The sequence below is a fragment of the Thermobia domestica genome, chromosome 7 (assembly GCF_964235325.1).
Source record: "Thermobia domestica chromosome 7, izTheDome1.hap1.1, whole genome shotgun sequence".
In the NCBI taxonomy this organism is placed as follows: domain Eukaryota; kingdom Metazoa; phylum Arthropoda; class Insecta; order Zygentoma; family Lepismatidae; genus Thermobia; species Thermobia domestica.
In genome coordinates this window covers 207,039,801-207,111,889 of record NC_137460.1, presented here as the reverse complement: position 1 = coordinate 207,111,889, position 72,089 = coordinate 207,039,801, and the positions used below count along the sequence as shown (strand labels likewise).

Genomic DNA, 72,089 nt, shown 5'->3' with positions numbered 1-72,089 from the left:
AAAAAAAAAATAAAATAAAAATAAAACTGTTTATGCATTGATTATGAAGCTTTTATCAATATGTGATTTAAAATTCATCCCGTATGTTGCTGTGGGTATCGACTTCAGGGTCAATATGAGCTATGTGCCGGTCAGAACCTAGATGACTTTTGTTAATGGTAGTTGCGGCACACACTATCTTAATGTAGAATAAAAAATATTTCAAACAATGTGTACCATTGCCTCCTTGGTCTTGTATTAATTTACTTTTTTTTCTTTCTTTTGATATTTCAGCCGTTGAAAAAATATTCCAGTTACTGCAGAGAATCCAGCTAGATATGAAACATCTCAAATGTAAAGTTGATAAAATGGAAGCCAAAATACATGAGCTGCACCAAGTTCCCTGTAGTGGTAAAGAAGCTTTGCAATCTATAGAAAATGCAAACCTGCTAGCTGACAAGCTCCCTTTACGCAGTTTGTCTATGGTTCACAATTTAGAAGAAGATTTAAAAGACAGAGAGATGGCTTCAAAATTGGTGAGTGGTATTCTTAAGTTCGTATTGACACGAAGTATTTGTAAATATCCTTCAGGTATTGTTTGAAAAAGAAAACTTTTATTCTTTAAAAATAGATCTCGTGGCCAGATGCTTTTTCGGATGTACAGGTTGTTAAAATTATGCGTACCAAACAATGTAGGGGTGGGTACCTGACATGGAAACAAGAAAATGCTTTGTGACATGTGCATACCGATCAATAGGTTGGGAGATGCAGGCCGTCGAAAGCGTGGGAAAATAAATTTCAGAAGCCTAAAATTCAAACACTGTCCAATCAACGTAGAGAGTGCAGCTTCATATCTCATAAGGGAAGTCGTTGGTGTTCTATTGCAAAAATGCATGTTTCAAAATTCAGCAATGCATACAAAATTAATTTTACAAGGTGATGGTAAGCCGACAATGACTTACACTTCGGCTTTTCGGTGCCTTTGAAGAGTCCTTTCGCACGCAATGCACATTCTTTTAACATGCATTTTTATATAGAACAGGTATGACTTCTTTTATGAGATATGTCATGAGCCTATAACATTGCTGCGTACATGTACGGTACATCAGCCAAACTGGATTGGAGATGACGTATTTTTTTTATTTTTATGTATTTTATTTATTTTTTAATCCAAAGCTGATTGTGACGTATTCTTAATAATACACTTTCAAATCAAATAAAATCGAATCAACTATTTCTCTAGCGGTAGCAGTTTGGACTGTGAATTCTTAGGACTTATAATTTAGGTGTCCATATTGGATCTTAAATACTACTACTACTACCAATAATAATGCAATCCAATACTAGTTCGAAAATCTTGCTTTCACTGTATAGCACCTTCGTGTTTCAACAACAAAATCATAAGGTAGGATGGTATACGGTTTCCTCGCGTCGTAGACATGTCTACAGTTATGCCTTGTTTGGCAATACCGGTACCATCTTCTACAACCTTTCCAACCATCCGCGGGTTCTCATAAAAATTAAGTGTTGAAGGGCAACTTCCACAGGTGCATGGATTCTCCAAGCCTTCGCTTTGCAAATAATTGAGAAGTCCCTTCACTTTTCGGGAATTCGGGAAGTCCTGGATACTTTCTTTGAAGTTCTCTAGCACCCATCTCCACCTTGGTAAGTGGAATCAGTGACTATGATGATGTCACGGTTTTGCAGGAAGCGAACTTGTAAGACAAACGGGCAATACGATCTCAGCAATTCTCGACTTCATCTGCAATCATTTAAAGTAGTCTTAGTGTATTTTAGTGACCTGTGCAGAAAATATAGAAGATTGTTCAGAATGGAGAACTGCATGAACGAATGTTACATAATTTTTAATGCTTGATGACAAAATAAAATTTTATTTCATATTGCTGTTGTATTTCATATGGTAATGTACTAACTATGTTTTTTTTTTTTTTTTTTAGTGTCATTATCTTTCCAATGGGCGTGGAGAGGACTACAAAAAACTGACATTGTCCATTCTGAAGACAGTATTTTCGAGGGACGTCGCAATGAAATTTAGCATTGACGGATTACGTGGGAAGGAAAAATTTTGTGGATTACAACTGTTCCATGTAGTTATAGGTACGTCATGTACAAATTGTATTTCATTGGGCAAAAGTCATCCAGGTCTAGTTTTAAAAGTAGTATCCCAGGATTTCTTTGTGTAAGAGTAAAATCGCTGGAAAAGTCTCATTAGGAATGTGTATTTAATGAAAAGTCCTAGTCTACGTGGGCCCAGGCGTTTTTATTTATTTATTTATTTATTTATTTATTTATTTATTGAGAAAGTACGGTATAAGTGCCTGAATACACCATTCGATTTTTATCGCTCGATAATAGACATACGACATGGTTATACAATGATTTAAATCAGCCTGTTCCTGTGCATTTGATTACGATTAGGGATCGAACGAGACTGACAGAAGAATTACTAAGTTTGATTTAGTTCAGTGAAACTTTTGTATAGCGGACACAAATAGGGAATATAACTGTCCTATTATTGGGAAATGTCCGCTATTAAAAAAAAATTACAGTATAAACTTAACGTACTACTCGTATAAGCAACATAACGTAGGCAAAATGTCTTTCTGTTTAATAATGAGCTAATACAGTTTTTTTTTTCTATAGTATTATGTTCGGACAGAATACTCTTTCTCTCTTCGAAATTAACAACTTGCAGCAAGGCAAATAGACAAAGATTAAATAAACTTTTGCTGAAAATGGATACTAAACTAAATGCATGTTGAAAACAAATAAATGGAGACATTTGCGTTCGATTATCACATCCAACAATGCGCGGTACATTAACGATCCTGCCTATTATTGCTTGAAATTCAAGAAAATAACAAAGCTTTATTTCAGGCTGTCCGTTAGTTGGAAGTTCTACATAGACGCTGGGGAATAGTTTTCAGTATCCGCGTCCGTTATTGAGAATGTCAGCTATTCAGAAGTAATTTTCACATTGCACCCAATGTATTTCTGCCAGGAAATTGAAAACTGTCCGTTATTTTGAGATGTCCGTTAGAAATTTTACTGTAAATATAATTTCTATGCGTCGTATAAAAGTCTAATGAAGTCGAAACAACACATTTATCCTTCGATTTTTGTCGTGCGACGAATATGGAATGGTTTAAACAGGTAGTAAAGTGACCTCACTTCAAGATATGTGCACTAGATTCACGCCACGATGTAGTTCGGGGCCCCTAATAATTTTAGGTCCTAGCATTCTGCCGTTCACGGATGAGACTGAGGAAAAGCCCTATTCGCGATGGTGTCGCTGATTCGCCTGTGCAGGATCTGAGTTCCTAAAGAATTTTGTTATATATATATATATATATATATATATATATATATATATATATATATATATATATATATATACTAGAGTCTAATTTCATCTTTCGGATGTATGGCGTTTTTTAGTATATATTTTTAGGAATTTTGGAGGGGAATTACTACCAGTGAAATCCTTTGTTTAGGTGCCATTCTCGCATTATCCTAGTAAAAGTAAAGCTTGCGGTAATATCTCCCATACCCCGTCCTCGTAACTCTGGTATCATTGTTTTCCTTGTTTATGCCTCTGAAAGAAGTTGTAATTTTCTGTCAATCGCACCGTGCAAGTGAATTTTCAATTTTTGACTTGAAACGAGTGGATATTCTGAGCCATCCACATATCGTTTTCCACTCCCTACTTCCTCTGTTTGACACCGAACGACAATGTCCTGTTAGATTAGCCTTTCGAGCACGTAATAATGCGCTCATGCGTACAATGGATGTTTTTTGTGCAATGTATAAAAGGTTTCTTTCTATTTTAGGAGAAAGTTATATTTTCGTTCGAATTTTATTTATGTAACTTCAAAATTAATCTGTTATTTCTCAATGATGGCATTTGCTATTTAAATGTGTAGTCCCTTCTGGTGATACAGTATTATTGCATTGAGTTTTTACCATTTTTTCTTCTTCAGGAGCAGTACAACTCCGATTTCCTGATATACAAACTAGCGACATTGTCCGACGGATTGGGAAAGTCTTAAGTGGTTCACGAGATTGGGATGGCTATAGATGTAATCGGAGAAGAGAACAGGCTCAAGACTTAGGGGAAGATGCACAGTCGTTCCGCGGGGAACCCGCAAGAGTCCAAGGACCACTTGAATTCACCTTGCAGAGTCGCCCCGGAGAGAAAGCCGTGGGGTGATCGGTCCCGCGGCTAGTTGTGGTCAACCCTCAGCAGCGTGTCCGATATAAACAAACTTATATGAACGAAATGTCTTATTGTAAATAAAATAGTAGACAATAATATGTTAAAGTACAAGAGAATTATAAACTTCATGAAAGTAACCGTTATTAATAGTTTTTTTTTTTTTTAATTTATCACAGTAACTTTCAGTTCGCTAATTTGCAGAAATATTTCCTAGTGATACATTTTTATAAGTTTTATGTTGTATTTTACTGCAAAGAACCTATCCAAATTAAAACTTTATAGTGGCATGCATATTTTACTGAATATAATGAGCTTTCCGAACTTCCGTGCTGTCTGTGTAAGTGTAAGGGATGAGTCCACACTACAGACCAGTGTGCGAATTAACGGATATTTTACAGTGGGATTAAAAAAAAAAACTTTTGAGAAGTTAAAATTTATGGGAAACTAATAATTTACAGAAGAAAAGAACTTCCTAAATTTTCTCTAAATTATTTCAGGTTAAGTAGAAAGATAAATATTATCTGCATAGTTTCTTTAATTATATATTAGTTTCCCTAGTCGGGATGTGTAGCGGAAAAATTCAATGTTTGAAATAAATTTATTTACAGTGGCTTTTGTTGACGTAGAGTGTATATGATTTTTACGTGTTTAATTTTATTATACATATGATATATTGACATAAGGGTCAGGAAAATAGCCACTTATCAGTGAACCCTTTTTTGAATAAACTAAATAGTTTCCACACGTCGCGGAACAAGAGCTGGTTCCTTCTTCAGTGGAAGGAAACAATAATGTATATGAAGAGTACGCCTTAAGAACAGTGAAGGTCACATTTTGAATATGCTCAAAAAATATTTTCTCCACACCAAAAGATGCAAAATAGTTGGTGAAAACAGGGCGTAGTCCACTCGCGAATGTACACGTGAGCGAATTACGACGTGTTTTCACCATCTTAATTATACATTTTGGTGCTGAGAAAGAATTTTCTGAGCATTTTAAAACGTGCCCTTCATAGTCCTTCCTGCGAACTCTTCATATGGAATGAAACAAAATGGTGAAGACAGTGTCAACGTTTGGTAACTATTAAGTTGATGCAAGAGAAGATTCACTCATTTTTTATGTTGTTTCTATATTAATGATAATAAGTTACGTGTTTAAAAGTATTTATTTCCATTCGTTATGTTGGAAACAGCAAAACAATTGTACAATATATACCTCTATGCAATGAGTGAAGTTCACGATAAAAAAAAAAAAAAAGTTAGGGAATATGTTTTGTGTAAATTTTATTTTAATTATTTTTTTAAAAAATAAAAATGTGAATACTTCAATCTGAAAATGTTTTTATTATATACTGTTTTGTTTAGTCTAAATACTGCATCTCTGAAACACGCTAAATGTCCGACCGCCCTCTTGGATCCGCCATAGATAGAAGTGCGGCAAAACTACTTGCACCAGTGACATTTTGAAAAAATGTCAGATGTATCCGATGTCATTTTCTATTATTTTCATTAGAAAAACATAACTTGAATCCAAAATGGTGGACAAGCATGTAGCGTGCGCCAGAGATGCAGTACATGGCCCTATTCAAATCTGATATGGTGACATATCCATCTGGTGTTAAATCTGTAAAAATTATATGGTCACATCTGGTTTACCGATGTGGGTGGGATCTCCCACCCAGATCTTCCCCATACCCACATTGTCATTTTAGCTTCCATGGTTAACCGATGTAGCTCTATATGGGTCCAACCCAGATCTACAACATGCAATACAAAAGAACATATCCGCACTCAGGTTTGAATAAAACTTTTTATATTTAATCATTTAGTGTGAAAAGAAATAGGCTGAGCTCGTACGTTTCGCAATTGTGTATAGAAGCTGGACGATCAGAAATGTCGCCTATTCTATGTTCCTTGTGAAAAGTACTGGGCGATTCAAATACATTTGAATAGCTCCGTTCTTTTTACAATGAACATATAGAGCTACATCGGTTAACCATGGGAGCTAGAACGACGATGTGGGTATGGAGGAGATCTGGGTGGTTCAACATAGATTCCACATCGGTCAACCAGGGAGCTAGAACGACGATGTGGGTATAGGGAAGGTCTAGATGGGCCGACATGGATCCCACATAGATCCACATCGATCAACTATGGGAGCTAGAACGAAGATATGGGTTCAGTGAAGATCTGGGTGGTTCAACATAGATCCCACATAGGTCAACTAGGGAGCTCGAACGACGATGTGGGTATGGGGCAGATCTAGATGGGCCGACATTGATCCCACATAGGCCGGTATTGTTCAACCAGGGACCAAGATCGATTATGTTGATATAAGGCAGATCTAGATGGGGCTACATGGATTAATGTGGGGCCAACATTGATCTGGAAGAATCCACATGGGACCCACATAGAATCCACATGGCCCAAAACAGTACGCCTTAGAAATCTACGACCCCGACACGAAATCAACCAGTTATCAACCAATTCGTGGATTCACACTCAATTATACAGCAAGTCAAAAGTTAAATTTCAATAGTCTGGGGCAAATGATCGTTAATCAATCCAGTGAAAAAATCTCCATTAGCACGCCACACAAAATTTACAGAACCCACGATCATCAGCTTGTCACAAAACCTGAAGAAAAGAATTACAGTTTCAACTATAAAAAACGCCGATTAATACCAGACACATACGAGACATTGCCCTATGGGTATAAGAAAGCCAGAACAGAATAACAGCCATATTTTTCCCTAATCCCACCAACATCACCTCCCAAAGATGGGCAAAGAATCAACCGCAACACGAAACATGCTTTAACGATGCACGAACGGAGACAAACTCAGATGACATCACCTTGCAGAAACCAGTGGAGAAAAAAAAAGGAATTTAGGTACGTCACATTTGCTTTTTTTTCTCACCTCACTCTCTCTTGATCAGTTAGTTTATGTTCTTGTTCGATGTTAATAATCTGTTTTTCTTCTTTCACAGTAAACAAAATAAATATTAACATGTATATTCATATGTTTTATTTTCTCTTTACAGAATTTGTATCCGTCACGGACACGTCTTTCTTTGAATAAAAATAAATGCACACAAAGATGGAGAAAAAGAAATTCTGTATTCTATTTCACATGCTAAAATAAATGTACAGAAACATGAAAAAAAAAGTAATTCTGTGTTTTATTTCACATCCTAAATGAAATTCTTTTCCTGTACTGCGATTTCAATTTCTTTTTTCTGAATCAGTTTACCGGTAAAATAAATTTTCTAAAAATGTTTTGCGGAAAAAAATCAAACTAAATTTTTCTTTCAGAACTTTTTTCGTGTAAGAAATAAAAAATTGTGTACAAAATAAAATTCTGTTTCAGATTTTTTTGTGTACGAAACAAAAACTGATTCAGAAATTTTTTTGTGTACAAAATAAAATTCTGTTTCAGAATTTTTTTGTGTACAAAACAAAAACTGTTTCAAAAAAATTTTATGTACAAACAAAATTCTGCTTCAGAAAAATTTTTGTGTACAAAACAAAAATCAGTTTTCGTCACGAAACTGCTCCGACTAAATGAATCGATTCATTCTGATAGTATTGGCAACACTGAAAAATCTCGCTAAGTATCGCTCAGGCACTGAGTTACAGCGAACACCACTAGATTCGAACCAACAACCCTAAACGTCTGATTCATCTCTAAATACAGCCAACTAAACAATAAGGTTATGTTTATACGTTTTAATGCCAACGCTTAGCACTGAGTCAGCAAGGTTTCCTTCAAGGTCAAAGTCGTACACGAAGTAAAAAATAATACAGACCTTCTATCTTTCTATATGAAACATAAACCTAGTGTGAAAACTGCTCACACCGAATTATGTAATGTAACATAACCTGTCCATGTTCTTTTCATACGTGAAATTGCTCACACCGAAGATGGCATGGTGGCTCAGTGCTTATTTCTGATGTGTGAGGTCTCTGCTTCAATCCGCAAGCAAGTAAGTTCATGTTTCCAACTGTTTCGTCCTATCATTTCTCATCATCGTTTCAAGGGGACGTTAAACTCAACACTTCCTGAAACTAACACCAAGAATCAAACTCGGGACCATTGCATAGTAATCAACAAATTAAAATTTCTCAATGGGGCACGGTCGCTTAGCCCTTGTCTCTAATGTGTGAGGTCTCTGCTTCAATCCTCAGTCAAGTAAGTTCATGTTTTCCCCTGTTTCGTTCTATCATTTCTCATTACCATCGTTTTCGCTGGGGGACGTTAAACTCAACATTTCCTAAACTAGCACCAAGAATCGAACTCGGGACGATTGCAGCACATGTAAGATATCCATGTTCACCCTGAAGCGGAACAAAATGGATGACAAAGTACTTATCAAATTTAAGGGAATAATTTTAAATATGCATCCAATAACGTAATAAGGCTCCAAAATCAATACTCATCAAAGGAAACGATGACTCCCAAATTTAAAAAGTAAACCATTGTACTCTATTATATAACGAAAATGTCTCATCAAAAGTAATAGGATAAGTTTTAAAAAAACTTCAAAATTTTAATATTTTTATACTCATCAAAGGGAACAAGATCCCTCTCGTCACATGGATCAAGATGATCATATGCATCCTGAGTGATCCCTGGTCCTTGAGTAAACATAAGCAAAATTTCAATAGGTAATGCAATCCCGAGCCAAAGCATCTCTAACTCCCTCGCTATGGTCCATGTGGGGTTCGAAATTGTATAATCAAGAGTGAAATAGGGTCACCCCGACGTCAAACAAACACATTAGCTCGAACCAAATACCTCTACTTCATTCTCACCAGTAAGAAACGCGGTGGCTCAGTGGTAGAGCGTTCACCTCTGCTGTATGGGGTCCCTGGTTCAAACCCACGAAAGTAGTTTTGTGGTGGCAACATTATGCTCCATTTTTCTCCCACCAATTCATTCATTTTTCATCGTCACCGTCCCCTTTAGCCTAACCGGCATAATCGTGGGACGTAAAACTAAAGATTCTCATTTGCACCAGTGTTAGTCCATCTCATCAAAGGGATAACAATCTCCAAATTTTATGCCATAAAAGGGAACGAAAATAAAAAGCATTCATAAACCTGTACTAATTCATAACGTAATCAATCATCAAGACCATATTTTTAATAATTTAAAAGAATCATCATGACCTCTAATCCAAAAATCCCACGTCATAGCTGGGCCAAGGTACCTCTGACTCATTCACACCAGCGTGCATGGCCCCTGAATAAGCATAAGCAAAATTTCAATAAGTGGCGCAATCCCGGGCCAAAGCATCCCTGATTCATTCACCATGGTCCATTATGGCCCCAAATTGGATAATCGAAAGTTCGATCAGGTGGGGCAATTACTACTCACATATGTTTAGCCTTTATAACATCCTTGGTTTAGCCCAAGGATCTTATAAAATAGAGGATCTGCCCTTACAACAAAATCTTGAAGCCACTCACCACAGTTTCGCCACCCCTACTCTGCCCACTCCGCCCAATAGGATCGCAATGTTTTGAGCCAACAATCATGGCGGAAACGAAAGTAGCCAATCAGACGATGGTAGAGACGAGAGTACTCAATGAGACGTGCCGATGCTCGGTTGTTTTTTGGCTTCATCGATTTAATAGAATGAAGATACATATGGGCAGATCCTCTATTTATAACATCCTTGGGTTTAGGCACTCTTAACAGATTAGCCAGGTCACAAAATTCCACACACAAAATCTCCCAGGCATAAAAAGTTATCCCTATCTGCGTGTCCATATTGACAAACTGGGAAGTTATGGGTTAATCGCCAAATTCACAAATTTCTTTGGTAAGTCATTATTCTTTAATATTTAGTAGTTCTAGTATTAAATTAGGTTAGATTTTCATATTCTTTTCACCAGTAGGGTATATTACACATTTACATGCAGCTTAACGTTGGACCCAAACCACATGAGCATCCACTGGGAATCCAGCAGAGAGGCATAAACATATACCAACAAGAGAGCTCAATGTTTAGTAATATGTGTATTAGGTTGTAAAATTGAACTTCTATAATGATAAATCGATACAAGTCCTTTTACTATTATAATCTTCATAATGTAAGCCTCAACTGTGTACGCTATATTGTTTAGAAAGAAAATGCCCCTATATGCTGTGTTCAGTTCCGGTTTCGACTGTGAGATAAATTAATTCAAATATTATTTGGATCCCACTTTGTGTAATAAATTCATTTCTCTATAATCTCGATTTCTGATGAGAGTATAAACTCCAAAGGTACAAATAGAAATTTAAAGTACGTTCAAGTATATTAAAACTGAAATCGAGTAGATGTAATTAGGCTTAGGCAGAGTCGTTCTTACGCGGTGCCTTCCATTTCAATTCAGGCAGAGCATGTACCATCACCATCTCAGATATTGTTGAAATTTTTTTTATAGCAACTAGACATGTTTTTAAGAGACCCATATTTTTTTGTTTTGTCGAAAAAAATTTTCCCGCCAAGTAATGGGCCATCAAAGACGGGGAGTACAATTTATGAATTGTAGAAGACATGGAAAATGGTCAATTTCGGAGCCTCACCATTCGACTATGGAGACAGGTAGAGTTATAATTCTTGTTGTGGTATGTACATAGGGATATAAATAAACTATATTTTATTATAGTTTGGTTTGCGCATGCGTATCTTTTTGTACATAAATTAACAAATGAACGTCAATTTATCTGAAAAGTCGAAGTTTGCGAATTTTTTTCGAGCACTTCCGGTTCGAATTTTAAAATTCTGTTTTCACGGTTGGTAAGACCTAGTTACCCGCTTTCCGAAAAAAATTTTGTATCGCTTCTGTGGTCAACCGTTTTGTCGCAAAAAATTCGAGAAGTTGTAAAATTTTCAAAAATCGCCATTTTTGGGCGCCATTTTCTCGAAAACACCATTTTTTAAAATTCTGAAATTTTGTTAGATGGTTCAACTTTACCTGAATAATAAACACACCAAATATCATTCTCGACCAATGCTTCATGGATTAACTGCAGCCTTTTAAAGTTAGCGAAGTTTCGCTAATTTTGATGTCACAGTTAGCAACACTGGGAACAATAAAAGTGCAATGATTTGATGATGTTTGTGGTTCATATTCATTAAATGAAGAATAAAAGGTTTTCTTGGCTAGTTTTCTATTATTTTGAACAAAGAGGCTCTCTGGAATAGTAAAATGAGCCCCCCCCCCTACTCCTCCGTTTTCTTAAACTGAAGTGATCTGAGGTGGAAATTACGATTACGAAACACACAAATTTTAAGTTTACTTGAAATGGCCATCCAATGAATTCTGATGATCTATAAAAGGCCTAAAGTATTACCTCAGTATGATTTGGAATGCTCCAGACAAAGTCTCAAATAAGTGTGATGTCATTACAGTGATCGAAAAATGACAAAAAGTTAAAAAAAAATCGAAACGTTTTCTTACGCGTTCCAAAGAAATTTACTGAATTTTTAAACAGAACAATCCCAGCATAAAAATCGGTCACTCGGAATTTTATAGTATTCGACTAAAGTGTGTCAGTCCGCAACCTGAGAGGGAAGTGTGTGTGTGTGTGTATTGTGCAAATTTTAAGTTAGCTGCTACTGCGTTGCTACAAATCAAAGGTGCAACCTGTATTGAAGCTGTCATGAGTGACCTATTTCCTTTAGTAGTATGATCCGTAGAAAATGACAGCTGTCTTCTTCAAGAATGTGGTGAATGTCCTGGAGTGGAAGAAATAAGTGTGGTGTCTTTAATTATTGATCCTGATGAAAATGAAAGTGGTTACGTATGCCATATGGGAGGATAATGATCTCGTTAAAAAAAAAAATAAATAAATAACTGTGCCACTTTCTGTTTTCGTATCGTACATTGCCAGTTTAACTGTAAGAATTGTAATTCATGACTACATCAAGAAAATCCAAAGAGAATCAATTGCTACCGAAAACCACCGTATAAAATTTCAAGATACAAATTCTATTTTACTTCATGTGGACTTCGTTGAAAACTGGATTGTTATTCTGCAAAGTGAAATTCAGAGTTATCACCGAAATATGAAACAATTGACAGTTTTGTTGTAATAAACGACGATAAAACACACGATTCGGCTCATGTACTCATAGTCATAGACAAGATTCTAAACACTCGAAGAAAAGCGAAAATATATTTTATAGAAAAAGTTTGAATACGTGAAAATAGGTGTCTACAATTTCCCAAACCGTGTCAGTGATTTCTGATGGTGCTGCATCCCACTTTAAAAATCGCTTTCAGATGTTCGAGATGCAGACAGGTCCGATAAAGCAGTGTTTTTGCAGTGAAATCGGCCATTCAAGGGTCTCTGCGACGGTAGTGGGGAAGGGAGGGGGACAAAGAATGTGGCAACGCACCATAGCCTTAGGCTAAAACAGATACACAGTATTAAAACCGCAGAAGAAAAAAATGAAATGAAATCTTTAAGTTTTACGTTCCACGGTTATGCCGGTTAGGCTAAAGGAGACGGTGATTATGAGAAATGAATGAAATGGTGGAATGCAGAACGGCACGAGCTGGGATTGAACCAGGGACCCCAAGCACCGGAAGTGAACGCTCTACCACTGAGCCACCGCGTCCCCACTAAAACCGCAGGAGAATTCGTGAGTATAGTGCAAGTACAAACTCCGGGTATTACTCTCGTTTTGTTACCTGGAACTGAATTCGACGACTTCCGGAAGAAAAAAGGGAAAGTATGCGACCGATGACTGGTATTCAACGAAGTTATCTTTGGCTTTCGGAAAATTGCGAAGTTTTTATGGCAGTAATGGGTCACCATGAACTAACTTCATACTTCCCCCAAAATCGAACTTTTGCAATTCAAAGTGTAGATTTAAGAAATCTGCAAAAAGGAACTTTTGTTATATATGCAGCGCTACGTATGATAACCAGTGGTGCGAAGCAGAAATATTGTGAATAAATCATGAATTACGTGAAGTTAGGGTGCTGTTTATGCTTCCACATGAACCTTCAGCAGGGTACAGGTTTCCAGAAGAGCATAAGAGAAGTGAAAATAAGTGTTTTGTGACTATCGACAATGTGCTACGCAGGGGCGGATCCAGGACGAACTTCTGGGGGGGGGGGATTGTAATACTGCTACTTAGAGCTACTTTTAAGAGCTCCAAACTCTGGGATGGGTTTTATTTATATATAAATAAGAAAGTTTCTTCTTCTAGGGGGGGGGCGGCAATCGTCCCCCTAGATCCACTCCTGGATGAGTTATGAGTGAACCAGCATCTATTGGAGCATCTGCACGGTTACATGCTATTAGCAAAGAAGACAACAACCAAGCAAATGATTGGTCCATGTAAAAAAAAAAAAAAAGTGAAATTTTGTTTCCGAAGACCATTTTAAGTAAGTGAACTTGAAATTTGTGTGTTTCGTAATCGTAATTTCCACCTCAGATTACTTCAGTTTAAGAAAACGGAGGAGTAGAGGGAGGCTCATTTTACTATTTCAGAGAGCCTTTTTAATCAAAATAATAAAAAAAACAGCCAAGAAAACCATTTATTCTTCATTTAATGAATGTGAACCACAAACATCATCAAATCATTGCACTTTCATTGTTCCCAGTGTTGCTAACTGTGACATCAAAATTAGCGAAACTTCGCTAACTTTAAAAGGCTGCAGTTAATCCATGAAGCATTGGTCGAGAATGATATTTGGTGTGTTTATTATTCAGGTAAAGTTGAACCGTCTGACAAAATTTCAGAATTTTAAAAAATGGTGTTTTCGAGAAAATGGCGCCCAAAAATGGCGATTTTTGAAAATTTTACAACTTCTCGAATTTTTTGCGACAAAACGGTTGACCACAGAAGCGATGCAAAATTTTTTTCGGAAAGCGGGTAACTAGGTCTTACCAACCGTGAAAACAGAATTTTAAAATTCGAACCGGAAGTGCTCGAAAAAAATTCGCAAACTTCGACTTTTCAGATAAATTGACGTTCATTTGTTAATTTATGTACAAAAAGATACGCATGCGCAAACCAAACTATAATAAAATATAGTTTATTTATATCCCTATGTACATACCACAACAAGAATTATAACTCTACCTGTCTCCATAGCCGAATGGTGAGGCTCCGAAATTGACCATTTTCCATGTCTTCTACAATTCATAAATTGTACTCCCCGTCTTTGATGGCCCATTACTTGGCGGGAAAATTTTTTTCGACAAAACAAAAAAATATGGGTCTCTTAAAAATATGTCTAGTTGCTATAAAAAAAGTTTCAACAATATCTGAGATGGTGATGGTACAATTTTATATTTTTTTGCCTGAGTTGAAATGGAAGGCACCACGCGTGATTGGTGCCACACAAAAGAGTTCGACTAACATGTATTTCCTACAGTAGTAAGGTCTTTAGTATGACGCTAATCATACGTCGAAACGACTCTGCATAAGGCCAAATTTATTTCATTATCGTTCGTGATAGAGTGATGTTAGTTCTTTAGTACATGAATACAGTTAGAACAAATCATTAAAATAATGAAGATAACCTTCGGCAGGTCTTTAAAATTAGTGCGCAAAGATAGTTTGAAAATATGATATAATATTTTAAAATTTAGCATAATTCAGGGTCAGGCTTGGTTTGGCATCATCATGTGTTTCGAGTATGGCAACCCTGAAAATTAATGAACTGTCTAGAGAAAAACAAAATATTAAGTGAGTTACAAAATGGATTCAGAACAGATAGAAGAACAACAGATAACATCTACATTATAACACAACTGATAGAAATATGCAGAGAAAGAAATGAAAATTTCATAGGTGCATTTATTGATATTGAAAAGGCGTATGATACAGTCAAGAGAAAGATATTATGGGAAGTAATGGATAACATAGGAATATCAAAGAAATTTATTATGCTTCTTAAGGAACTATATAAGAACAACAAATACAGATATGAAATAGGAAACATAAAATCAAAATGGATAGACAGTAATAAAGGTTTGAAACAAGGATGTCCTCTATCACCAGTTCTATTCCTGATATACATACATGAAGTGGAAGAAGCATTGATTAAAACAAACAGAGGGTTAGAATTAAGATTGCAAGGAAAAGAAAAAGTAAGAAAAATCCCTGGCACTCTATTTGCAGACGATGTAGCTCTGATGAGTACTAATATTGAAGATATTAAGGAAATGTTAGAAACAGTAGTTAGGAAAGGAGAAGAAATTGGTCTAAAAATAAATGAAGAAAAAAGCAAGTTCATGGTTTTTAGTGGAGACATAGAGGATCAAAATATACAAGCTGGAAACATAGTAATAGGCAGGACTGAAAAAATAGAATTTTTAGGAATCACACTTGAAGAAGGAGAACAATACTTGTTTGAACATGAGAAAAAATTGAAAAATAAACTACAAAATTATACAGCAATTATAAAAAATAAAGCAATGTGGTCATACAATAGATATGAGGTGTCAAGAATACTATGGAAACAAGTAGCAGTACCAGTGCTAACATATGCAAATGAAGTAATAACTTTAACGGAAAAAAACAGGAGTATTTTACAACAAGCACAAAATCAAATAGGAAGGTTTGCCCTAGGAGCAAATAAATTAAGTGTAACAATAACAGGAGAGATGGGATGATTTATTAAAAAAAAGAGAAGTTATGAGTAAAGAAAATATCTTGGAAGATTTAAATTTATGGAAGAAACAAGATTAGTAAAAGTAGTGCATGAGGCCACTAAACATATGAGAAAAGGGGAGAACACGAAATGGTTTAGGAAAGTTAGGAAATTAGAAGGAAAGTATGATCAAACTACCCGCTGGCATAGAGAAGAAAATTATAAAAATTGGGAAAAAATCACAGAAAAAACATTTAAAGAGAAAGCGCAGCGAAAGTGGTATGAAGGAGTTGTTAAGAAGAGCAGTTTGAAAGGAATATACACACATAAAATGAGAAAATATGAGAAAATAAATTATATGAACAATGATTTACGAAGCATTTTACTTTTCAAAGCCAGGTCAGGGAGCCTTGAAACAGGGGTAAGATTGAAAAAAATTAAAGAAGTGAACGAAAAATGTCAATTATGTATTAAAGAAGATGAAACATTAGAACACTTATTGTAAAATGTGAAGAAACCCAAAAAATCAGGGAAAAATGGAAATGGATCAATGAAATGAAAGAGGAAGGAAATTTGGTTAAATTAGCTTGGAGGCTAGGTTTTAATGTAAATGGAAGGGAACTAAGTGAGAAAGAAATAGAAAAAAAAAACAAAGAACTTCTTGAATTTTGGTGGAAAAAGAAAATGGAAAACGTTAAATGAAAAAAAAGAACAATACATACTTTTCTTTTTTTTCTTTTTTTCAGGATCCAAACTTCCGAAGAGAAGGAAGGAAAATACCTTGAACCTGAACCTGAAGTTTCGTATGTTGGCGCTACTGTTCTCTAATTAATCAGTTTTTGGCACAGTGGCGGGATGAGAGTTGAATGTCGTGGTTTGTGTTTCGGAATGTCTTAAAATGTGTTACGTAAGTTAATACATTATAACAAATTTACCTGTTTTTAAGCAGGACGACTGTACGTTTCAGCTTTTAGAAAAGTTCAAACTACAAATTAGTTTGATTTTAGAAAATAATACATAATAAAATGAGAAGAAAAATGTATTCGCAGTTCGTTTGAAGTACGTTCTATTTTGATATCGTGAATGAGCACGTGCTGTGGAGTATAACCATAAGAATTACTTTGGAATTCGTATTTATATGGAACAGTAAGTATCCTCGCGCACGGTAGACGGGGTTTTCATGTATACTATTACCTTTATATGTTTCACAAATAGTGAATATCGAGTATACGGTATACCCACATTTTGGAAGATTTTCAAATAAAATTCGATACATAGCATGAAAAGATACTATATTGTGTTAATTTTACATTCCCACAGCCACTGGTATAGCTGCTCACTGAGAAACGAGAAATTACAGTTTTAATTTTATGAAAATGGGTCAAAACTTCCCTAACCTTAACGGATCATTCCATGTGAAATCAACCAAGCCCAAAACCTCATGGTGTCAGATTACGATGAAACTGTGTACATGTAGGCTCATATGAGAGGCGATCATTATCTAATGACTAATGAAGTATTCTGCACCAAATTTTTACCCCTTAACCTCTTTTAGGCTTGTACCCCGTGAGTACAGGGTGGTAAAACATGGACAAATTTGATGTTTTTTGTAGAATCACGTTAGCTTCAGTTGGTCATCTCCCGTAGGCTTAAATATTGTGCTAGAGGGAGAAAAAAAAAAAAACACACTGAAGAGGAAAGAATAGGCTACAACATATGTCAGAACATTTATTTGAAAATGAAATATTTTCCGGGATATCTTAGGAAAATTTTGAATCAGTGACTTCAGAAAGTGCCCATTGATTTTCTTGAAATTTGGTACCGAGGTAGCCTCACATATCCGACATAAATGTGCCAAATGTCAACTTGGTTCTAGTTTACAATGATTTTCGAGTGACCTTTTTGGGAGACACACCTGGGGTACCAATGTGGAAACTTGCCAATTTGTCAATGCTGGTGAAATAAGTGTAAGAAATATTTAGCTAAATACTGGCTTGCTGGAAGTGATCAATTGTCAATGGTGCCTGTGTTGAAAAAGTCGACTTACTACTTCTTTCAGTGTTGATGAGCGTGTATGTACGGCCATTTGCAGCTATGGGATAAACAACAGATGATTCCGCAAGCTGGCAGTGATAGTGCATCTGTTATTTCTGGTATGCAAAGAAAAGTGCTGGTCCATGAGGTCTCAAGAAAACCCTATTCTGCCTGCTGTTTCATGTCTCATCGACTTGCAGAACACAAGGAAGCCACCATGTGCTAGGTGCAAGTAAGAGCCTCCTGATTCCGTCAATAGTAATGCCAGCTTGTGAGTCGTCTGCTACAATTACCAACTCTTCCTTAAAGTGTGGTTTAGAAGAATATTGCCTCATTGCGACCTTCTGTTGAGACACATGAGTGAGATTTACGGGTGCCAGGAATCTGTCGAGGTGCATCAAATCTGTCCTTTGGAAAGGTGGCTTCTTCTTTATGTTCCCCCTCTGTGTAGTTCACATACACCATTTTAGAATCCTTGTTATTTGTGGCCCAGTTGTTCAATTGGCATGTAGTCATGATCTGATTTATGTACGGTCTTTGAAGGCTTGCTTTGCACCATTCCTTTTCAGCGCACTTCCAATACCATCACACAATTCCTTGTGTGAGGTTGCAGAGAAATGCCATTCACATGCTGCACCATAGTCGTGAAGTTTTTCCGGTACCTTACTTCAATAGTATTGACAAATTGGCAAGTTGCCACATTGGCACCCCAAGTGTCTCTCCCGACATTTTCACACGAAAATCATTGTAGATTTCAGGCACATTCTTGGTCCAAGTTGACATTTTGGCTGGACATATGGGACTTCTTCGGTAGGTTACCCAATTTCAAGGAAATCAAATGCACACGTTCTGAGATATGTGATCGAAGATGTTCCCGGAAAGTGTTTGATTTTAAAATAAATGTTCCCGACATATCTTGTAGCCTATTCTTTCCTCTTCAAAATGGTATATTGTTTTTCTCTCTAGCTCAATATTCAGGGGAGATACGACCAATTGAAGGTAACAAGCTTCCACAGAAAACATCAAATTTGAGCATTTTTTTTAACCACCCTGTACTCTGAAACTACATGGGGTACAGGGCTACAATTTGGTGCGTGATCATCTCCCATAGGGGCCTGCACGCACACCAAGTTTTGGTTTTACTGAATCGCCGAACCAATTTTACAGAATTTATCGGACCAACTGGAGACGGTTTCTGAGGAAGAATGAAAGTCAGGTAAGGGGAATATTAGTAAAAGTTAGTTTAATATATATATATATATATATATATATATATATATATATATATATATGTAAGCGGCACTGTATGTGGGGACAAATGGACTATATCGCGGAGAGGTATGCTGATGAAATAGTGGTGCGAAAGGTGATGTGGAAATGGCGCGTGTATGTCCAGGGTGCGATATATCATGTGTGAGTTACATAGACCTATTAAAAAATAACGAGCTAAATAACTGTTGTACACGATGTTCTTGAAATTGTAAAAGTTTACAAGCCTGAGTTTTGAAGATGACTTCTTACTCAACGGCAATGTGTTTCTATTTTCACAAGTGAAGCGTTCTTACTATGAAACCATGGCAAGTGCTATTGCAATTTGTATGATTGCCAAGGCCCACATGTTTCTACTACCCACCGTCACTGAGGCACCTGCTCCTTTCGGACACATCCCCGCGCTGCGGCGCGGGCCATCCGGCTTTGACCTGCCCTCACTCGGTTAGGTGACATTCATACTTTTTGGTGGGCACCTAGCGCAGGTTGGTGTTTTTTGCACTAGTTTTTATGCCCCTAACCTGGTGTAACTATCTAAACCAACCAGATATAACCGAATGCTGTGCATTTGATAGTTTGGTAAGAGTGCACTTTATGCCGAACATTCATTCGAACCGATTCCTCGGAACAATTCAGAGATCAGTTCCCAAAAATAATCCCATGAATCGAAGCAATCGAAAAGTAAATTCTGCACAAGTTTTGCAGACCATCTAATAAGCAATCGTAATTTAACTTCACTAGCAAACTAAGAACTATAACAATGATAATAGATTACGATTGCTAACCAAATGATGTACCACTCTCACCAAGAATTTACTCTTCAATTACTACGTACAAGGGCAATATCCTTGAGAACTGACCCTGAAGTCTTTCGAGAAATCAATTCAGGTGAAATGTTAACTATCAATTGTCAGATTTAAATGGAGGGCTACCGCCCCCCAAACTCCCCGCTCAAGTACCATAAAAATATAAAAAAAAATAATAAATAATCAAACCACTTCTATAAATCTAACGTAATAAGGAAAAAAGGTGCTACAAAAAATAAATTAACACTCACCACCAATTATAAATCAATCCAGTATGCCGAAAAAAAAAAAAAAAAAAAGAGATGCATTCCACCAACCAGGCAGCAGCAGCCGGAACAACCAGCAACGATCTATCTACTTCTGACTACGGCGCATTCGACCTACATTAAATTTACGTCTACTGAACAAACTCTCGCCCACTTCAACTGCTATTCCAAGACCTCCGACACGATCACTAGAATTTCTAACGATTATTTCAAGACACACTTCTCTACAGAAACAACCAATCCGAAACAGTGTGCCTACTATGTTTCGAGGATATTCCAGAAAAAAAAAAAAAAATGCTTTTCAATGTTAAGACACTATTCCAAAGGATTGGAATTCACTTCACTATCAAACATATTTCAACGGGGAAAAAAAGAAAATAAAAATCAGAAACACTTCGAGATCCAAACTGACAACATCACACTTCACCAATGCAAGACAAGACACACATTCAACCGTACAACATTCGAACATGAGTTACGAATACATAACAGCCAATCAGTGAATTCAACACAACCAACCAACCACAGCACAGGAGGCAACATCAGTGCCACCAACCGCTAAAACACCGATTCCGTACCTGTTCCAGTGACTCTGTTTCTGTTCCTCCAATACCACTTTCAGTGACAAAATCACTTGTTCGGCATAAACTGCACTCTAGCCGATAGTTTTTTTCGATTTTCAGATTGTTCCGGCGATACAAACGAATGCCCCAGGTTTCATGAAATTCGGAGCCGACGAGTTTTTTATTTTTCCTATTTTCTTTTCTGAAAATTTGATTGATTTCACATGGAATGGCTCTAAGCTGACCCGTTCCTACACCTACCCTACTTATTTGTATCTTACTCTACTCTACCCTTTTAAAGTGGTCCTACTTACCGATTCACAGTTCGAGTGTGTGTGGTAAAACTTACTCGACATATTTATAAATTCCTGCAGGCGATAGGATTAAATATAAAGTAATAGAACTCTAGTGCTTTACTACGGGTGAAACAAGTGAGTGCGTATGAAAGATGACTTTCCAACAGCGGTGTATTTCTGCACAGTGTAAAAGCTGTATTTTATGCTTACAATTGGAAGAACGTTACTAATGTAAAAGATGACAAAAGCTATTGAAACACGTATCATTGCCAAGACCTTGTCTTCACTAGCTTACTTTACACATACCCACCGTCGTTTACGTGCCTGCCCCCTCCGGACTCAGCACAACCTTCACCCTGCCCTTACTTTGTTAGCATTTATGTTTTTAGGGCCGCTTAGCACAGGTTGGTTTTGGTTTTTGAACAGTAGTTATGTCATATATCTGGGCACCGTATTTAAACGCAAGTCGTGAAAGCAAGTTGTAATTTCTTCTGGTGGCTCACTTGCATTTCATTTATGCTAAACGGGGCAATGTAATGTCTCCCAGCGGGAAATCTTTTGGAGAACAGTAAGAAGGAGATTAGTTTTAAGAATAATAGTTGGGTTAAGTTCCAAAGTTGGTTGTTCGTTTGTGGCAAAATTTTGAAAATTTCCAGGGAAGGGATGGATAATCTGCTCGTTTGTGTGTTTGATAATATTTAAGGGGAGCTTACGTTTTTTATTCTTTGTTACAAGCGGATATAATCATGGAATTATTTGGCAAGCGGATGGAGCTACTACGGGCAAGGTTACTGAATGGCTGGATTGTGAGAAAGTAACGAGCATTTGTATTCTGAATATCGCTGCGAGTGTACAGACTTCTTGCGCAGAGACAAGAAGTTACAGTACTAATTTTAACAAAATGAGTTGAAACTTCCCTAACTCTAAGCTAACCCGACCCTACCCTACCTTACTCTACTTCATTATACTCTTTTCAAGGTCCCAAAGAGTGATTATTTTTAAATTTTCGTAGCTGTTATTGCGCTTTTTATCGAAAACCAAGCGGACGACCAACTTCGGAGTAAATGCTTTTTTTTTTTTTTTTTTTTTTCCAAATATTATTTCGAGGGGTGTGCCAAAAATAAAGATGCACGTAACTGATAATCAGCTATCGAGGAATAGTTTGTTAATAACTGGTGATAACAGTTTTTATCAGGGAGCTGGGTCGCGAGAGAAATAAGTTTTCCTCACGTAGCGTTATCACTAACACATTCACCTTTGGTGCGAGCTGTTCCGGGTTCGATTGCCGCTGGTTGCTTGGTTGAAATATTCTCATGTTTACCAGGTAAATGCCGGGATGGTACGTTACATAGTGGTCGCATGCTGCTTCCTTAGTTCCTCCCATATTCCCGGATGCTGTTGTCACCGAGGGACGTGATCACTCATATATAAGACTGGGTTTGAAACAGACACATTATGGTCTATTGCCACTCTACGTGATAGTTCCTCACTACACACCTTCTTATAACTAGTCCAAGATTAACCTTAATTTTTCTTCGTAATTAATCACCGTACAATGGTGAACTTAGCTTAGCTTTGTTTGATGCTTAGATGTAATTGTGTTTCCTCTAAATTCTGTTCTTTTTGAGGCTATCTGTGGGACTTTTCTTTCAGTAATTTTTGTATTATCCTTCAAAATATTTGCTCTGAGCGACATAACATTTAACATGGATAAAGTTCAAGGGGAGACCAGAAATAATTGGTGGAATATTCAAATACTTTCATGATTTTCTGATAAATAGAGAGCGTTCGGACATAGCCTACACCATAAAAACTACAGTACTAAAAGCACAATCCAACTGATGGTTAATCACTAGAAACCACGAATACCATGTGATTCAGGGTAAAGTGAAGTTTGTCGACCTGCGCTGAGATGCGTCCGTTTCGTAGGAGCAGGCGCGTCACCGACGGTGGAATGCACGTATTGAGGATAGTGGAAACTGTTACTAATGTTAGTAAATGCTGTACGTGTCGAGCATGTTTCTCGTTAGAGGTCGTAAAGAGTAGGGTGGACTAAGCTAGTATTTGGATTTACAAGCATAAAGTGCGTAAATCACAAATCCTTGTCTTCCAGAAAACAGCAAACACACTTTAACACTAAATGCATGGACATACTACAGTTTATACGTGGTTAATTACGTCATCAATCTGTATAGAACAAAATACAGCCAACCATTCGCTGCAGACCTCCGAAAGATATACAAAACTGGTTTTAACTTATTTTCGCCAAAATTGGACTTAGCACTTCATGCTCTCAGGCACAGAGATCTCGCAGTTTTGCGAGTTCCTATAGCACTTACAATAGTTTGACACTAGTAACGCTAGATTTGTGAAATAAATTAATGGTTAATACAGTATATGAACTTACTTTAACCGTCGTCTTGCACTTGTAATGATTTTACATTAATCCAACGTTTGCAAACAATAAGTACAGCTGTTTCTATTTCAGGAAGCCGCTAGCAGAAATTTGTTGTAGAATTATACATTTATGTGAAATGTGTTCAATATTGCCTGTACAAACTGTAGTGTTCTTCTTAAACTTAACCTGCAGTTTATTTTCGATGTCATTTTTAACATTATTCTTTTCATATTTATCGTCAAATACAACAAAACAGAATTTTAAACAAATAAGTCACTTGAAAACAATTGGAATAGGAGGGAAATTGGATAATGAAAATTTTAAATGAAGGGTAGTGTGAAACCAGGGCCTGAAATGATTGCTGTAGGTTCATAAGCGATAAGCAGGAATAATCAAAAAGTTTATCACAAACTAAAATTGACTTGCAGGTGTTACTAGCAAGCAGCGGCGCAGATCTGTCTTTAATATTGGGGGGAGGACGGGTAAGGCCTTTTTTTTTTTTTAATAGGGATGTTCAAAATACTTACAAAGGTGAAAAACAATGCTGTGGAGAATCAGGAGAGCATAGTTGTCTGCAACATTTGAAGACGGGCGGATTTGATGCTTATTCATGGGGAACATCAATTTCATCTTACTTTCCTTTGTGGCAGTCCCATACAAGTCATCACATTTCTCTCCCCCATAAAACACATTTCAAATCGGATTATTGGGGTACAGTCCGCCCCAGTTCCAAGATTGGAGAAGACATGTCCCCATCACCACCACCCCGGGATTTGCGCCAGTGCTAGTAAGAGTATGTCAGAAGAGGGATCTTGGTAAGAAATTGAAATCCTATCTTAGTTGATCTTTCCAATGTTCATTAGTTTTACTTTCAGGGCATATAGTACGCAGAAATGTTCGTAGATGACTTGAAACTACGCAGGAGCAAAGGACACCATAGAAATACAGTTTTGTTTTAAAATTGTTTTAGCATGTACTTATGTTTTAGCATGTAAAGGACGTATGATTAATGAAAATAAATGATTGTGAAATTATTTTTTTGGTGTTCTGCAACCGGGCATCGAATCCGGGACTACACGCATCAAATGCATACACGCTAGAGAACTTCACAAAACCATAGTGGAAGCGCAGTAAGCCAAAGCTGTATGTATATAAACCAATTAATGGTTTAGGTTTAGATGCACACATAAACTACTATAAATAAGGTACAGAAGTACAAGAGAGTGATTTTGCATTTACGTTAGATGAAAGTGATTGAACATACTCAACTGTCGGAAGGTGCATAAACACGTGTTGAAAGCTCTTCCTTGCTAGGTGATGTTTTGCTTTCGGGTGAACCAGGGCCGATCGAATAGCTTACCTTCATCATGAAGGAAAAGAAAAAAAAAAAAAAAAAAATACGACGAGATCAAAATGAGATTTTGAGCTACTCGTCGGTGTTCAGTATTTGAAAGCCTAATTGGGCCCATACACGGTCCGCGGTTTGTGTAAACAGTTTGACAGTGTATGGTGCTGTATGAACTGTTTGTGCAAACATTTTTCACAGCGAATTCGTTCGAAAATTGTTTACACGAACATGGTGTTTGCGCAATCACGTGGACTGTGTATGGGCATGTTTGTGCAAACACGAGGTTTATTTTGGAGTAGGGTATCTAGTGTACAAATGCTTATTTCTTGCGCTATGACGTCAATGAATAGGATTCGAGAATTTATTGAACTTCACCGAAATTTACCTGAACTGTGGAAGATAAAGAGTGAAGATTATAAAAATAGGAGTCTGAAAAATTCGACCTCACATGTTTCTATAGTGATTGTCCAAGCGTCTGGGGTGCAATGACTCAATAAAAAAATCACGAACCTAACGATCCATGGGTCATTAGTTCGATTTAAAGCCATAACATGTATATCGTATTTGGTTTTCCTAAGATTTCTTTCATCAGTTTCTTTCTCATCGTTCGGCTCTTTTAACCTTCAGGTCATACTTGTGGGAAAATTAAACTAAAGATGACACTTCGTTTCCTTGTAATAAACCAATAATGCAGTTTTGTTTTATTCAGTGTTCCTTTTAGGTACACTTCGGGGAAAGGTGGGGTTGGGGTCAAACCCTCCTGAAGGTGGCTAACTTGCTCCTCCCATGAAGCTTGTATAAAATGAATTGCAATTACATGTCGCTCTTCTATAGTTGCTGACGAGACGAGATGAGACAGGGTTTTCCTGTCGAGATACGAGACGAGACTGCACTTTTAGGACACTTTTCGAGTCTAGAAAATAAATCTCATCTAATGGGCAACAGTTCTCTTGTGTAGGCACTTATTCAGCGAATAGCGTCCAATTGCATCCCCCTCAAAGTTCGATTTCTTCGTGCGAACACTTTTCTGAAAGAAAGCGTGGTTGCATTTTCAGAATAACTTCTCTGTGTTTACACAATGGAGACTGATAAAACAGATGGGTAGATCAGGTTTGCCCATAATCGAATTTTAGGGCTTTTGGAAACGCGCACGAGAGTCTGGGGATAGGTATAATTTTTTATTTAAAATGGCGCAATCAAATATCAGTTATGCAATAATGATTCAGGAACTCAAACTGTAAAGGAGAATTCAGCATCTTCACATTTTAAAATAGTAATAGCAAACACGTATTCTCTTCTGCGACAGCGGTGACTCAGTGGTATTATACTAAACTCTTATACGTAGTTTCTTTGGTTTGATTGCAGCTCGCGCTTACTGCACTCCGTAGAGGACAAACACCGTGTACGTGAATTTTCTTGGGGTTTCTCCATTTCCTCACTATCTTCGTTCCACTGTTTAGTTTATTTTTATTATTATTTTTTTACCATCTTCACAGTCTCCCTTACCCTTGGCCTATAATAGGATACTTGAAACTAAAAAAAAACATTCTTTTCATTTTCATAGAGCAAAATTGTAGCGGCATGTGTAAACGGACATAGCCTGATCTTGTTTCAAAAGAAACCGCAGAGACAGTCAACTGAAGTGGTCTTTGGGAAGAGGAGATTGGCAAATTTCGGTGGATGGCACTCAAGCATTTGGCGAAGATGGGCATCGCAGAGGTAAAGCGTAAATACATGTAGGTATTAACATTAAATAATAAGGCAGTTATAAACTTGTCTGAGTTCGTTTACTTGTTTTCCTGTTTTCGTTAAAAACAAATTCAAGGACTTTTTGTCTTAGTCTTTGTATGTGAAAGCACTAAGATTAGTAACAAAGACTGGATTTCATTGGAAGAGCTGTCTGCTTGCAGACGATACGTGAAAACAGCAAGTCTTTCAATGGAGTTAAATCACCTGAAGTGTTGGGTATGTTTCTTACCTTTCATTTTACTTGAATGCAGAAATATTTTCTTGCGCTTCTGTACATGATATTCCAGCTTACGGAGTCATAATTGAATTCATGTATCCGGAAATGCGCTTGTACTACCTCATGAATTATTTTCTTGTGGAAAGACCTCCATTCCCGAGTACCTTGGGTGCAAATTGCATATTCAGATCAGGAGGGCCTACCCGTTAGGGTATAATTACAATATCTAGACATATGCCATGAAAACTACAGTGCAAGTAGCACAAACTGACTTGTACTGGGTAGCGAGTAAAAACCATGAATGCTGAGTCAGGTCATAGCGAAGTTGGGGGGACGCGAGGCTTCATCCGAAAGGTCTGCGCGTAAGTAAAGATAGTTGAAACTCACTGTGTTCCTATGTTACTAGATCTCTTGTGTGTATGGCATCTATCATTGCTAATCATGACTTCACACTATATTCACATACAAATAATTGAGTGCATGATGGCTTCCTTATGCACTATTGTGTAGTGAAAAACATACGCTGTGGATTTTTTTTTTTTTTTAACATTATTGGGGATGATAGACATAAGATTTACGTATACTTGAATTACTCATATATTCCTCTTGAAGTAGCACTAGATACTTCTTTCGTAAATTTTACAAATCCATGTATCCATAAACTGGGATTGCACCTAATGTCTTTCTGCAGGGGTGCCCACAAGGGGGGGCTATGACGCAAACTGCGTCATTGAAATATTTTTTTTGGGGGGGGGGGGTAAAAATCTATATAAATATGTTTGATGGGGGAGGTAAAATTTATCGAAAAAAAGATTTTTTCATGGAAGAACACCTACGGATAGACAATTGGGGGGGGGGGGTGCGTCATGGACATAAGGGGGGGGCACCACTGCTTTCTGGAACAGGACATTATTGCTTTCGAAAGTCTTATTCTAATAGCTTTTCTTAGTTTAACAAATCTAACCTACATAACATTGTGTGTCTCATACCACTCCCGAGATATAGCAGAATCTTGAAAAATAATAAAAATATCTGCGTGATTTTCCGTGAATTTTAATCTGATATTTCTGTTAGGGACAATATTAGGATGTCTTAGTCTTCCTGTGACTATCCTACAGAGAATCTGGGAATCCAGCAGGAAGTTCCGTTTCTGGAATATAAGTTTGCGCGAAAGGAATAGTGCGATTTAACTGTTCGATTTTCGGTGAAAGAGCATAAAAATTGAATCTCACAATCGTTCACTTTCATTAATACATCAGTATAAAATAAGTGAATTGATGTCGAATAAGCGGTGGAAGAAATCACTGAACATTGTTACGACTGTCCCGTCTCTTTCCTGTACCCTTATTATTATTATTATTATTATTATTATTATTATTATTATTATTATTATTTTCGTGTTAGCAACTAGTAGTACTAGCAAACTGTACCATATCATGTTACGTGGTGCTTTCGTTGTATAGCTTAAGCTCTGAAGTTCCCAATAAAACAGTGTAACTGGTTGAGCAGTGAGTGTACAACAGCAATATATGTCGCTGAAGCGCTAACTTAGTTTTCACTGCTTACAGTATAAAAGTGAAAGTTAGGGCCCTAATGGTGATTTGAAAGCGATTACATAACATATGCTAACTTAACAGGTTGACTGCCATGAGCATCATATGTGGTGCTCACCTTATTTTTCTCTGGGCCCATGAGCACCGTATACGATGCTCATGCTTGATATCACAAATTACTAACTTATCCAGGTTCTTGAGCATCATATAAACTCCCTGGCCAAATGACTTATCTCATATGTTAATACTTAGTACTTCCACCCTTAGCATGGAATACAGCTTTCACACGTCGTGGAAGTGATTCAATGAGTGTATGGCATTTGTCGAGAGAGAGAGCTCCATGCTTGATGAAGTGCCTCGTCCAGTTCCGTCAAATTCTTGGGCACCTGGTCAAGAAGGCGTAGCTGGGTTTCCAACTCGCCTCATAAGTTTTCAATCGGGCTCATATCCGGGCTTTTTGCAGGCCAATCCAGATGTCCAAACAGCCCACTATTGTCCGTGAACCACTGTCGAACAGTCTTAGACCGATGTGGTGTCGCGTTATCCGGCCTAATGGGCAGATCAAATAAATACTTCCTGAATCACCCATATTAAAAATACCATTTTTATTCGAAAAACAGCTCTGATTATTTCTTCTGACTTCTTAGTACTTATTATATAGATATAATTTATTATAGAAAATGAAAATATGTATAGTATTGTACACATTTTAAAATTAGTGATGTCTGACTCAAAAAATCAAGTGCACATTGCAGTGTGTATATATAGTCGCATCTTTAAAATAACTAAACATTAACGAAAAATGTACATCTTTCTTTCTTTTTAACACAAATTACATGTCTTTATTACGTATGTCTTATTTTATTAGAAGGAAATATTCTTTTAAAACCAAGCCGCTTAGTACTGAGACCGGACAGTCAATAGTTTGCTATACTTTCTTCCCATTTCTTTTCAATTGTTAGAGACAAGTTGTGCATATGAGAGAAACTTTGCTGTGTTCAGGGTGTTATCTTTAGTTTTTGCAAAATTATTTGCGGAAGTTTTTCGAAAATTTCCAGTATGAAATACAGTATAATGTATGTAGGTAGGCAAACCTATTTTGATTAAAGGTTTTGCGCCCAAACAGCTGCGTCCAAATGGCCGCGCCCAAGTGTCATGGAACCTGTCTTGGTACAGGGATTAAGGCAAAGGAGAATACGTAACAGTGTAAACTGAATGTGCACAGTCGAATGGTGGGTGTTCTTGCTGCGTAGTCGGGAGTACTCAGATTATAATCCTTTGGTCACCTGTCCTAAGATTTTTTCAGGTTCACCGTGCAAATACTGAGATGGTACCATTCAATATAATCAGTGGGCGATTGCTTCCACTTCCTTTCTCATTGTTACTGCTTTTAAGTAGTTAATTATGAAGCAAGCGAAGTGAAATTTCTACCATTCGACTCGACCTGACATTTGTGTGTGTGCATGTGTGACTCTTTCACGATAATTCTCGAAAAACTTATGTAATTTTAATGGAACTTAGTATGTGTCTTCCTTGAACTTACAGAAATAACTGTATTGTTTCAAATTGTAGTCCATCAAGAATAAGGACTTAAATCCACTCCATATTGTAAGTTTGAACATACACATGCAGCATAGTTTTCCACAAACTAAATACAACTTTCTTACAAGGCTGTCTATAATCTTTATTATAAATTAATTATAAAGATTATAGACAGCCTTGTAAGAAAGTTGTATTTAGTTTGTGTTTAAGATGGACACAAGGCCTTTTTATCATAATATCCATAGTTGTCCAATGAAACCACGTAGAAAATCTTGCGTTTATATATTGTCTAGAGTCCTTAGAACATTCTAGTCATCTCTACAGCTTGGGGTTATAATTGTCAAAAATGAAAAGATGAATTTGCCCCACCCCTGTCCAAAAAACTCACTCGAAGCTCTGTGGTTAGCGTAAGAGGTGGGTTCGATTCTCGGTGGGAAATCATGTGGTCTGCATCTCATGGTAAGCTGGTGGTTTGCATTTCATATAGCTTTGGTGCTGAACGGGACGCTAAAAACTAAATCAATTACCTGAGTTTTAAAGTGTATATATATATTTGCAAGATAATTTTCGTTAAAATACGTTCAATTTATATCTGATAAGCCGTACATCATTTTTAAGGCTTCCGAATCACCCTCGCCTCACGAAGTTAAAATCAATAAGGAATAAAGTATTGGATTTACTTTTTTTCTTTCTTTTTTTAGTGTTTCACTGTAACTTACATAAGCGGTTTTGACACATATTTTCTTTGACTTTTTTTTTCTTTCTTCATAAAACCCAGTGCTTGGAATTAAGCTCAGTCAAGAATGAATGTGAATTAGCCCCATAATGTGGGATGGATCATTCGCCTTCCCCATCTCCCGACTAAACATTATAGGAACCACTATATCTTTCGGGGAAAACATTACATTTCTCGGCATTATGACGTATGATTTTTGAAGCTTCATATCTCCCCTTGTTTGGATTTAAAATCAACCGAGAACTATCTTATTTTCTTTCCCCATTCTCCCACATGCATGATTTTAAAAATGTGTTATATGATAACGTTCGTAAAAATGTCGAATTTGATACGACATAGTTTTATCTGATGATTTCCTGTTGTCCCAGTTGGTTACAGAATGGTCAATTAATGAAGGAGTGAATTCTTCCCGAGAACAGAATGTGTTTTGTTGGAGATCTACTCCTACAGTTTGGGGTTGGAATTAGTGAGAGAGAAGAGGTCGCTTCAACAATGCATACCATCCATAGTTCCATTGTAAATTGACTTCATAAGCTATAATCTAGAAATTAATGCTCTTCCTCGCACAGACTTTCATCATTAGTCTTTATCTTAAAGTAACTAGTGCTTGCCATATGGCATACGTATTCATATCTTCGACTTTTTTTTTTTTTTTTTTAAGAGAAAAGACAACAGCTTTTTTTTTTATCGAAGAGAAAAATTTATTTAAACCACCTGGTTTAAACTAGCAAATCCTGGCTAAGAGATACGTGTATTTTCTAAGAAAGAAATTTTGAAAACTTTCATCAATGAATATGCCTATTTCAGATGTGATTGGGTGCCTGCGTTTAATTGCAAACTTATCTGTGTTGTCCACTAACGTAATCTTACAAACTTACGTTCGTCAGCGGTATACTTTATTTTTACCTTTTCGTTTGCGCAGTGGAATATAATATTGGTGTAAATCCCGTTGGATCAGTGATCCGATGGTAGCCATTCCGACGCACGCATAACTTTTAACTTTTCATTTTTCGCTCCCACTAGTTTCGATTTTAACGGAGTAACGGAGTCACACAAATAAAAGGATTCTGGAATAAGGTTACTCGTATATGAGCTCTTGTGTTTTCATTGTAATGCATTTAAATTTACAAAGAAGTTTATTTCAGAAGTGCTTATGAGTTACGAAAACTGCTGGTAAAAGTTGCACATTAGCGTATGCATTGTGTCAATACTCAGTGAATAGCTGAACTAATTTAATCGGATTATTTATCTTTAAATATAGAATACGTCTATAGATACCAATGCTTTTTCTACTTTGTGCTTATATTGCAGTATTCATTAATTGCCATATATTTATAGGTACCTGCTTAATCATTTTCCATGAACAATTATACATTTATAGTGATATATTAATGGTGATCATAAATTTTATTTTAAAAGTATTGTTTATTTTCTTCGTAAAATTATTCTAACATCAAAAGTGATGCAGCAGTTTGCGAACAATATTTATTGTTGGTCAGTTCAAAGTTTCATTCTTTCTCTATAATTATTCTTTGAGTCAAATAATTGTAACATCAATATGAAATGTGCAGAGTTACGTGGTATAATAATCTTTACTACAAGGCGCATTAAAAAAAATTAAAAAAAAAAAAAAGCCTGGAGTGGAGCTTTTGAGAGAAAGAAGGAAACACTTCAGGGGCGTGGCCCATATGGGCGACCCTGTTAGCACTCCTCTTAGAAAATTACCGAAGAGTACAGTTTAGTAACTAAGTAAGAAAGATATTTCTTTATGTAGCAGATCACAGTGCAGTAAGATGAAAGAAAAAGGGTCATTTAATAATTTGGGATTCAAATTATCTTAAAGTAATACTCATTTTTTCCAGTAATTGAAATTAACAAAGTTTCATGATCTGCAATTTGTGCTGTAAGCTGAACATCTTACTTTACTGTGGAAAAAGATCGCGAATGGGATCTCACCATCATGTTACTAGTCTCTCTCGTATTTTTTGCAAAAGTCGTTGGGTTTTGGAACTGGAGTAGCAGATTTTTTTTTTCTTTGACTTTATTGTCATATGATTTCGTATAGTTGTGTGCAGAAATCAACTCAAAAATTACCTCTTGCCTCAGTTACCAGCACGACTAACTAAATCAATACCTATTTCGGTGTCTATTTTATCTAACACGTGGTCATTACACTTATTATTTTTTATTTTGTATTTTTAAATGTGTTCTCTTTTAAATGTTCTTGCCATACACGGTAGTTTTTCTTTGTTATTGTTGACAATGTAATTGTGTAGTAGACCGAGTGGAAGATAAGGCACAAGCCTTATCTCAGTCTTTAATAAATTAAAATTGATATTGTGCTTACCTTTGTACCCGTAGCCCTCTTGTTTTAGTTTGTTTAGACTCCCGCGCCAGTCGAAATAAATAACAAAACGAACAGAATCAGGAGTGCAAAGATAGGCACAATAAGTTATACCCCATAGCATCAATCAGTAATTATCACATGTTACATTGAATGAACGAAACTGATTCATGAGTTCGATGACGTTTCACATGTTATACTGGTTTGAAATATTTTCGCATGTTCATACTAACTTAAAATATAAATTCAACGATGTAGTAGGTAGAGCGTTTACTCATGGCGCCAAAATTCTACGTTGAAATCATGGGTACGCGATAGAGCTATGTGGTAAATGGGTAAATAAGTTTTCTCGGGGTTCTCGTATTTCCTTCCCTATTCTCATTCCTTTCGTTGTTACATCATTAACTTTAACGTCTCACAAACGAGATATAAACTAATGATTTAATGTGAAGCAACGAGCTTTCGTCTGTCCATAAGAAGTTCGCTTTCGGAAATTGTGAAACTATGAATTTGCAGTGTTGACTTTCTTTTTACCTGTGTAAATAATATTCCGAGACACTATTTTATTTTCCTTGGGAATATGCTGTTCTCTGTTCACTTTTTGGCACGGAAAGTGAGTATAATTTTGCGATAATATTTGTTGCTGCAAATAGAATTTTGTAAAGAGGCAAGTGTGTGAACTTGGTAGTTAATTTCTATTGTATATGAGTTGTCTGAAGTCAGAATAAACCAACTGCTTGTTTGTGCTATAGGAAATTAGTCTTAATAGAAATAGTAACAAGTTGGCATTAACTGCTGCCATTAGGACGTAAGCTTCATGACAATTGTGTCAGTTTCTGCACTTAGTTTGTTGTGGTGTAAGATTCGATTTCGAATACACGTAACTGAAAGATTTCATGCTTAAACTCAAAAATCGGTTAAAATATAGTTCATTCTAGTTTCAGACAGTTCAGATAATAGTATAATTGAATTATTATTATTATTATTATTATTACGTGGACATGCCATAGTCATGAACACACAAAAAAAAGTTCGGTGGTTTGTAATGCTTGTAATTAGTAGACCTGCCTGAAATTTGACTGAACTAACTCTATTTTCGCCGATTTTCAAGTTTAAACATGAAATAATTTGATCCACGGATATTTCACATGAACATTGTGCCTCAGCAAACTAATTGTGAAAATTGACGCAGTGGTCACGTGAGCTCATGTCCCAATGGTGACAGTTCGTGTGAAGTTGTCACTGTTTCCGTAAAAGCTAAGTTTCCACGGCACAAAATGGTCAGCAATTCACTCTGGCTTTAGAGGACTCATCCATAAAAATGGATGTATGTGATGTGTGTACTTTTCAGCATAATTCTCAGACGCCTGGTGCAGTTTTAATCAAACTTAGCACACACATTACTTATAGTCTGGAAAAAGAATACTGTAGGGGGGTGGGGTGGAAGAGGCAAAATATAGAACATAACTGATTGATGATTTGAAAAATGGAAGAAGATACTGGAAGTAGCAAGAAGCTAAGGATCGAGAAACGTTGAAGCCAAATTTCCAGACCCAAAACTTAAAAATTAGTTGCAGGACCTACCAGCCTACTAATAGAATACTTGCTATTAATAATAGTAATAGGATAGATTGGAAAGTTCATGGCCTGAGTAGGAAGGAAGCAATTATTTTATGTTTGTATACACTAGCTGCGTAGTTATGTCCGTTATGTCTGTAAAATTTCGTTTCTTGTTTCACGGAAATTTGTGATATGGAGAAAATTGAGCATCGAGCTATAAGTACGTGCATAAAAAAGGCTTAACACCACAGGAAATTCATATGAAGATTGTAGACACACTAGGATACTCCGCGCCTTCGTATTTTATGGCGAAAAAGTGGGTAGTTGAAATTAAACATGGCAGAAGTAGCATTGAAGATGACCCGCGCAGTAGCAGACCTTCAACGTCGACAACTAATGAAAATGTCGATAAAATGGTGACCTGATTTTGAATAAACGCAGAATCAAAATCCGAGAGAGACCTGAGACTGTGGGTATTTCCTATGAGCGAGCACAAAACATCGTGAACGAATTAGGGTTTTCTAAGGTGTCAGCGAGATGAGTATTCATGTTGCTTTCAGTTGAACACAAATGCAATCGTCTCATCCTTTACCGTGATAGTTTGGAAGTGATCCGGAAGAGTTTATTGACAGATTTGTGACTATGGACAAGACATGGGTACACCATCATACACCAGAATCAAAATAATAATCAAAGCAATGGGAACGACCTGAATCTCCTGTTCCAAAGAAAATCAAACAAGGTTATGTCATCAATTTTTGGGGATACTAGGGACATTATCCTGATTGATTTCTTGGAAAAGAAAACGCTGTCAGTTCTGAATACTATTACACCCTTCTGCGGCGTTGGCGTTAGGAATTCAGAATTAAAAGGTCAGGAAAACTTCGCATAAAGGTATTGTATCATTAGAAGAATTCGCACGTTCACAAGTCCCTTGCATCCATGGCAGAAATTCATTCTTTTGGGTTCGAACTGTTCCTCACCCGCCCTACTTGCCTGATCTGACCCCCTCGGACTTTCAGCTGTTTAGAAACCTGAAAAAGTTCTTTAGGAGCCAGCAATTTTCGTCCGATGCAGAGGTGAAAATTGCTGTACTGGTGTATTTTGCAGGACTTGAGGAATTATTTTGTTGAAAGTGGTATAGAAGCGTTACCGGAGAGGTGGCGTAAATGTATACCGGTCGAGGGCTATTACGTGCAAAAATGAAACTTAACTTACCCAAATATTTTCTAATTTTGTAGGCCAGACCACGAACTTTCCAATACACCCTCGTAATTGGAGACACAAGGGCTCGAAAAAAAAAAAACGGCTTTTTTAAAACTTTTTTCTGCTTCGCTTTTTTGCTTGGGAAATTTTGGGCTTTTTTCAAAATGTTGCTTTAAATTGATAAAGCAGACTTTGTTTCGCTTCTCTACAGCACAAAAGCACAAAAACTCATTTAATTAGTGGTTGATGTAGGTAATAATATAAAACCTAAAATAAACCATGAATTCCGAAAAGATTTTTTAAAAAATTCTTAAGATATTTACATTATAAATTCTTACGGATTAACCAATAAATGTAATAATTTTTTAACCTCTTATACACAAAAGTAAGTACTTTTATTTGGTCTAGGAATTAATTCGTGCGGTTGGTACGCACACATTGAAGCTGTAGTACAAACACAAAATACATAAATACCTTAAGAAAAATATTGTCCATCGCTAGCCACCACTTTCGCCCATCTGTCAGGCAATGTACGGATTCCGTGGCGAAAGAAGTCCTCATCCTTGGAAGCGATCCAGTCAGAGACCCATGTTTCGATATCTTCTGAAGAAGTAAACCGCTGTCCAATCAAATCGTTGTTCATGCAATCGAACAAGTAGTAGTCCGAAGGAGCAACGTCTGGTGAATACGGCGGGTGGGGTAAAACTTCCCATCCGACATTTTCTAAATAGGTTTTGACCGGTTTTGCGACATGTGGGCGAGCGTTATCATGTTGAACAATAAGTTTATCATGTCTGTTCTCCCATTCTGGTCGTGTTCTGGCCAGAGCTTGCTTCAAACGCATTAATTGTCGTCGATAACGTTCTCCATTCATAGTTTCACCCGGTTGCAGCAGCTCATAGTACACCACACCTTTCATATCCCACCATATGCACAGCATAACCTTTGCACAGTGAATATCTCGTTTTGGTTGTGATGGACCTGGTTCACCTGGTTTCACCCAGGCCTTTTTTCGTTTAGGGTTCTCGTAATGGATCCACTTCTCATCACCCGTAATAATTCGATGCAGAAACCCCTTTCTGCTCTGTCGTTGAAACAGCAATTCGCAAATGGTTTTTCGTCTTTCAACGTCTCTGTCTTTCAATTCATGTGGAACCCGATGTGACATCTTTTGAATCATTCCCATGGCTTTCAAGCGTTTGGAGACTGTTGTTTGATCAACGCCTAATGCTGCTGCAAGTTGTTCCTGCGTTTGACACGAATCCTGCTCGAGCAATGCTGTCAATTCTTCGTCTTGAAATGTTTTTGGCTGTCCAGCTCGCTCTTGGTCTGCCAAGCCGAAATCACCACTTCTAAACCGTGCAAACCACTTCTGACACGTTCGCTCAGCTAGAGCATGGTCACCATACACTTCCACCAAAATACGATGACTTTCAGTCGCACTTTTCTGCATGTTAAAGTAATGCAGCAGGACACCCCGCAAAAACACTTTATCAGGCACAAATTGCGCCATGTTCACTTAACTACAAACTGGTGTTGTTGACGCTTTAATCCACTGCCCTATACTACGAACGATACGCGATGACAGGGGTTTGCAACACATGTGTGGATACACGGAACTGTGGGACGCTCCGTTCGTTGCGCCATCTCTTGTCCACCCGCACGAATTAATTCCTAGACCAAATATTTAAAAAGAAAAAAATGATACACCAAGGTGTCTATCGGTCATGAAAGTCACGAAATTTAGCGTTTGGGTTACGATTTTTTTAGCTGCAAATGTAAGTACAGATTGGAAAATTTTGTTCTATAAAACGTAAGAATTCACCACCAAAAATGTCTATGGTCGGCTTTAGACGCTACCAAATCGCAAGCAAAGTACGTTTCTATCGCATGGATAAAAATTCGGCTAATTCGCACCCGATTTCGCTATTGAAAATGTTAGTAAATTTTATGATTTGGTAAAGAAAAGATCACGAAAAAGTTACGAAATTTCATTTTGGAATTTTAGTAGACACCCTCTACACAAATAACTAGCAAAATTGTATGTAGTATTTTTACTTCAAAATATCACACACCCTCTTTTTGAAACAAAATACAACATGAGAGAAATACATTTTATAATAATCTTAAAGGCTGCACATCAAGAGCTTGGTTTCGGGTGGTTCTGCACATTCTTGAAACTTTTAAGTTTTAACTTTCATACACATTGTATGGATATTTCGAACAAATTTTTCATTCATTGATCACATACGTAATTGTTACCACCTATCAGGTGCTTCAGATCTTCAAAATCGGTAAAATTCCGAATTCAATAAATGCACTGACTGTTCCTTAAGCTTGTTTAGAATCGGGCAAGTACAGAATTTTGTGTTCATGGATCATATGCGTAATAGACCGTTCATCTGATCGTGTGGTTTCCTAGGCTTATAACCACCATCACGGTTTACCCAGCCCTGATGGTTTCTAAATTTTTAACGACAGGAATTCAACTTTTTGGTTAAAAAAGAAAAGAAAAAAACTATAGAATAGCTACATTTAAGAGTGGAAATAATCAATCACTGTTTCAATTCACAAGAAAGGCGACAAAACTTATTGTAATAATTAGCGAGGCATTTCTCTTAACATTATATATATTAACAAGATTGGTTCGATACGCAGATGAAATTATTGGAGACTATCAGTGTGGATTTAGGGAAATCGATCAACTATCGACCAAATATTTACTATTCGATAAATACTCGAAAAGAAATATGAATATATCACCCAGTACATTAGCTGTGTATTGGTTTTAAAAAGGTTTACGACTCTGATAGGAGAGAAGTATTGTACAATTCTTACAGAATTGAGAATATCGAAAAAGCTAGTTAGATTAATTAAAATGTGTTTAAATGAATCACAGAGTAAAGTCCGAGTAGAAAAATTCGTGTCCATGAGGTTCGACGTCGAGAATGGTCTGAAACAAGGAGATGCATTATCGCCATTATTATTCAGCATTGTTCCGGAGTACGCTATAACGAAAATTAAAGATAGCAACCAGGCCCTAGAGCTGAATGGTATTCATAAGGTTATGGCGTATGCTGGTGATGTAAATTTAGTAGAGGATGATAAAACAACAATAGAAAGAAATGCGTATGTCTTGCTAAACGCTTGCAGCGACATTGGTTTAGAAGTAAATGCAGAGAAAAGTAAATAAATGGAAGTTCACCGGGATCGTAATACGGCAAATTGTGGATGCGTTAAAATATCAAATAATACTTTCGACAAAGTGGATACCTTCAGATATCTAGGATCAATATTACCAGACCAAAATCATATCCACAAAGAAATTAAATGTCGACTGAAATCAGGAAATTCGTGTTATTATTCAGTTCAAAATATTTTGTCGTCGCGAAGTCTGTCGAGGAATTTAAAGCTTAAAATATATAGAACGATAATCATGCCTGTTGTTCTGTATGGTTGTGAAACATGGTCGCTTGCGATGAGGGAAGAACGCAGACTGAAAGTATTTGTAAATAAAATCCTGAGACGAATATTCGGACACAAGAGGAACGAGAATTGGGGAAACTTTATAACGAAGAACTGCATAATTTATACGGTTTACTAAACATCGTTATGGTCACTAAGTCTAGGAGGCTCAGGTGGGCAGGTCATGCATCCAGAATGGAAGAAGGTAGGAACGCTTTCAAAGTTTTAACTGGAAATCCAATCGGAAAACGTGCATTAGGAAAACCTAGGGGCAGACATTAAGATGGATCTCGCACAAATAGGAATACAAAGTAAAAACTGGATGCAGTTGACTAAAGACAGAAGTCAGTGGAGAGTTTTTGTGAACGCGGCATTGAACCTTCGGATTCCATAAGCCATAGAGAGAGAGAGAATATATTTAAGTTAAGCACAACTGCACAACAACCATGAGTGAGTGGTTAGTTTTTGCACTTCTATCGGGAAGTCCGGGATTCAACTCCGATTTCGAGTATTTTAACAAAAGATTTTCTTAATTCCATCTGTGAATGTAGAGATAGTGCGTGTCCTGTGAATCCTGGCCAACTTCCTTTATCGTTTTTAAATCGTTGTTATTACTAACTACCAGAAGTGATGGATTTGCGAAGGGGGTAAGGGTGGGATGTCTTACAGATTGAAGCCTGTACCCCGAAATTACGGAGTTTCTAAAACAATCAAAATACTTGTTATGCTTTTACCCACAAACTTCAGGCTCCTCCCAAATAAAATTTAGGAAATGTTAGAAAAACCAAACATTAAGCAGAGAAACCCCTCCAAAAATACTTTTCTGAATCCGCTGCTGATTATTTCTATAAAACTATTCAAGGTTGTATTCGGAAGACTATTGCTAAATGATTGCACAGCTACAATATAACAAAAATGTGGAAGTACGCTTTGACAGATATACTGACAAACGTACGCTCTGACTGATATATTGAAAAACAAGTTTAACTTATGTGCTAGAAGCTAGAGTAGGCCTGCTAATCTCTAAGAAATGAAACACAGATGACTAAAAAGAAATGACGTAGAGAAGAAAAAAATGTCAATAACTCAAAAGTTAAAGTTAAATATCCTCTGCAATTGCCCTAATACTACGTACTGTATGTTTAATTTATAAAACATGTGCTCCATCCATCATGGTGAATTCCAGAGCGAAATATGGTATTTAGGTCATGAAATCTTTAACTTTAGAGTATACTATAAAAAAGCTATTCAAATAGAAAAATCATGAAAATGAAAAAAGCCGAAATTTCCAAAATTCTCGTTTTTTTTCCCAAAAAAGCCGGCTTTTTCGCATATCTACTCGTAATGAATGCTCTTCAGTCCTGTAAAATAAAAAAGATGTTTAGTATGTTGAAAGAAAGAAAGAACACTTTATATCTCGGCGAGCGGAAGACATTCAAATATATGTGTAGTATGCGCCCTTGGCGTGAAAGACCCGGGTTCGATTCCCAGCGGGAGCTCATGTGGTTCGTGTTCCACGTTAATCAGTAGGTCCCGTCTCATATAGCCTCGCTGCTGAAAGGGACGTTAAAATCAACCCAACTCATGTATATTTAGATAATTGTTTCGAGATAATGATACACTTTTCATGTTACAATTACTGTGATTACTAAATTAGATTTTTGTCACAATTTATCAGACAACAATGATTTGCATACATATTTCAGTGTCTTCTTTTCGCTCACAGACAGTTCCTAAAAGAAGGAAACAAGGTATTATTTTTAAGTTTTAGTGAGAAGTGTCTAAGTTACAATAACAAGACATGGTTATCTAATGGAACTACGTGAGTTTTCGTAGAATTGATTGGAGTTTTTTTTTTCTTCGGAATAATCAAAGCTTTTTTAATTTGCAGAACAGAAAAGCATTACAGGATGCTCACTTAGTGTTTTACGGCTAGCAGTGAATATATTCGTGTTCATCACCCTCGAGAGGATTAAATGTGAAAGAAATTCTCAGAAAAGAAATACCGTCTATTAAGGGAGGTTTAATTTGTATATTACAATGTACTTTACAGCATCTATCAGTAATTTTGCGTGTTTTTGACTTATTTCATCGGACCAAAAGATCCGAAACTCTACACTGAAAACTGAAATCTCGACAAAGAATAGAATAACATTATTACTATTTCTGTCAATAAATATTAAGCAGTAACCACTATAGGCATTAACTTTATTACTCTGTATTTCTTCTTAGTGCAGATTTCGTGTTTGTGAAATCACTAAAACATACCTACATAGTAACACTAGAGATCAGGCAATTTCACAGAATTGGGCTTTTTTTTTTAAAAAAAAAAAATAAATAAAAAATGAATAATCGAAACCTGTATTGCATTTTTTTGACCGTCTTCAAATTGTATATTCACTATAAATATAAGAGCCTTAAGTATGGAAAACAATTTGACATAATCAGTTAACTCCCCTTCACCTTCGAAGATGTGAGATGGTTGAAGTGGTCCATGCTAATAGGGCTACCTCTAAAATATATACAAATATTGAGTAACCAGTTTATGTGTACTTAAACTGAGATTGTGGACTAATACATAGAATGCTGCTATTTTAATTGGAAGTTTAAAATACGTAACGCCGTATTGACACATCAGATTTATATAATTTCATAATTTACTGCTGTTTATACATTAAACAATTAACGATTATAACTGCCTAGAAAGATATAAGCTGTTTTCCGGTTCCTGAGGAAGAGTATTTGAGGAAATTACCTGTAATATAGTAACATCAGTTTGTAAAAGAATAAAAAGGTCAGTTCATTTTGTATTATGTTTTCTATTTCGTCCAGTGCCTATAAATCCGAAACGGTTGGAGGTGGAAGGATCAAAAACTTCGATAGAAAAGTATGGAAGAGCACCGAGAAGAACGTGTTGCTTCACCGTCACGACCCACACGACCCTCTAATATGCAGTTCGGAGTGGGAAGAGCCAGTCAGTCGAAAATTTAAAATGCCAAGGTATGTCTTGTGATATATAGTTGGAAAAGTGACAAAAATGTAAGATTTTTTTTTTTCGTCTTGGCCACTGTTTACGAATTTGCCACCGTTTAACAAGAGACGTTTTAGGTGAAATGTCAAGTGCATTTACACAATCAGAGACAGCTTGAGATAAAAGAGTGAAATAACTGACATAGGAAAGTGCCAGGGAATGCATCGAGGGAGCATTTTGCTGTACCTTCAGGCCCTCTAATGAGGTTCTGGGAGGGAAGGGGGTCACTCGAAAATCCCAAATATCAAGATGTGTCCTGTGATAAATCGTTGTAAAGGACATGAAAAAGCATAGTATTTCTAGGAAACATGCGACACGTTCCCCTTCCCATTTGAAATTTTGAACTTGCTTCTTCAAGATGGCGATCATTGCTGCCATGTATCGTATAAGTTGCAGCCCTCATTCTGTATTTCCCAACAAGAGGTTTCATATTTTCCTCCCAGATCTCAAAATAAAAGACCGTCCAAAGACTTTCGACTTTTTCTGTATTATAAAATACCTAGGTATATTTTTCGCAGGAACCTCTGATTTCTCGAAAGCAGCTTTTTCTCTAATAAAGATTACTTTAAAACTTACCTGTAATAATAATAATAATAATAATATTATAACTATTTTGAAGAAAAAGAATTTTTTTTTCGTACATTATATATTCATGCGTGTTTCAATTAATATAAACATTTTAGCTTTTATATTACAATAACTATATTAGCTAAATCTACAAATAACAGTTAATAATGCTACAAATATAATGAACATTAAAAAAAGATCAGGGCTGTAGTTGTCTTTTGTGTATTTTTGTTTCACTGGTACTTAGCAATACTCACAGCTGTTATAGATAGTTGACAAGCTTAATGTGCTCTCTCTTCGAGAAACTCCCACCAATAAATCTAATTTTCTGCCATATTTGCTTATCAGTAAACAGAAAACTCCTGCCAAAATATGAAAATTGCTACTTGTGGGTGTCATGAGTGGTTGAATTGATATTACCTTAAGGTAAGAATATTATATTCATCCGATTATAAGACAAATACCGCATTCATCCGATTATAAGACGATTTCCCCGATTTTGAAGAGGCTCTTTGAGAATTTTCTTATTTCCAAAATTACGGATTGTTTTGTTAATATAAAATACCTTAATAAAAGAAGGTAACATTACCCGTTGTAAACTTATGTCAGTTATTGGTTGCCTAAAATTCGACGGTACCTTAAGTAGAAAGAAATACGGCAGTTTATGGTACATGATCTTTTAGGGTAACAGTGGCAGAAAATGCTTCTATTTAAAATCAGTACAACAATTGAGATATGTTTTAACGTTCGGTTTAAGTTATTACACATCGTAAAAGCATTCCCTAACTACCAAAGTTTAATCTAAGAGTTACCAGTACCTGTCATCACTGTGCATATCCCGAGCAGCTGTTTTGCTGCAAGGCCGAAGTATCCTGATTGATCGGACCATGCCATATTGTGCCATTGCTTGGTTATCCAATGACGATGAACACGTTCGCACCCCAGTTGTAAACGATGATATTGTCAGGATAATGTCAGTATACGTTTGGAACGTCAGGTGTGGAGGCTACATCTTACAGTGTACGGTGAAATGTATGCGCATACGCTTATGTTTTAAGTCAACTGTTAATTGTGCCACAGTTTGCGCCGTATCCTGTTGTACCAACCTTGACAGTCTACGATGTCCGACATATTTAATGAGGTGTGGCTACCTTTATCTTGTGATTTGGTGCTGGTTTCTTCGTCCTTTTCTCACCTTTGGAAAAGACTAACCACAGGAGCTCGCGAACCCCCACAAGTCGAGCTGTTTCCAAGATGCTTGTTTCCAGCCGTTAGGCCATCACAATTTGGCCCTTTATCATATTCTGTATCCTCGACCTTACCCATTCTATGCACAAGCACCACAAACTGATCGAGTGAAATGTCTGCCCCGTTTGGCGAGCGGTTCTGCGGTGCGCCTGCCTCTTACGTTAGCTCGGCGACTTTGTTCAAAAAGTAGCAGATGGTTATAATGTTTTGCCTGGTCAGTTTATATCTTAGTGCTATTAAAGCAATATTGCATCGCAGTTTTCTACACAAAATTAAAGCAATGCGGTGCAAAGGAAAAATTGTATCACTTAAACCAGTGGCAGTTCTTTTTTTATTGAAATGGCGAAAGTGTTTGGTTAAAAAAAAAAAAAAAAAAACTATTAGCGTTTTGTTATAATATGAGTTACGAAGTGAACTTTGAATTTACATTATTGTATGTATCTATTTATACAGCAAGGTGAGGCAGAAGTCCAGCACCACAGTTTTATTTTTGAAACAGCTTGAGGAAAGATGACGAAACTTCGGGTCGGGGGCGTACCTGATGGTGCCATTTTGCATCATGGCGGACATCTTCAAATCTGCCAGTTTGCAGGTCCAATATTTCAAATGGGAAGGGGGCTATGCGACACATGAGTTTAGGCTAAAATTTCAGCAGAAATACGAATTAGAAGTCATTCTTCACCTAACTTTAATTAGTAATGAAGTTTTGGGAAGTCAACATTGCATTGGCATCCTACAAGATATACTCTGTGTTCCCCATTGTGTGTTACACATAATGAACTTTTTTCAGTCCTGATGGACACTTAATAACACTTCCGGTGTCATAGTCACAAGCGTGTTTGATTCATTGTTCGAGGTGTCGGAGATCAGTGATTTTTTTTCTTGATAAACAGGTGCTTTGGGATGGCCTCACTGATAAAAATCCAAGGATGTCAGGTCGGCTGTCAATTGGCCTTCGGGGATGCAGTGGCCGGGAACTGTGCATCCAACCACTCCCTCACACAAAATGCGTTGTGAGGAGGCACACCATCTTGTTGGAAAAAGGCAGGGAAGTCACTTTCTGAGTTCAATGATAAGAACACCTATTCCTACGGCATATAAAGATATGTCCCCATTTACGTTCCCATGGATGAAGGACGGCTCGATGATACGCGTATTTCATATCCCACACCATACCATCACGTTTTCTGCATCGATTTCCCTCGATTCATCTATCCATGCTGAGTTTGTGTCTGACTAATAACTGGGATTCTGTTTATTGTCCTTACCGTTCACATGAAACACAATCTCATCACTAAACAACACACTAAGAGGAAAAACGAAATCCTTGTTAACACTTCATCACAGCTTATTCTGGAAATTGCATTCTTCTATCCGAGTCGTCCTCCGTTAGGTATTGCTGCAGTTAAGAGTTCATATAGATGCCACTTGTTTGTGTGCAACACAAGGAATATCGAACTCTGACTTACATCTGGAACTCCAGCTAAACATCTGGTACTGCGTTTCGGGCTTTCCACCAGGAATGTTACAACCGCCGTTACTGTTGCCTCCGTTGCAGTGCTCGGATGCCCACTGCATTTGTCTTGTACGATCCTGAAACTTCAAATTTCTGCAAAATACGCAACACTAGTATGTGCAATGTTGTCCCTTTCTGGATGCCGGGCATTGAAGTCATCAGCGATGGTTTTGGCACTGCGTTCCCCACTCATGAGAACAATTTCAGTCCTCTCTTGGCGGGTGAGAATCATGTTACGTCACCTGAAAAGACGAAGACCCATTACATCATGCAATATGCAATGTTTACTAAACAAAATTTCATTACTGATGAAAGTTAGATGAAAATGACTTCAGATTCGTAATCTGCTAAAATTTTAACCTGAAATCATGTCGCATGCCCCCCTTCCCATTTGAAATATTGGACCTGAATTGAAAATAGCAGATTTCGAAATCACCAGCATGGTGCCAAATGGGACCATCTAGTGCTCTCCCACCCCAGTTACCCACATCCAAAGTTTCATTTTCCCTGAAGCCGTTTCAAAAATACACAAGGTGGTACGGGACTTACGCCTCACTCTATATTTTTGTCTAAGGTTCAGTTTGTGGACTGCGTAATCTAGTTGTTTCTTAACGTTATTACGTATTCAACAATTAATAAAAAGCTTCTTATAAACGCAGTAAAAACCAGTTACTAGCTTAGACAATCTGGAGTAACACAAAGTTAGTGCAGTGAAACATCTCTTAATGGACACTTCTCAATAGCGGAACCTGCGTAATACAGAGAAACAATTTTGTGGTGACATAAGTATATTATGTGAGACAACCCTTCGGTGTACGGACCTCTTAGATACGGATATGGACAATCTTTTACCTGGAAGGAATAGTAATTGTTTTCAGCTCATACAAATACATAAAATATCTTCTGCAGTTTGAAAGTAAATCTTGAGCTGATCAAGCAATTGCAAGCAAATTTCGATTAGAAGTTATTGTATGCATTATTTCGTGGCAGACAACTTAAATAGTCCTTTCTCCAAGAAATTTATAAACTCATGATTGGTTACTCCTATCTGCATGTTTACTATTTAATAACTTTGTTACAAGTTTTTGTTGAATTACTCTTGTTTTTAAAACTGTCAGTTACCTAAGATACTTTTACACATACAAGCATTATATTTTATAATACACTCACATCAATGTATTCAGATCGATATTTTTGTATTTTTATATACAGGAAGATTTCTTCCTCATTTTCCCACTATTTGCAGCAGTACAGTATTCGATATTAACTTATATTAACATTTATAACTGTTGTATTTTTATATAGTGCGTACAATTAGCACATGAACTTGACTAGGATTTCTGTATTTTTTGAAAATTGGGATACTCAATAAACATTTACAGTATATTCATACCACGTGATTATAATTAAACTTACTGTATTCACAGTGGTACGGCATGGCTTGTAATAAGTATAGGAGGAGAGAATTTAGTATATATGCTAATTAAGCACTGCACTTTCGAAGTATGAAAAGAAAAAAAAAATATTTGCCACCAGTTGAGTATGAGACCCTGTAGGCAGTCAGAACACGGTATGGGTACAAAAAAGGGTAGAAAAGGAAGCTTCGTCACCTACATCCCCTACCACATTGTGATTGTTCTAATGTTTACACTTTTCTCACTTCCTCCTGTTTTACTCCTGCTTATTGCCACTAAATGCATTTTTCATTTCCAGTTCCAGTGATAATTCGATATGTATTTTTCTTTTATCTTTCATACTAATTCTGTCCTTTCTTTACCCTTGCTGCGTAGCCCTGGCAAAAGAAGGTAAATTTCCCATTGTGTTACTAATTTTACCGTTGCACTTTCGTGGCTGTTTCTGTCTTCTATATATTATTGTTTTGTCAGATTCATTACTAAATTTTATACATTGACAGGTGCAAATAGACCTTTGCAGCATAAGGTACCCAAACTCCATCTCTTACTTGGCACATACAGGAGCCATTGAGGTGAGTAGAAGTCTATTGCCAACTTTACCTGCCAAATTTCTTAATTTTACAGAACCTGGTTGAATGAGGGTAAAACAGGGAAAATTATCCATCCTGGTATACGGACAAAATCTCGCGGCCGAAACATCGCCGCCCAAAATCTCGCCGGCTAAAACCTCGCGGGACAAAATCTCGCCAGGCCAAAACCTCGCGTGGCCAAAATCTCGCCGGGCCAAAACCTCGCGTAGCCAAAATCTCGCCGGGCCAAAACCTCGCGTAGCCAAAACCTCGCCGCCCAAAACCTCGCGGGACAAAATCTCGCCGGGCCAAAACCTCGCGTGGCCAAAACCTCGCCGCCCAAAACCTCGCGGGACAAAATCTCGCCGGGCCAAAACCTCGCCGCCCAAAATCTCGCCGGGCCAAAACCTCGCCGCGAATGAAACTTTTCTTTAAAATTTACCCAATGTGTTTCCTAATATGCAATTCCACTTTACAAATAATAATAATAATAATAATAATAATAATAATAATAATAAGATACAAAACATCGTGTGCGTGGGCTTTCCCGGGTTATTCCCGTTTCCTCCCACTTTCTTTATTCGATCATTTCCTTCATCCTGGTCATCTACGTCTCCTTTAACCTATAGGACATAATCAAGGGACGTCGTAAAAACTCATATATTATTTCATACTTTCATAAATATTATTAGATTTTTGTTAAAATTTTAAGTTTTTGGATGTTCCAAAGTTCACGGAACTAACATCGTTAGTTGTCATTACTTTCCTTATGCAGACTTTCATTCCCTATAACCAGTTTAAAAACATCCTGTCGCCCTACCTTCACATTGAAATCCTCTAATACAGAAATAGAATTTTCATATGGTATCGCGGGACTTGGTCAAATACCCGTGATACTTCTTCTGAAACAGCGTCTTTTATACCGTCATCCTTATCATCTGTTGAAACATTTACATTTTGGTCAGGCGGGATTTTGGGTATGGCGATATTTTGGGGCGCGAGGTTTTGGCCCGGCGAGGTTTTGGCCCGCGAGGTTTTGGCCAGGCGAGGTTTTGGCCCCGCGAGATTTTGGCCCGCGACGTTTTGGGCGGCGAGGTTTTGACCAGGCGGGGTTTTGGTCCGGCGAGATTTTGTCCCGCGAGGTTTTGGGTGGCAAGGTTTTGGCCAGGCGAGGTTTCGTCCTGGCGAGATTTTGGGCCGCGAGGTTTTGGGAGTCGAGGTTTTGGCCAGGCGAGGTTTTGGTCCGCGAGGTTGTCGCCGCGAGGTTCTGGCCGCGAGATTTTGTACCCAAACCATCCATCCTTATTCGGAGTCGAACCCGGCAACCTATTAGATGAACGTGTTATCGAATATTCTATCGCACCTCTCATATTTTGTATCTTACAAATGATTTCTGTTACTTTTGTGAATCGTAGGGGTCATTTGTAAAAGCTGATTATGTGGAGTAGAATAGAGAGCAATTAGAATTGATTAATCTTTTTGCTTTAGTTTTCTTTCTTTCTTTCTTTTTTTTATGACTAAATAGTGTACACAAGAGATGAAAATGGGGTGTAAAGAGTGCGTCTTTGACCACTCAAATGCCAACCTCACTTCCTCGTAGTGCACCCTGGTAACTGTATTCATTTGAATGCAGGCTAACGAGGCTCTGGCGACTGGAATCACAGCCAGTATAACAACATGTGAATGTCGTATTTATTTTTTTTTTTTAAATTTGCATGGCTGTTGCAGTTAAGATTAATTTTCTGCATAATTTTAATGGTACGTCAATAGTACCAAACTATTTTGGGAAATCATATTTTGTTCAAATCGTCCATATACATATATCTGCTGTATGGTGGGAATTTTCTTCTACAAATGACTTGGAGGCACAGGTGGCTTAATGGTAAAGCACTTTCCTCTGGTGTATGGGGTCCCTGGTTCGATCCCCGACCAAGTGAGTTTGTGGTGGACTCAGTTTGTAGGTTTACTTCCGTTTTCTCCTATATTCTCATTCCACCAATTATTCCATCATTCAGTTGCATTAATCATACTTCCTTAGCCTAACGGGCATAATCTTGAGACGAACTGGAAGATTTCATTTAATTTGAAGTGACCTTTTCAAATCTAGTGTTCTGTTTGTTCCATACGTATTGCGTAATGATGCAACTATTGTATCAATATGGATATTGTCTATTGTCGTTGCTTCTCCAGAAAAGTCAATTTTGAACTAGCCTCCTAAAACTATAGTCATCCATGTTTCATTGAGACTTGACATTCTTGTACTTTTGGAACATTAATTTTCTGGTCTTGGTGACCAATGTTCACTTAAGTCAGCAGCTTTCTACATATACAGTCACTTCCGAGGATCTCTTCAGGATGCTTTTAACGCCGCAATCGGCTTTAGAAAAGTCATGAAGTGTTGCACTAGCACGAAATAATTTGAAAAAGTGGAATTTCTTCACGCATCTGGCCCTAATCATGGGGAAGGATGGCTGAGGGTGGGATTTTTCATACATCCGTAATCTGGTATTTATTGTACCAGATGTCTTGTAAGTTGCTAATTCCGTGATTGGTGAGTCTGTTGAGATGGTAGCCAGAGGTTGTCCTTTTCCAGTTAGTGTGTGTCCACTCATTTCAGTCTGCTGTTACGTGTGCGCCCTGCATCTGTGTCATGTCATGAAAAGTACTAAAATATACATAATACATGCAGAGATGGTGAAAAATTGATTATGGGAAGAGTGGGAACGTCAGAATCTTAGCCTATTTTCCCCGTCACGATAAGTACCCTGACGGTGTTTGAATTCAACATGGAATGCCAAAATTTGACTAAAGGACGTCTACAAAAAGTGCTAATAAAAATCACGCGAGGAAAATGATGCAAGAAAAAACGTTGCAGGCAAAGATAAAACTTATAAAAGAGGTTAACAGATTAAATAGTGGAGATAAAATGTGTAACAATAGTAATAAATAAATAAATATACAATAAGACAAAATAGAAATAACTAAAATAACTAGCAGCGAAAGGAAAGCAATACACAAAGCATGAAATCCGGTGTCGGCAAAATGGCGCTACTATCGTCTAGAATGTTGCAGTAGTCTCTGGTCCTCTAGGTTGAGGGGTTATGTTGGCCTGATCTCCCTTCACGGAAAAACTACATCTTGTAGCATCGGATCTGGACGGTTTTGTGTTGCTCTTTGTGTGTTGATTTTGTTTCTCTTATTTGGTTTACGAGTAATGATAGTTTTGGATGTTCGCATTGACGTTAGGGCCAGGAATCGGGTTACTGCGAACATAACTCGGCTAGTGCCTAGCCCTACTGGAAGGAGTGATGCTCTAAATGGGTAAACTGGGAGTGCACCTTGTGAACATCCAATATGAGGCCTGATTTCTCCCCTTAATCAGTGGGACGGTGGTCTCCTTACTCAGTACTTACTATTCCAATTCTTTGTCCTTTTACTTTGAGCCATGACACAGCTTGCTGATATAGGGCGATACAGAGACGCTTTGTAGGCTTCTAAAACCGTTACAAGATGGTGGAAGAAATTGGGTGTTTCGTCAATATGCTTACGCATCAAAATTCACCCTCTACAGGAAGTGAACTTATCGAGGAACAGATCGTGGAGTAGACTTCCCGGTTTTTAGTTATCAATGATCATCCAATGATACTTCAGTGTAGGTACATAGTTACCTTTTGTAGTTCATAACTCGAGGAGCAGGCATGGTTGAGGCATCGCACTGGCGTGTTGACACCTTTGTCCATTTTCTTCAATTGCAGGAAGCTTGGGGCTGTTGGTCACCTACGACGTGTCACGCATGGCCATGTAATTCGATCTTATTATATGGGGTAGGAGTGCAGCACGAGTCGGAGCTAGCATTTCGTCCAAGCGTTTTGAATGGAATAACTGTCATTTGAGTGCAGATAAGGTTATCAGCCCTGACGAAGTTCACTTGGCAGACAAATAGTTCCAAATCCTTGACCTGTGACGGAAATTGCCATTCAGCTCAGTAGGTAGATCACTGTTTCCAAGCTCTCAAAAAAGTTTACAATGGACGGAATCATCATCAAATTTCATGTATGCACTGACCCGGGTTTTCTTTGTGATACCCACAAACTTGCCTCCCCAGCCTACATCAGAGTAGTTAAGGAGTCCAATTAGACCTTGACACTTGCGACATCCAACCACTTGTACTTGCTCCATAACATCTATTTCTCTGTATTTCATGGCTTTTCCAGTTAGAAACTTGAGGATGAGCAACTTCCAAGGCGTCCACAAGAGGCCAGATCGAGGATGATTGTCAGAACATCGGTATCTGGTGACCAAACATTTTTACCGTCAGTCACTCTTAACAACAGAAGCAAGGACTTGATGAGATTAGTGTGTCAGTCTCTTCATGTGAATGTTCTTCCTCAAAGTTGTTGCTTTTAATCTTAATATTAGACAACCACCACCTTGATGGTGTTACTGCTCGAGAAATTCTGCAGCAAATCTGGGACGAAATAGATGCAAGACTGACTTTGGTCATTGATGAGGAGAGAAGCTTTCTTAGAGGCATGGTTAGTTTCATTTGTAAAATAATTTTAAATTCTGTGGATGTCATTGCTCTCTTAGGTGTCTTGCCTTTTAGCGATTGTTTCTGGTAAGTCAAACACCACTCATTCATCACTGTAGCCAACCATCATGAACTCAATGCGCTTGATGAGTGCCTCTTCGCTTCGGCCGGAGAGCTTCAGCATTATTGGTATTTTCTTCATTCTCTGATTACAGCCATTGCCTCAATAATGAGCACTCACTGTGTTGTACAATGTCGACCTGAGTATCACTGTGTCAGATGAAACTTTCCAGGTATGGGTTGAGTCGTAGCTCCCTCAATGGCGTGCATCAGACTGTCAGCTAGGATGTAAAGAGAGCCACCAACGGAGCAAAGAGCGTGGCACCACAGACATCTCATATTCACCAATCATTTCCTCAAGTTTTGGTACGAGCTCAGGTCTGCTTCCTTGGATAATGATGAATCTGGCAAGAAGTTCACGGAACCTGTAGTTCTTGTCATCCACGCTGAGTTTGGTTTTATTCATCCAGTTCGAAAACATCTTTATATTGAGCTGTTGCACTGGATTCCAAATGGACCGTATTGAAATTGGCAGCAGTCTGTCATTATTAAACTCCTTGAAGCGCTTGCCATTTCTGAAAGTGCAGAATGTCATCTTTTGCGTTGTCTAACAGCTGACGATACGAAGTTAAAGAGCGTCTTCATTGTGAAGGGATTGTTTTCGCAGTGTAGTTTATGCATTAACATAGTTCACAAACATTTTATTGGTCCTGACGGCAACCGCTCCTGAGAGTTGGTAGTGTTCACTTCGCTAAGAAGACTTCGAAGCTTTGGGGAAGCTGTACAGGAACTGTTGCACCAAATGACTGAGATAAGGTGTGGTGATAACAAGTCGATCTAGAGCAGAGTCATCCTGATCCTAACCACACCACCAATGTCGCTTCAACTTCTTGATTTCTTGCTCAAGTGCCCGATCAGTGAGAAGGTGTTACGGGGATCTGAGATATTTCCACAACAAAATCAACAGACTTCAGTGCTTCTCTTGTTCTAAAGTGTTCATTTGAACAAGATGGACTGGCATGAGTCTAGCATAATTCAAGTGATCATACGCTAAGAAGTACTAGATTTGATTCTATACTGCAATCATACAACCTTTCCCGTCACCTGAGTGGCAGGCACTGACAAGCTGCAGAAGACTCAACCTGTTCAACGTACCGCAGGAGGAACTGAGCGAGCTCTCCTATGTCAGTTTCTTCTTCGAGAGGCTTGAAACTTGTTGCATTTGAGAACTGTAGGTTGTTGTAGACTACAACAATGTCTGTACTACGTTGGTGGAGAGCCTTTTTTAAAAAGCATCGCATTGGGTACGGAGAGAGCATTGCAGGTGGCATGCGGCATGAAGAAAGTGTATCAAATCTCATGAACATTATTTTCAAGCTATTTACGATATGACATTTGACACTTCGCTTATTAGCCTTGCCATCATATATATCTCGAAGAGCTGCAGATGTATGTGTGCCACTGTCATTGACACACGTGTGTATTCCACTACCATGAGCGGTTTTCCCAAGTGCATGCAGGGCAGCAAACGCAATATACAGACCACCAATTCGGAGGTTCCAGTTGGTGTTACTGACTTGAATCTGAAGAGCACGGTTATAAAAATCCCTAACCATGAGTTGTGATGGTTTTTCTATCGGGTCCGACTACGAAAGCCAATATGCTCTGAATCAACATGAGAACCATGTACAGGGTCACATAGTCTGTGGGAGACGTTTTGAAAAGCGGAGCAATAACCTCAGTACGCCCTGTGTTCATTCTGTGAAGATTGTGATAGTTGGAGGGACTTTGTGGCAGCCCATGTTGATATCATTGCATCCTTTACCAATTTTTCTCTCTTTGCCATATGTTCTTGTAGGGAAAGAATTGACTCTTCTTGAAGATCTGATTCGGAACATCTGGAAACTCAGCTGGATTTACTTGTTGCCCTACCTCTCGTTGGTCTTCTGTTTGTACTTTTTGGTTGTTCGTGTTGCTATAGCAGATCTCATCTGCACTAGCAATGAGCAAGGGCCCAGGTGTGGGTGAAGTCTTTCGATAGTAATTTCTTCCTCTTTCCAAGTTGGTAGGTTACAAAAAGCATGGTGTTTTCTTGGACTGGTTTCAGTAAATACTTCAGTTTGAAGGTCAGGGTACAGGTTGTAGCTTTTTTGGAATAACAAATGGCCCATTAACAGATTCTCCATCTGCTCTCTGATTAATGATAATTGTGCCATGATATGTATTCTGTCCTGTCGGTGTGTCTCCCAATAGATCTATTCTGTCCTGTCGGTGTGTCTCCAAATATTGAATCTTTGACAAAATCGGTTTGCTCTCCTACAGCCAATTATCTTTTCCAGTGTTTATATTACTCGTCACGATCACTTTCCAATGCATGATTTGGAATAACTTTATCGTCAGTTACCACGACCGTTGTTCTTGTTGGAAAGTTTTAATGCGTACCGTTGTGAGACTTCAGAGAGTGACTCGGGGTCAAGAAATTACTTCGTGTTTGATGTTTAATCTTTTATTTAATGATGATAGTCGTATACACTTCATTACTTCTATGGGCACCTCGTACTTGGGCCTATCCATTTGTAATCCTCAAGTAGTTCCTCTCACCTGGAGTGTTTACCTCAACTTGTGTGGTAGTGATGATTTCCACATATTCAGTCATGGTCTACCTAGTGTGTCTAACCCTTGGCAGTGCACTTACAATTTACGTAGTGCGGATTGGGCTCAGTTCTCCCAAATATTTACTATTCCGGAAACCTGTATTGATGAGCGTATTGCATTATTTCAGTAGTGGGTGCCATCTGCATTTGCTCTCCTGTCTCTTCTGGTGTGCTTTGAACTCTCTTCTGATTTTCTCTCAACCAGATGCGTGAGTCTGCTACTGCCAGGGAATTGTTCTTTGATTCGCTTGTGGGCGCTGTCTTGTGCTGTAACCGCAGACTGTCGCCTCAAGTGGTAGTGCAGCGTTGAGCTCCATACCACCGTACGGTGAATCCTTATTCGATGTTTTGGCGTGTAATTTTACCGTAAACTAACTTCGTGTGAAGATGTGCGTGATCTGAAACATACTTGCTTGAGAACGATCAACATTTTGCGAGTCTTTTCTCATCGTTCTTGGGGTGCTGATGGTACAATACTTTCACATCTGTACCGTACCCTGATCCGTTTTAAAATAGATTATGGTGCATGGTTTAATCCTCCGCTCGGCCATCTGTTCTTCGTGAGCACCGTACCCTGATCCGTTCTAAAATAGATTATGGTGCATGGTTTAATCCTCCGCTCGGCCATCTGTTCTTCGTGAGCTGGACACAGTCCATCATCATCGTATTCACTTGAGTATAGGAGCTTTCTGTACTAGCCTGTACGTCTTAAAGCACTTCCTGGTCACCCTTCTTCGTTCTTGAAGTGGGTGATCGCTATTGTCGCTATGACCTCGTGTCAGCCGACCTTTTGATATTCGTGCACTTTTAGATAAATTGGCTCTTGCTCTAACACATTTTTATCCACTGAGTTCTCTTTCCGCTCTACCCTTGTCCTCATATAGCATTTCAGTTGGCGTGTTCTAGTAAGTCTGCCACGACTGATCAATATCATGAGGAGTTTCGCGTTTTCGGAGGAGTTTCATGTCTCCACGTCAACTACGTGTAGTTAATTGGTCCAAAATCCGCTGTTCGCAGGACTGATTGGCTGCTGTGTTTCCGCCCCTCATCGTTGATTTGGTCACTGATAAGCAAATAATAAATGAATTGGGTCGTTATTTTGCCTCAGTCTCTAGCTCTATCCATTATTTCGTGGACTTCCTTTGCTATTAACAGCAAGCTGCACGCACGCAATTTATTCTTCAACTGTAGTAATGTGGAAGCATATAACCGCCCTGTTACTGCTAAAGTAGACTGTTCTTTCAACTACTAAGAATGCTATACCAATTCCTAATTACATCCATTGTGCTATGTTTTGTCATCTACCGCTCGTGGTAAAGCTTATCAATAGAACTTATTTAATCATATTTGGCTTGGTCACTTTCCGGTAGTTTTGCGAGAGGCTCATATTCTTTTTTAAAAGCTGGTAAGATTTGTAGTTCCAGCTTTATGCCTATTACTTTTATGAGGTGTGTGGAAATTTTTTGAAAAGCTATTAATCTTTGATTGGTACAGTTCTGGGAACGCAATTCCTTACTCTCGAACTTTGAATATGGATTTATAAATTTCGTTCGACCTTTGATTATCTTGTCCATCTTGAAACTGTCATGCAGGATGCTTTCCGTCATGGGGAACATGTCTTGATCGATCTCGAATACGCCTATGACTACCTGGCGCCCTAAAATCTGCAACAGGTTCATTCTTGAGTACTCCGTGCCTATAGGCTTGTTTCTTGAAGTTTTTAGGCAATCATGTGTAAGTTGGCTCTATCCTTTTTGATCGCTTCCTTCAAGAAAATGGCGTCCTTCAAGATAGTGTTTTAGTGTGTCCTGGCTTGCTGTGGCTGTGAATAGTATAACGTCTTCCATTATACCACTTCTGTTCATGGTCTTTTCATGTGGAAGATCTTAGCATCTATTGCCGTTCTCATGACCTTCGCATGTGTACTCGACAACTCCACCCTACTCTGAATCGTTCATGCAACTAAGTCTGGGTTCCATTTTTCCGTCGACAAAATTAAATGCGTTATTTTTTGTCAGTTACGTTGGAATATATTTGCTTTAGAGCGCTAAACCTCTATCACCCGTTGATCGGCAAGATAAAGGAAGAGAAGGCGAGGGTCTCCGGGTGGCCACTCGATGTCTTCCGGTGGAAGATTGAGTTCAACGATGAGGTCTGCCAACGGGTCATATGATTCCATCAGGAGAAGGGTGTCCTCTATCAAAGCGTCTTCGACTGAATCGGGCAGTGCATCTGAAATGGACAAGGGAGCCCAAAAATCAATAGGAGGCTGATCCTCGATGTCCTCAGGAGGAAGTTGCAGCGTTGCCCTTTGCCACCCTTCTTCGGTGCCGTCTTCTTCTGGGAGGATGATGAGGCTGGCTGGCGAAAAAGCGGCGGCGGATGATGGACGACGAGGCCAGGAACTGGAGCAAAATTTTCGTTAGCGGCGGCTGTTCGGCAATCAAAGTCAATGGCGATGACGAGTCTCTTTCCTTTAAAAAGGCTTAGTCCGCAGGAGAGAGCTGATTGAAAATGGGTGGAGCATGAGAAGCTCCCTAGCTTCAGCATAATCGCGACATCATAATGTATTGACGTCCAGTTTGGACTGGAGAAAAGTGATAGCAGCTGCCATGTCGAAGTCAGTGGCGGCTGGAGCGGCCGGAGGCTGCTGCTGATGTTGCTCTAGACGAGCGACAGCTTCGGCAAGCTCTCGGACACCATTAACCAATTCGGTGGCAGGATCCAAGTCCTTGGATTGATAGTCATGTTCACTAATGGGCGCTGGATTGGGAGCCGGCAACACCAGGCCTGGAAACGGCGAGCAACGGTCGGTATAGAGGCCACAGGCCGACGTAACGAAGGAAGTGCTGAAGCAGCGTTTAAAGTGGACGGCGAAACCTGAACAGGTATGTCCGCAAGCGGACAATATGGACGACGGTCCTCTGTATTGCAAACAAGAACTAGAGCTGTCGACGGATCTTTCTCATAGTTTTTGAGGTGAGGTTCGTACGGTTCACTTACGTTTTTATCGTACACATACGTTCTAAATCAATTATAGTTGTGGTAGTGGTCCCGCGTAGCGTAGTCGCTAACGCTCTCGGCTTCGGTGTGTGCGGTCCCGGTGGGGGTACTCGGTCCAAAAAGTGTAAAACGCTTTTCCAGACCAACCGCCCTGAATGAGGTTTTCCTGGGTTTTGCTCATTCACACCAGGCAAATGCTGGGGTGGTACCTCACTTATAGTTCCCAGGCCGCTTCTTTCGTTCCCTTTCCCCGGATAGTGTGCTCGCTGAGGGGCGTCATACTTCAAACGATGGGCTAAAGACCTTAGATGCCGAGAGCCCATAGAAATATAAAATCCTAATCAATTACAGTTGTGATTTATTCTGCTGGTCGTCTGTTTTATGTCAGCTTGATATGGTCCACCACTTTGTTTTCGTTTGTCTATAGGTGCTGTTGTACTAGTTCATACCTAGGTTTTATGTTGATACAGAAGAAACTTCCCTTAAACAAAGCAGGAGTTATTTGATCCTTCGTTATTTTGCATGTCTTAAAGCAGTTTCTGATTACATAAGCCTTAGATTACGCTATGATTCATACTATTGCCCTGTTCTGATCCTGTCTGACTCCAAAATTGCTCTTACCAGTCACACTGTTTACGCACAACACCTCTAATTCAACGTATTCTGTTGAAATGCCATTCTCTATACTATGGCAGCTATGTCTCTGGCAGTTCTGTACGTGGACAAAACAATGTTCCAATTTGTCGTGGGTTTAACCGTACACGCTAAGAATAAGCAGAGAAAGCAAGCAAATAAAACCGAAATGAATTGCTTAATAAATGCTGAATTTTCATTGATTTTTAAAACCTTCTGTGTAAGGAAACAAAAATAGCCAGAATTAAACATAAAGTAATCAAGTAAACTGACATACCTTCGCTTCCTACATGTATTCGTAACTATCGATAGGTTGAACTCCACAATCTTGAAATAATTCGTCAGAGTTAACTACCGAAATTTCTTCTTCATCGTCACTGTCGTCGCTGCTATCGTCACCATCACCCAATTTTATGATTAAATCTTCTATAGTTTGTTCGAAGACACCTTCAGCTTCACAAGCGTGCTGCATAATTTTCCACGTATGCTCAACGGCGTTTTTCTAATTATTCGGGGACACTTTCTCGATCGCCTCTATTACTAAAATTTTCACGTCATCTACACGAAATGTTGAGCCACATAACCTTTAACTTGAGCCCAAATTAACTCAATTGGGTAAAAATGGCAATGATATGGTGGAAGTCGAATAACTGTATGCCCGTGAGCCTCAGCAATTCGATCGATTTCATATGATGCCTGTCTTAGCTTATAAATTTTTAGTAATGCTATTAATTCGGCTTTATTCATATCTGGTGATACTCCAGGAACATTTTTTTCAAGCCACCTTATGTTCTCCTTTTTGCTGTTGGTATTTGGAGGTTTATTCGTTTGAACGGAATGATAAGCCGCGTTATCAAGCACGATTACGGCATTCTCGTTAATATTTGGAAGTAGACTATTAACAAACCAGTCTTTGAAAGTTGTGGAATTCATTTCCTCGTGATAATCATGAGTGCTCTGCTTTAAAAAGCAACGTTGCCTCAGGTACAAATCCGCGCACAGTCCCGGCATGACGCAAAGTAAGTCGACTTCCCTTGCCAATATGTGTCTTCATTGTCCCTTCGGATGTATCGTCTGTCCACGTACTGCTTTTCGTGTGTCCTGCATTCACCCATGTTTCATCCAGCCCTACTAAGTTTTCCGGGTTCATTTTCGTCATCACTCTCAGAAATTTGCTCCGAGCCGCAACAATATCGCTTCTTTCCATAAGAACTTTTCTTCCAGAGAATTTCTTCCACTTAAAACCAATTTTCCTTAACACTCAAGCTTGTTTTCCCTTCCTCGAAAAGCCCTGCTTCTTTCAAGGACTTGTGAAGCTTACCGCGAGTTGGGAATTCTTATATAATATTGATAAATGTGTTGCCTTATTGCGTCATTCTGGAAACGATCTAGAGATGTCTTAACATTGTTTCGATTTCGTTTTCTGCCTGGAGTAACCAAAACTGCCGAGGGAGAATTCAGTTCTTCGGAACATTTTTCTTTTATTATGTTCTTAACAGTAGACTTTCCCACACGAAGGACGTTAGCTACTCTGTCCACTATCCTCGTCACAGGGAGAAGAGGGCCACCATTATCGCGCTCTTCCTTGAAATATTCACAGTCTGTGTAGCAATTCTTGGCTTTGTCCTTTATACACTCTTATTTTCATTGGCTTCGGTTCTGAAGAACTAGCCATTGTCACTACGTAATTACAACAATATTCTTAACAACACTCCCAAACACACAAAAAGAAAAGAAAAAAGAAAGTCGCAATAACCAAACAGTCTCAAAGCACTTTTTATTCAACTATGCACAAACAAAAGGGAGAACACGAAGCGTCTAATTTCCAAGTCAGCGGTGAAAGCTCGGTCACTCATTCGACCTTTGGAGGTGTGTCAGTGTATTATCAACCCTCGCTTTCTTTTTCGCATAGCTGTTAGAGCCAGAGATACAGCGGCCCTAGTATAGTTAGTTCCTGCTGGTTTCCTCCAATTTTGTTGGATCCCCAGCTATGTGAGTATTTCTGGTAGTGGGAAGGCGGATTCTGTAGCAAAATTGCAACTCTATATGTTATTGAACTTAAACCGTCATGCACTGATCGTTACCCAATATTCACTTCTCGTCCTTTGCAGCAATGGTAGTAGGGTTAGGAAGTAGCACAACAAATTGCATACCACTAACCCTAGCTTAGAAGTTTGGCTCTAGTTCGCTACCGTCTCATCGAAAAGAAATACCTTCAACTCGAGTGTGAATTTAACATAGTTATCTCCACGTATGCTTATCTTTTACTTGAGGTTGCAGCTCCGAATTGAGCTTCGTGGCGCATTCTTCTCAATAATGGTCTGAGATTACTGTACACTACTTGATGTCCCACATTTTATTCCTCAACTCGAGATTTTTACAGTACATCCAAGTTTTGCATGCGATTTGTTTTGTGTATTGATAACTTCACTCTTATTTCGTTACCTTATTCCTAATCTTAAGTTTTTTTTTATTGCTACTCTATTCGCTTACCTTTTGTGTTTTGTCACAGCATTTCTTCATGATCTTTTATTTCTTTGTACAGTTTTATTCCTATTAATCAGGGCGAACCCTACGTACACCTCTCGCCAAGAGCCCTGGCAAAGATGATTATCCTCTCATTGTTTTAACTAACATCCATTTTACTGTATGTGGTTCTACTGAGTCGTGATATTATCTCCTATATGCTGTGAGTATTGTTTTATATTTGTTTTAGTATGATAGTTTCCTTTTGCAATTTAATTTTCACGGATGTTTTCTTGCTTGATTTTATTTATGGTTCTGCACGGGTGAAAATAGACCTTCTTGGTGTACTTGTATAATTGCTTACCCTTATTCTTACAAAGCATAAAAAAACAGAATGATAGGTCAGCAGCACAAGAACTCGATCAACAGAAACTAAAGTCATTCCCAATGCACGCCTAAAAGTACAAGATAGTCCAAGACGTTCTCTGACTATTCAGGAAATTCGATAAGAATGTTGCAAATATTCAGTTACAATACACTTCTCAATAATGGCCAACATCGCGTAATAAATAGACGACAATGTTCGATACGTAGACGTGTTAATATAGTTTCATTTCTGCGACTAGGCGATATTGTTTCCGAGGACTGGTTTCACAGCTTGGAGTTTCTCGATTGCGTGGTTACATTCTGGTTGCAAGTGAGGGAGCAGCACTTTAAATGTACACAAAGGTGGGGCAAGAAAACAATGCACCAACGGTCACAACCAAGGCAACGTGTTTTACGATGTCAGTATGTCCGTTATTCCGAATGCTAACGTGAACAGGTACCCAGCAAACAACATAACTGTTGCTGTAACCCATGCATCTCATAAGAATGTCGAAGTAAGACATGTTTCAAGGCTAACTGACAGTGGCTGAATATTTTCTGCAGCTCGTAAAAACGTTATGAGAGTCGGTGCAAACCAGTCCAAGACCTAACGAAGAAGTAAAAGCATGGTAGAAGCAAACTTAGTTCAATTACTTTAAAAGAGAGTAATTACTCTCCTTACGAGAGTAACTAAAAAAAGGATACGAACATAGTTCAATTACTAAATGCTTGCGATGCAGACTGAATTCTAAGCAGTTCTTGTCTGTATCAGATAAGGCCAATAGAACCTCCATCTTTTAGTCTGTCCTTACTGTACACGTCAAAATTGGGTTACTGCTCTAACAACACTCCGAATTCTTGTTGATATTCTTGCGGACTGGTGTGCAATATGACGTGTCTAACAACCATAGATACAAGCATAGTGCATTCAAGAGCAGGGTGAAATAATAGCATAAGCTTAGTACAGCAAATAAAAAGGCGACCATACAAGATCGCTCGTAATAAGACTCACAGGCACAAATGTAATAAGGACGGGTACACTGAGATGGTACTATATATATTGGGAGTAATCATTTCCTCCACAGAGGCAGATTACAAGAATCATGTGAATCATCACGAAGTCTGTCATGCACGGAATAACTTAAGAAAAGCCTTGCACGATGAAAGCATAATAGTGGTCCGTATGCTTCAACTCTAAGGCTAGCAACAGGACAAGAAATGCTCAAGCAGGTGTTAAATTGCTTCACAGCCGAGCGAGTAGACGATTGGTTGCTTGATTGGGGCAGGGGAATGGGGGTTGTCGACTTCATCATTTGTCCGTGCCATGATAGTCTACTAACCAAATACGTGTGGCACGGACTGTTGAAAATGCGAGAAATCACACATTAACGAAATAAAATAAAATATAAACCATAGTATAGAAACGGTGCAAGAAAGGGCAAAACAAGGATTAAAATAAAAAACGGCGATAAAACATGTAACAGTAAAAATAAATACGGAAAAAGAACAAAACGAAATAGGAAAACATAACATAAGCAGCGAAACAACATTCAAAGCCTAGAAAGACTGAAGAGAACGTGAAAGAAGCCAATAGCACGAACAAATGAAACATCGAGAAACAAGATCATGTTAGTAAGGCATGGTCAAGTGTATTAGGCACTCTGTGATGTTCTCTGCGGGGTGGATATTCAGGTCATTTGATAAAAATGCGCCGAATATGCGGGGACGATACACTTATGAATGCGGGGTTTATGCGCACGTAATATATGCGAATATGAGAGTCTAATACGCAAACAATCACGTGAGAGTATGTGCCGATCTCTCAACAGTGACTCTACAACGTAAAGTTTCCCTTTCCCCTTGTTCCAATCTACTTATCAATGAGAGAGCATCAGAGTTACAATACTTAGGAAGGTCGGAACGAGAAAGAAAATGGTCTAATGCAACCTTAGACAAAGGCGGCCTGCGTGGAAGCTTAGCATGATCTTTTTCCTCAATGCGGACACATCCGGCATACAGCAGATAACGATACAGCCTTGTTGCTGTAGCTGATGACATCACATGAGAATGTCTTGAACGAGAGTGTACTTACTGAAGACATTCTGCAAGCTCTGAGTAATACACATGACTCAAGCATAAGCGTATGTCGAGGGCAAGCGTACATAGTTGCAGTTCAGCTCTGAAGAAAACACAGGCGATGCGGAGTGAATTTTGTGCTGGCTTCGTCCGTCCCAGAAGCCTGTGATACAGAATTCCCATTCTAGAATAGTTTGTATAGAACACATTAAACTTTTCGGCTTACTACTAGAGTAATATTTCAATTTCCTATTACCCCCTCCATGTAGCGGACCGTCATCGTCGGGGAGGGGGTGGAGCTGAGAGGGCGGCTTCATAAGTCATTCATTTATCACCCCTCATCATCATCTCCTTGCATGCCCTCTCAGCCGCGAATACCGCTACCGGACTCGCGGGTGGTTGGTGGGAGTCGGGAAGAGGCAGGTCTAGTGGACGTCTTCCTCCCCTTGGGGAGGACGTGCACCCACCCGGCCTAATGTTGTGTACGTCCAGTGTTTGTGTTGTCCGAGGTGTTGAGTCTTTGAACATAAACAAAAAACAAAAAAAAATCGCAAAATATAAAATAGTTAAAAAAAACAACAAAAAATTTAAAAATACAAAAAAATCCGCACCTTTTTGTTTTGTTTTCTTTTTTCTGGGCTGGTGGGGTCTATCTTTTTGTTGGTCAGGTCTCTTTTGTTTTGTTCTACTTCTTCTTTTTCCGGGGCCACGCGTTTTGTCGACGGGAATGGTCTTGTTGCACTCCCATTCCCCTTGACCGCGTCGGCCCCACGCTGATCCTAAGGTGTCGGGCGTGCTGAAGGGATGGCCAGGGGGTAGCGTTAGTTCCCCTATTAACGCCCCGGTGTGACCTCACACCCTTTTTTCCTTTTTCAATGTTCATTCAAACAAAACTTTTATGGGTACAAAAACATTACAATCGAATCCGGGCTCTCCCTCACGGAAGAAGCCCAAACAAAATGAAACTGATGTAGTGGAAAAGACAAGTATCGCGACCCCTGTTGTCCGATATCTTGTAATAAAAGATAAAGACGTAGATAGTGCCAATTCTGATGCCAACCGTCCGAGTGCTATTAAGGGCTTGTCCCCTTTTGTTATTCATAAAGTTATCACTTATCATGCCGGACAGGTTAACACTAGGAGCATCATAATCTTGCTTATACTAGAAGCATCAAAGGGGTCATTTTGACCCCTACGTAAATATACACACATTAAACAGTATTACTCTTTACTTCTTGTATACTTTTGGTGTTATTGTTGGGTTTTTATTATTTATAAATACAAATATCATTATTTTCTTTCTTTATTTTACATTTTTTATTGTTCTTAGCGAATAATTTAAATATTGTATGTTTTGTAATCTATAAAGTTACTTAAAATGAAGTTACATAATATAGCAAATATAATTAACACTACTTATTGATTCTGTAAAATTTCTTAGTTTCCCTTCAAATGTCATGAACAATAGGAATTAAAATAAAATATAATAACATAATGAATTAGAACATGAACTTCTTTACAAGTAGGCATGTAGATGTGAACATTATAAAACATGCCTACTTGTAAAGAAGTTCATGTTCTAATTCATTATGTTATTATATTTTATTTTAATTCCTATTGTTCATGTAGCCATGTAGGCATGTAGGCATGTAGATATGAACATTATAAAACATGCCTACTCATCACATTTTGAACAAACAACGTACTTTTTGGTTATCTTTGTACAGGATCCACAGACGTGCCTATTACAGTGGAAACATTGAACTTGTGTCTTGTTTTCATTGCACTCAGCAACTTGACATCTCTTCCGCTTGGTTGTTTGAAGCAATCCAGGTACACACTGTTTGGTACGATTACCGTCTTCATTTAGTGTCTTCACTTCCGAACCCAGTTCCTCTCCTAATGCCAAAATAAATTGATGACGAGTGTCTTTCTCCTCGTTACCAGCTAGTAGAGGACGAAAGCATTTGTAGCTGCCAAATCAAGGATGTTATAGAAAATGTGTACTGGCCATCTTCTATTCGATGCTTTCACGGAGTATTTTCGTGGCATCTGGTGGATTACATCAACTCCAACTCCAGGCTTTTTTTTCCTTATGGCTGATATCGATGTCAACATAAGAGTAAAGGCTACTCAAAAGAAGGACATGTTTGTTCCTCTTACAATGATAGGTCGTGAGCGTGATATCATCTACAGTCTTCAGTACAGTTGTACTGTATAGACCCTTTCTCTTGACTTTTTTACTGAATCTCGAACTTCTCTCCTGTTGTTACGGATAGTTCCTACCAAACTGATATTATTTTTCTTGAGATCACGAGCGAGACGTAGGGATGTGAAAAAGTTGTCACATGTGACATTCAATCCGGACTCTGTGAAAGGTCACACAAGCTTCTGTAGAACAAATTCACCAAGCTGTGTGTCTGCTGGTCGTTCGTCATCCCTTCCTGAATATGGGAAGCCATTTATTATGTATTTGTGTTCCACTTCCACTAGCATCCAGAATTTTACGCGATATTTCTCTGGTTTGTTGCCCATGAACTGTAAGAATTTGCACCGCGTCTTCATTGGAAATAGTTCATCAACCGTGCAATAAGGTTCTGGATTGTAGCACTTTTGAGAGGTTTCAAAGAAAGCTTTCCAAACCGTGGAAATCATCAAAAGTTGTCAGATTGATACTTTTCCATCCTAGTACTTTTATATCGAATCTCAGAAACCGCATGATTTCTCTAAATATTCTTATTGACATTGTTTTACTGAAAACTCGCGGACCCCATTTCTTTGACCAAAGGCTCTTTATGCTAATCTCTTTCATTCCTAAACCACTGCGAAGATATCACAACCCTATGAATGCATCTAACTCTTGAAGTGAACTGACCAAGTTGGATCCTTCAAAACTCTTTGAGCTTCGACTTCCGTAGACTTCTTTACATGTCGCATAACAGGTTCATCTATTATAAGTCTGAAAGAACTAGATAGTGTGGGGTTGTGTGGGGTGGGTGTGGGGTTGTATGCACTAGTCTGTGTCGTCGACATGCCGTCAAACATATGGGGTTGGACCTGGAGTTTTACGTAACACGTTATGATGTTTAGCCCTTACGCGAACACTTGCACAGGTTTGTTCGACCAAACCTATCTGATCTCTGGATAATTCAAAATTTTCAGCATCCGTCTCATTTCCGATTCTTCCACTGAAACTAAATGCTTCATAATTCGCAGAAGCACTTTCACCATCTGACAATTCATCAATGCTGATATAACCAATGTAATCATCGTCACTTCTATCATTATAGTTACTACCAGAGTCGTTTCCATCAATAGCCTGTAGTTCCTGTAGCATTTCTTCCGACGAAAGTTTTTTTTCTCAGCACTCATCATGCACCAAAGTGACAGTAACCACTTAGAACTCACATATAATGAATTATATCAATCGCAAAAGTAATACTAATTAGTACGATAAAAATATGCATAAAAATGTTTGCAATTGTCAAAAATACGCATTGTAGGCATGAGGGTCAAAATGACCCCTGTGAGGCTTCTAGGTAAAATGTAAAAAATGTGGTATATATAAATATTCTTAAGTGTCAAAATGTGATTAAGTTAGAATATTGGTAGAGTGAAAAAAAGTCGTGACATCTGGTGGCCACATTTTCATAACTTTAGAAATTATAACAAATTAATCATCCAGGTGGGTCAAAATGACCCCTCTGATGCTTCTAGTGTTAAAGATATGAAGAAGTTGCGTAATGGCACTTTATTGGTGGAAACGACAGACGAGAGGCAAACGGCGAAGCTACTCAAGTTAACATCTATTGGACCGGTGAACGTGTCAGTCGTACCACATCGTATGCTGAACGTTTCTAAAGGGGTAATATCGTGTTGGGATCTCCTCAATGCAACCGAGGAGAAAATCAAATCGGAGTTAGCGGACCAACACGTTATCGACGTAGCTCGAATCAAAAGTAAGAAGTCAGGCGAACTTGTCGCCACCCAGTCCCTGATTCTTACTTTCAGTTTGCCCACGCTTCCGGAGTACGTCAAGGCTGGATACTATCGTTTGAAAGTTCGGCCCTATATCCCTAGTCCCTTGCGCTGCTTTAAATGTCAACATTTTGGGCACACCAGCACCTCGTGTAATGCGAGTGCTGCTCTTTGTGCGATTTGTGGCCAGGGTAGTCATGGTGCGGAACCCTGCAAAGCGGCCAAGCCCTTCTGTGTCAACTGCAAGGGTGAGCATTCAGCTTGGTCTCGGGACTGTCCAGCCTTTCAGCGCGAGAAGCGTATTCGGGAACTCATGGTTGTTGAGAAGATCTCTGCTGCTGATGCTAAGCGTCGTCTGAAAGAAAGCGTCCCTTCTTCGCTTTCTGTTCCCTTCGCTACTGTTGCAGCAAGTTCCCGAAAATCTGTAGCCACCCAGACTTCCGACGTTTCCACCCAGACAGACTCGGTCCGAGAGAATAGTTGTGACACGAAGACCCCAGTTGCAACGACAAGCGAACTTCCCAGAACCCCACGTGTTTCTGTTAGTGGTGCTCTTCGGCGTACTCCAGCCCATCGCCGATCACCTTATATCGCCGGACTGAAACTTAGCCAACATATTCGTCGGCTGAACGAGACTGTTCTCACTCCCAAGAGAACAAAATCTACGCCAGTTCGTAAGCCTCCTGCCGTTTCTCTGAAATCTGACATGGTGGAGGACGAACTCATGGATTCCGAGTGGGCTGTTATTGGACCCCGTGGGAAAGTTCGCCTCAAACGTTAATCCTTTCCAGTATGGCGCTTCTTCAGTGGAACCTCAATGGCTTCTGTGGTCACCGTGAGGAATTGAGCCAACTGATCACTGACCACTCGCCTGTACTTCTCTGCATGCAGGAAACCCATTTTAAGCCTACCCAGTCCTTTCTTCTTTCTGGGTATACTATGTATCGCTGTGATAAGCCAGACGCTAACCACGCTGCTGGCGGCGTGGCAGTCTGTGCCTCCGATTCTGTGTATTCTCAGCCAGTTCACATTGTATCCCGACTGCAAGCCGTTGCGGTGCGAGTACACTTTTCTCGCCCGCTTACAGTTTGCTCATTGTACGTTCCTCACTCAGAAGCCTTTACAACCGCCGATCTGCTTCAGCTCTTCCATCAACTTGAGCCGCCAGTCTTACTTGTAGGAGACCTTAATGCCTACCACCGTCTGTGGGGTTCTGTCCGTACTGACGGTCGTGGCCGCGAGGTCACCGACTTTCTTGGAGAGTGGCTTGCTCATCCTTAACGATGGCAGTCCTACTCATTTCTCCACTGCCCATGGCACATATTCTTGTATCGACCTCTCCATGTGCAGTGCTGGTCTCTTGACCTCATTGACATGGCAGGTGCATCCCGATCTTTGTGGCAGTGATCACTTCCCGTTGTTTGTTGAAGGTCTCCCTGTTACTCCTCCTTTTCCTCTCCGCCGCTTCAATCTGAAGCGTGCTGACTGGCGTAAATTCCGTGAGCTCAGTGAGTTTCATTGTCGTGATGATCTCCTTGTAGCTGTTGTGGCTGAGGCTTTTGAGCAGACTGTTTTTGATGCTGCTCATGGTTCCATTCCAGAATGCGGTGGCGACGTTTCCCGCCGGCGTGTTCCATGGTGGTCTGCGGAACTCCGTGAGGCTATCCAGGCTCGTCGGCGCGCTCTTGCCACTTTTAATCATCATCCTACAGAAGACAATCTTCAGGAGTTCCGCATTCTACGTGCTCGTGCTCGACGTCTGGTAAAGCTCTCGAAGCGCCAAAGCTAAAAGAATTACGTTTCGTCCATCAGTAGTCGCACACCTATGTCAACTGTGTGGCGTCGGGTTCGCTCCCTAAACGGATCCGCTTCTTTACTTCTTGTTCCAGCCTTAAACATGAATGGTGTTCTAGAGACCAATCCCTCAGAGATCGCCAATATATTGGGCCACCATTTTGCCACTATCTCTGAGTCAGGTCACTACCCACCAGCCTTTGCTCGTTCCCGTCCTCAGCTGGAGCGAAACCCGTTAAATTTCCGTACCGCCAACAGTGAGGACTATAACGCTCCTTTCACGCTCGTTGAGTTCGATTCTGCTCTCCGTGAATCGTCCAATACTGCTCCCGGGCTTGACCGTGTTTCGTATGATATGTTGCGCAACCTCTCCCGCGATTCTCAGCTTGCATTATTGCAACTGTATAATCGCCTCTGGGTTGAGGAGTTTTTTCCACCTGCTTGGTGCGAGGCCCTGGTTCTTCCCATCTTAAAGCGAGGGAAAGCCGGAACTAGCCCCACGAGCTACAGACCCATTGCTCTCACGAGCTGTGTCTGTAAGCTGCTAGAGCGAATGGTCAACAAGCGCCTGGTGTGGTATTTGGAATCGCATTCCCTTTTGAGCAAATTTCAAAGTGGATTTCGTCGTTTCCGCTCCAATACAGACAATCTCGCTTATCTTGAGGGTGAAATTCAAGACGCCTTTCTCCACGGCGAACATCTTGTAGCTATATTTTTCGACTTAGAGAAGGCGTATGACACTATATGGCGTTACGGAATCCTAAAACAATTATATGACTGGGGTCTTCGTGGGCATATGGCCCACTTTATTTCGAATTTTCTTCACGAGCGACACTTTAGAGTGCGTGTGGGCTCTACTCTTTCAGAGCGCTTTGTACAAGAAAATGGTGTTCCACAAGGCAGTGTTCTTAGCGTCACGTTGTTTGCTGTCGCAGTCAACAGCGTTCTTTCGCAGATCCAGCCTCCTGTGTCTGGTCTGCTTTATGTTGACGATCTTGTCATTTTCTGTCGCTCCCGCCACCTTCGCGGCATTACTCGACAGCTTCAACTGACTCTCAATCGTCTCGTTCGCTGGTCGAATGAGACTGGATTTCGCTTTTCCACCGAGAAATCCCAATGTGTTCACTTCTGCCGGCAGCGTACCTGCGTTATTGACCCGGACTTGTACCTCGATGGCACCCGTTTGTCCTTCGTTGATACAGTCCGTTTCTTGGGTCTGGTGTTTGACCGTCGCTTGTCGTGGGCACCACAAATACGGAATCTTAAATATTCTTGTCTTCGAGCTCTGAATCTCCTTCGTGTCCTTTCCCACCGCACGTGGGGTGCTGATCGTACTGTTCTACTTCGTTTGTACCGTAGTCTAATTCGGTCCAAGTTAGACTATGGCTGTATTGTCTATGGTTCTGCTCGTGCTTCTCTGTTACGACAACTTGACACAGTGCATCACCTGGGCATTCGTATTGCTACTGGCGCCTACCGAACCAGTCCAGTCGCCAGCCTGTATGCTGAAGCAAATGAACCTTCGTTAGCGTATCGTCGCAGTAAACTCCTTCTTAATTACTCTGCGCATGTGCGTTGTATTCCAGACCACCCGTGTAGACCATGTCTCCGCGGTGGTGGGATATACGAGCGCTATGCTGCACGTCCTCGTTCTACACGTCCATGGTACATCCGTGCGTGTGAGACCTTCCTTGGCGACGATTTCCTGTGGCCCTCTCTTTCGTTGGTTCACTTTTGTGCTATTCCACCATGGCTACTTCGTCTACCTCGCCATGATTTACGTCTGTCTATACATTCGAAACAGCAGACTAGTCCCCAGGTGTATCAGCAAGAGTTTGCCGCACTGTTAGATCAGTACCCCGATTTTAATGTGTTCTTTACGGACGGTTCTAAGGATGGGGATTCTGTAGGCTGTGCCTTTGTAACCGACGAGGGCAGCTCAGAATTCCATTTGCATCGCCTGTGTTCCGTGTTCACTGCTGAATTAACTGCACTTAAGCTTGCCTTGGATCATGCTCTGACACTCTCATTACGTCGTGTGCTTGTTTGCACCGATTCTCGGAGTGTGGTTCAGAGTCTACAGAATGTTTTCAGTATGAACTCTCTAGTGCAGGACATTCTCGTGAGATGCCATCAATTGCAGCAACAGGGTTGTGTCGTCGTCGTCTGCTGGGTGCCGAGTCATGTCGGCATCCGGGGAAACGAACTTGCTGACACAGCTGCCAAACACGCCGCCTTGGCCGGAGTTGCTCTGGAGCATACCATTCCCTGCTCGGATCTTTGTCGTCATTTTTCCAGCTTGATGCGCTCTCACTGGCAAGTAGATTGGGACCAGGCCATTGACAATAAATTGCACGCAGTCAAGCCCCTCCTAGGAGAGTGGCGTACGTCCTCGTCTGCTCGTCGTCGAGATGAAGTGCTCCTGGCGCGTTTGCGAATCGGACACTCTGATCTGACGCACAGTTACTTGCTGCGGAGGCGGAACCGTCCGTATTGTAAGGAATGTATAGTCCCCCTGAGTATTCAGCACATTCTTGTGGAATGTCCTGAATACTCAGATCTCAGAGAACGTTTCAGATTGCCTTCTGCTCTTGCCCGTGCTTTGGGGGATTCCAGTGATATGGTTCGCCGGGTACTTGAGTTTGTTAATGCTTCAGGGGTTGCTCACGTTCTCTGAGCTGTTTTAGTGTGTTTCCACTGTTTTATTGCTGCTGCATTTTTAACTTCTGTTAGCTTTTATTGTTTTCTATATATTGTTATTGTTGTCTGTTTTAGCTTATTTATTCTTTTATTTTCTCTTTTTCGTTTTCTCTTCTTATATAGCAGCACTTTTTTATTGTATTTTAGTAGTTTATTGTATTGTAGTATTTTAACCTTTTTCTGTTTACGTTTTTAGTCCAGAGCAACCGTGTTAGTCGTGACGGGGACATATAGCCTCGTTGCTGACGTCCCCATTAATCCCCCCAATCATTCATTCATTCAATTTCCTATTAATAGTTGGGGG

The 72,089-nt window shown here is 39.0% G+C and overlaps 1 protein-coding gene and 1 long non-coding RNA gene across 3 annotated transcripts in view; both read left to right on the top strand.

Annotated features, from left to right (window-relative positions):
• The window catches only part of LOC145690692 (uncharacterized), a 14,670-nt gene extending 9,669 nt beyond the window's left edge, over nt 1-5,001 (top strand). The window contains exons 5-7 of one of the 2 annotated variants that reach the window (XM_081765847.1): nt 274-515; nt 1,938-2,097; nt 3,981-5,001. In XM_081765847.1, coding sequence (XP_081621973.1) covers nt 274-515; nt 1,938-2,097; nt 3,981-4,210 — 632 coding nt within the window. In that variant the 3' untranslated portion in view covers nt 4,211-5,001. The remainder of the gene's footprint in view (nt 1-273; nt 516-1,937; nt 2,098-3,980) is intronic. The other variant, XM_081765848.1, reaches the window with a different exon arrangement.
• An 11,681-nt stretch (nt 5,002-16,682) lies between these two features.
• LOC145688995 (uncharacterized) lies at nt 16,683-42,375 on the top strand. Its single transcript, XR_014132052.1, has 3 exons — nt 16,683-16,972; nt 26,371-26,542; nt 42,011-42,375. It is a non-coding gene; the product is annotated as an uncharacterized LOC145688995 (long non-coding RNA).
• The last annotated feature ends 29,714 nt before the right edge of the window (nt 42,376-72,089 follow it).